The sequence below is a fragment of the Taudactylus pleione genome, unplaced genomic scaffold, assembly GCF_031769625.1.
Source record: "Taudactylus pleione unplaced genomic scaffold, aTauple2 ptg000967l, whole genome shotgun sequence".
Lineage (NCBI taxonomy): Eukaryota > Metazoa > Chordata > Amphibia > Anura > Myobatrachidae > Taudactylus > Taudactylus pleione.
In genome coordinates, this window is record NW_028285368.1 from 3,425,470 (window position 1) to 3,480,682 (window position 55,213).

General features: G+C 44.0%; 1 protein-coding gene across 1 annotated transcript; it reads left to right on the forward strand.

Annotated features, from left to right (window-relative positions):
* Positions 1-1,997: 1,997 nt before the first annotated feature.
* Positions 1,998-52,401, forward strand: LOC148454916 (glyoxylate reductase/hydroxypyruvate reductase-like). The gene is made up of 9 exons (XM_088460085.1): positions 1,998-2,164; positions 8,046-8,176; positions 8,881-8,953; positions 21,198-21,314; positions 29,639-29,727; positions 46,240-46,344; positions 47,454-47,589; positions 50,487-50,617; positions 51,992-52,401. The coding sequence occupies exons 1-9, from the start codon at positions 1,998-2,000 to the stop codon at positions 52,114-52,116; spliced, it is 1,074 nt and encodes a 357-aa protein (XP_088316211.1). The 3' UTR covers positions 52,117-52,401.
* Positions 52,402-55,213: the final 2,812 nt, after the last annotated feature.

Sequence of the window (55,213 nt, forward strand, 5' to 3'; positions counted from 1 at the left end):
CCCAGAAACTGTCCGCCCACATATGCGAGTATTGAGATTGTTAGCTTCTACCACTTTTGCCTGTTTGCGACTGGAGAACCGAGACAAGAGAGGAAGTGTGCATTCTATTGGTGGCAGAGAACAGGATAGTGTCTAAATCCCCTTCACGGAGAGGACCCTGACATCATCATCCAGTGTCCAGCGTCATTTCCTACCATCCAAGTGGGTATAGATGGGGAAGATAACCATGTAGCGAGCCACCGAGCCCGAAGCGTGGCGAGCGCACAAGTTTTTTATTTTAAGTGGGGACAACTTACTTGTTTAGCTGGCCTTCATGAGCATGAACTGCACTTCCGCCCTCACTCACGTCACTTCCAGGTCCCTAGCAAGAAGGGGAAATACAGCCAACCCTGAGTACAGTAAGGAAGTGCTCACACAATTGTAAACCTATGCAGTCAACACACAGATGCAGTGGCAGCTCCAGAGGTGGGGCTGCAGCACAGACCAAAATTCATATAGGGGAGCCACACCAACTGCCAGTGTGTCCTGGGCCTGCAATGTTTGGAAGTGTTTGGGGTGACAGTTGGTGTGGTTCCCCGATTTGAATTTTGGACTGTGCTGCAGCCCCACCTCTGGAGCCTCCACTGCACAGGTGTCTAAAACAGCCGTATCATGTGTTTAAGTGGGCATATTTTAGCAATTTTGTTTCTTAATACAGAAGATGGATAGTTTATCTGATATATTATAGAACTTATATATGGAGCATGTTAATGAAGCTTATTTTGTGGGAAATCTCCGCAAAAGGTAACAGCATTCCTAGGTTTCAGGAAGGAGGGATGGCAGCAGATATCTCCGATATCCTCAAAGTCCCTACATTTCTGACCTCAAAAGCAGCCCTCATTGTAGCCTATGGGCTGCCACATAGAGGGATCCTCCAGATCCCTACCCATTGACCCCCACTCATGCATGCGCAGGCCGACGAACGCACAGTACGCTCGCTGGGTCCACCCCCAAGAGCAGTGATACCACTTTGCTTCTAGCCATTCACCAGGACAGGGCTTTTTTGAGAGCTCTATCCCGGCGCACCATCAATAATAAATGCATGTGGTAATTTACATTAACGCATTGCGAGTCGGGGTATAACTACCAACCCCACAAACGCATTACAAATGTGGTTGGTGATATATATTCCCCGAATAGTGAAAGTGTATTTTACAAGCAAAACAAATGGCAAGTGTTATGTGACATATGCCTAACGTAAACGTGCATGTATATTGCTATACTGTAGCTGTAACTTTGTATGTGCTCCCAATTGTGGCTTTTTTAGCGAACGTATTTTATACCTGAGCTACTATTGCGGCAACTCTGCAGCAGCAGGCCCTAAATCTATGGATTTTGTTAATTTGTATCAGTGACCATAATTTATCTGTGGATATTTTACCTTGATTTATATATATTTTTGCTAACATAATTAAATCTGTCAAATACTAGCGATTAAAAAATGTAAATAATCAATTGTTTCTGTGAAACATCAGTTGTAATGAAATCTGACTACCATACATTGTTGTTCATTTACAATTCTCTTAATTATCAGCAAGACAATTATGAGACTTAAGTAAAAAATAATCATGATAGTTAAGAATGGGCTACAAAAGGGTTAGCATTGTGTGTTGCTTCATATTGCAGTGGTGTTTCATTATTGGCATAATTGGAACTTTTTATGCATGAAACAAAAATCTGAGTATCATGAGGTCTGAGGTCATGGCTGGTTGTCTAGTATCCCATTTGGTTAGCAGAACACATAAGTAACGTAACAGGCCTATGTATGATAACCGATTAATCATCTACCAGCACTGAAAAAAGTCCATGGGTGTATGTGGGACATGAACAATTTTTATTGGCTACAAAACTGAATTTCCTCCCACTTTCACTGTTTACACAAAGCCCAAAGCTTGCTCAGCTGGCACAAGTCAGATCCAAAGTCCTCCAGAAATTGTGCTAATATCACCCTGATTGTGATGTGGACTTCCCATCATTTGAAAGTTCTGCTCAGGACTACAGTTTCAAATCTTCCCACCTGCTACAGGTCACAAGCAATGAAGGCTTCAGGAAAACACTTACCAAAAATATATGTCACCAGAAGGATTCCACCAGAAGGTATTAAAATTCTCCAGCAATCTGGAAGGTGAGTGCAGATTTAATATAAGTGTGATCCTCGTCACCTGCTGTCCTGATCCAAGTAATGATAGAACAAGTGAAAGCTGCCAGGAGTGCACTTTGCAGAACGAGAGATGTGACATGACTGTTTTCACATTGCTTCTGCCTAGATTTACATGCAGCCTAGCAAAATAGTGCCTGATTCAGAGGTGCACGCTAGCTGCTCACAATGCTGATGTGCGCACAATTGGCCGATGTTGGAAGTACTGCGCATGCATCCGAGTCACACAACGCATGTGTCCCGATGGTTACTGCAAGGAGACGCAGAATGAATTTAGACGCAAGAGCTGTGGATTTCAGTGGGCTTTCCTTGAAGGTAACGGGGGTGGTTAGCCAGATGCAGCATGTCTACAGACGCAGTAGCGCTGGCACAGGACGACATGGTCAGACGGAGAGATTGCAAGCTGTGATGGTGCGTCTAAAGACGCACTGAGACAAATTAGCGCAGCTGCAATTTGGTGTCTATGTATGATCAGAATCGGCCGCAGCATTAGTATAAAGGGAATCGGTATGAAATACCGTTGGACAGGATGCTGGCTGTCAGTACACCGTCAGAGGCATCCCGATGGCTCAAATCCTGACAGGGGAACAGTGAGTAATGTTCCCCTGTCCTATTTACACCATAAACTTTCTTTCCTGCACCCTCATACTAACCTTCCCTACCCTGCACCCTAACCCTCCCCACATTAGTGCCTAACCCTAACCTCACTCCGGTGTTGCCTGAACCTAACCCCCCACTGTCTAGAGCCTAACCTCCTCCCTCCCGCAACCTAACCCTAAGTCCCCCTGGGGTGCCTAAACCTGACTCTCCCCTGCCCCGGCTGCCGATTCTTACCTTTCCCCAGTCTCCTTAAGATCGGGATGCCGTCTGCTGGGATCACGGCGTCTGCATCCCCAGTCATGTCAGTAGTCCGTCGCCGTTGCTCTCTTGCAGATCAGGATTCCTGTGCCGGAGTTCCAGCAGATGGCATCCCGGTTGTCGGGATCTTAACCGCATCCCGTATAAAGATACTGATGCTAATGCAGGAAGAGATTCAGCCGCATCTCCATCCAACTCCACAGCCTCTGGTGATGGGCATCGCCGTGGAATGGGATAATCCTTATTATTACTTTTCTGCTCACATTTGTAAGTTTGCATAAGAAGAGAAAAATAGATTCAGTTATATGCAGATATCTTTAAATTAATTACCATGTGTGGATATAGAGCTGACTGGAGATGTCTCCTACTTTGCAAAGGAGAAAACTCTAGCGCAGCCTATTGATTAGATTACAGATTGGGTGAATGACATATATTAAATGTATAAATAATCACAGGAACATAAGTACATCTATAAATTGTTAATAACATCATTGTGAAGAGGGTGGCGGAGCCACGATGACACGATCGCGCGGTCATGCCCCATGCTCCACCCCCAATGCTGCATCATTGACGCGACATGCCCCTTCTTTGCCGTGACACGGCCCCCCGCCATGGAAGCCGGACAGCTCCCTCCCGAAAGGAGGGAGCTGAAAGTCGGCAGGTATGCACTTATAGTTACACCACTAATTAGGAGGTACCATTGTTGAAGATAACGGGGGATTGGAGCAATGCTAAATTGGTCCAGTAGTTAAATATACATTGCTGTAACTCACGGTTTGTTGGATACCATAGGCCACCAATAATGAATAGACCCCTAATTGTCCTTCCGTTATTACTGTCAGTAAAAGTGTTTTGCCCATCTATAGAATATTTAGGCCCATATTCAATTAGGGAGAGAAAAGTCCGTGCTGGACTTTTCGCTCCACATCAGAGCTTTTACTGGGATAAAGCATCGGGGGCGCGCCAGCTGTATCCCTGTATTCAATTAGGAAGCAGCGAAAACGCGAGCCTGCGCAAAGGTAAGTATTGCTAAAAATTCGGGAATTTGGGGGTTTTGTTCCTAGGACCCCCCTAAAGATGTCCAGACATGGGGGTTCACTCTGGGTACCCCCGTTTAGCCCTTCAGAATGTGTTCTGCATTTTTAAATAGCCGCGGCAGGTGTTTTTTCCCGACATTAGAACAAGTGACGCAGAAGAGCACTTAGCTTTTTTTTTTTCGTTTTTTTAAGTGGTCCCATCAAATTTGGGTTACATGAAAATGGGTACTAGTCCCTAAACAATTTTTTTTTTAATTCTGCAAAAATGCACCTGGTGCTAATAGCCTATTCTAGAAAACACCTGCCGCATACTTACACAATACCCCTGAACCTATTCCGCTATTTTTAAACACTGTTCCCCATATTATTTTTTTTACCCCAAAATTAAAAAAAAAATGTTTTGGGTGTCCCTATTTTTAAAAAGAAACTTTTTTTGACAGTTAGTTTTTAGGGCTATTCCCAGGGGTGCAGGCTATTTTTTTTTAAAGCCTGCACCCTAAACCCCAATTCTGCACTTTTTTTCGCCATGTAAAACATGGTGAAAAGTTATCCCCGTTTTATTTCAATAACTTTTCGAACCTGCGAAAAGTCTTTGAAATTGAATACGGGGATAATTGAAATAGGAGAAAATGACATCATTGGCGATAAATTATTGCCGATTCTGACTTTTCGCAGCCTAATTGAATACCCCCCATAGTTGTCAATAGCAATCAGCCAATGAGCATTCAAAAGAGCAGGGTGATATTTTGTGGGTAGCACGAATGGTGTAATGGTTAGCAATCATTACTGCATCACAGCACTGAGGTCATTGGTTCGATTTCCACCCCAGCCCTAAATAACTAATGAATTGGGATCTAATTTGCTGTTAGGATTCACTCGCAATTGATTGACAGGAAGGATTGACAGGAAGAAACCATTTTGTGTGTGGTAGGGGGAGCTCCGAACAACACGGGGATGTCAGGGCCATGTACTAACCAGCATCTGCGACCAAGCACGCAGAGATCATTGCTCCATCATCTCAGTTACTGCGGCAAATCTGAGTGACCATAAACTCACGCAATGTTTGAGGCTCTGCATCCAATGCTGCGTTTGTGTACACAGTTGCGGGCAGCTATGAGGGCACCGGTGGGTGTCTCAATACAAATTCCACTGGCTGATGCAATAAATAAATAATTAATATCTCTGCAATCTGAATTAGCTGAGAAGTCCTTTGTCAGACAGTTTCCTAACTTCTTGTGAAGTGGAGACAGGTTTAACTAGAGCAATATGTTATTTAGGTGAAAGTTGTGGTTAATTATTGATTATTAGTTTACGCTCTGTCTGTATTGCTGGACTGATTGTGAAAAAGTGGAGCACACTGCAATTGTGTAACCCTTGGACAGGTTACTCCCAGTGGTACTGTATATAATAATAACTGTGCCTTTACCCAGAACTCTCTTGTCTGAAATCACAGTAATAGCAGATGATTTATTTTACACCTACCAATGGTCAACACAGGATACTCCTACTTGAATTTCCCAGACACAGATAAAGCCATAAATAAATGGGTGACATCCTGGTACATTTGTTACTGTGGATCTAATGTTCTAGGGGCGATGAGCTCAGTTAGGGGTCTATTCATCATCACTTAGGGGGGAGATTCAATAATGCCTGGAGAAATATAAAGCACTAGCCAATCAACTCCTAAATGTCAGTGTACAGGATGAGGGCCTGATTCAGTATGGATTGCAATTGCAGCTGCGTAATCGCACACAATGCAGCTCCAAAAATATGCTAATGTCTGCCACAGCTCAGCCAGCATATAGATGTCCACTGCTGCTTTCTCACATCTGTAATACCTTGCACTCCTGCGTATACACTGGTACCATCTAAGCACATCGGCACGTCACGCACAATTACAGCAGGTCTATCGCAGAAACTGCAAGTCTCGTAGCACACAGTAAATACACAAGCTACGTATGCAATCACTGTCATTTATGCATGCCCAAGCAACGGCGTTCAAAGTCAAACGGACAAACACGCCTGCATTTCTTCAACCACTCCCCTGTCACCACCCCCGAACATTCGCGGCCTGTCACTCACTCTGCGATGGATTCCTATGTATGTGCGTAATCCCAGTGGGATTGCAGCATACGTGCAGTGTGGTGTATATGCATGTGCAGTACTGAACAATCGGCCGATCTGCAAACATAGTTGCAATTGCATACGATACTGAATCAGGTCCTGTGTTTGAAAAATTACAGTTAGGAGCTGATTGGTTGGTGCTTTATCTCTCACAATTTTCTCTCTCTCCAAGCTTTATTAAATCTCCCCCTTAATTTCTACAAAAACAGGTGAAAAAAAAAAAAAAAAAGATTTTCACCTGCTTTTGTCCCCATACACTAGTTTGCCACTGACCGTTCATACATTGGGTGGCACATCGGTGCGCTATCTTGTAGATAACATCGCTAATAATGATGGGGACACATAGCGCCCCTATCATTTAACATCCAACCCTACATTAATACATGAGGAAAAAACGGTATCAGCGCACATAACGTGTGCTGATACCAGTAGCAGATCCAGGGGAGGTGTGATTGGAGCGATCGCCCCCCCTAGCACAGTTTGTCTGACCTTTATCATCTCTCTCCTCTATCATTAAGTTCAGAGGAGAGAGATGATAAAGGCTATGCTGTGCTGTGATCGGAGCTCCCGTTTCCCAGTCAGGGGGATGTGTCAGTGACAGGCTGTCACCAGGGAACCGGGGAGGAAGAGATCACAGCCGGCTCCTCACACCCTGTGATCAGCTGTGTGGTCTAAACAGGGACCGAAGATCGGGGCTCCGGTGATGTCCTCCCTCCAGTCAGCTGGTCTCCCGTCTCCTGCACTGTAACCCTGGTCAGCTGCTGCATTAAACAGCTGACCGGGTCACAGTGCAGGATGGGAGAGCAGCTGACCGAACCCCGGAGGAAGAACATCACCGGAGCAGCGGAGGTAAGTGAAAGCAAAAGGAGGGAGGGGTCGCGGGGAGGGGTACTTAAACATATATTGATTGATTATTACAATGTGGCCAGCAAAAACAAAAAACCTGTGAAGTGGAGGAGCTGGGACCAAAAAGGGGAGGTACAGGAAAGAGGAGATAGAACAGTCTAGATCCGCCCCTGGCTGATACCACTAAACCCCATAACGCCCCTTCATACATCTTCCCCGTAGTTCCTAACTCTGCCCCCTAGTCAAGCCAGCCTTCCCTGCCCTGTTTACCCCCCCAGTCCAGCCAACCTTCCCTGCTATGTGCCCCTTCCACAGTCCAGCCAGCCTTCCCTTCCCTGTCCCAACTAGTCCAGCTAGCCTTTCCTGCCCTGTGCCCCCACAGTCCAGCCAGCCTTCCCTGCACTGTGCCCCCCCCTGTCCAGCCAGCCTTCCCTGTCCCCTATTTCAGCCAGCCTCCCCTGCCCTGTGCCCCCTCCCCAGTCCAGGCAGCTTTCCCTGCCCCTCCCCCTGTCCAGCCTTCCTAGCCCTGTGCCTCCCATTAAGGTTAAAACTTCCCTTCCCTCTGCCACCATCCCCCCTCCATGTCTAGCTATCCTTGTGCCCATAGTAGGTCCAGTCTTGGCTGTCCTACAGTTAAAAAACTGTATTTTGCATTAACTCAGGATGTCCTTGTCTTATATTCAATTTTGTTTGAAAATCTGTAACATTTAAATGTGGCTAATATGCAATAATAGAAGAAATAAGGAAGGGGGGCACAAACTTTTTCATGCCAGTGAAGTATATCTAACTACATGTATGTCTTTTCAACAAAACTTTATTTTGCTGTTTCTTTAAACAAATAGTATTAGGTGTGGTAAAATGGTGGTAAAAAAAATAGCATACTGCACTGGGCGGCAATTTTTTTCTCCTTCTGTTGAGTTTTAGCCATAGCAAAATGTGGCATCCCTACCATTGAGTAACATGTTGGTTTTCCCCCATACCAGTTGTGACATTGAGCAGTGGGATTCTGATGATCCTGTTCCACGTTCTGAACTTCTCAAAAAGGTTGTTGGAATCAATGGCTTGTACTGTCTCCTGACAGAGAACATTGACAAGGAGTTGTTAGATGCTGCAGGTAGGTGCTTCCCATGTTGTGTTTTCTCTTGAGAATGAATTCCCACCTTTATTTGCACCCGTCCACCACTATGCAAAACAAGCATGGGAAGTGTTATAAAAAAAAATTAACAACTGCTGTAAGTGTCACTCTATGATTTTGTTTGGGTGCAAAGTACAATAAAGAAGTTATAGGATTCAAATAAAATTCAATATAATATAAATCATGTATATTTTTCTTCAAACATTCGACGCAAGGACATTAATGAAACAGGAAATATACTGTATGTGGCCAAATGTAATAGGGTGAGAGTGTGGAAAATATGAGAATTTAGCAGTAATCTCTCACACTTTTTACACTTGGCCAATGTAATAGAGTCAGAGAACATGCAACATGTTTTTAGACTCAAAAACTCTCACGATTTAAACTCTCATCCAGATGTTTTCCCATTTTGAAGATAAAACTCAACCAGTGTAATAGTGTGAGAGTTTACTGCTAACCTCTCACATTTTCTAAACTCTCACCCTATTACATTTGGCCCGTGGTGTTGCCTGTAGCAGTCAATCACCTAAAATAAACCCATGGGCAACAGTGGTTATTATTATTTTACCTTTTTGCGACTTCATAAATGTCCACAAATGTTATTTTATCAATAATTTAACACATTTAAAAGTGTGTATTGAGGATAAAAGAACAAGCCAGAATGCAATATTCTATCTCCATAGGTCCGAGCCTGAAAGTAGTCAGCACGATGTCTGTGGGATATGACCATTTATCTCTTGAAGAAATGAAAAAACGGTGAGATAACATTTCTACCCCTTAAGTGGCAAAGACATAGTATGTACGGTGACAGTCGTCCCACACTTAGCAGGCTATTCTTGAAAGTATAAGGCGGCTGTGAACTGCGTACCACCCAAGCTTGCCAGCAGGGCTCTCCGCTTGTTACTTCCCAGTAGTCTCTTATTGATGTGTTTGTTCCCACATGTAAAGAAATAAGAAGTATGCTGGTACTATAAAAATACATGTTAATAATTGGGGATGTTGGCCTTGGCTATTTGGCTCCCTTGTAGGAAATTACAAGACATCTTTCTGGATGCTCCATAGTTTCCTAGATAGATACAGATGGGTCTATTTACAAAGCCTTGGATGGAGATAAAGTGGACGGAGATAAGGTGCCAGCCAACCAGCTCCTAACTGTCATTTTTCAAACACAGGGCGGAATGCATGACGCATCGCACTTGCGATGCATTCCGCCAGTCATCGCATGCAAGCCGGCGTTAGTAACGCCGGCATGCATGAAGATCTTTGCAAAGGACTGCTCTGTCGGTAAGAGCGGCCCTTTGCGATGGAGTGACTTCCGGGTCTATGACCCAGAAGCCCCACCGGCCTCCTTCTGCGCATGCTGGGGGTGCTGGGAGGGATCCGATTGGATCCCTCTATCAGCACTCTGCGAAAAGAAGCCCATAGGCTTCTATGGGCAACGCCTTCAGGGAGATGGCGTTACCCATCACCGCAACTAAGTTCCGGAGTGCATTGCTCTCCGGGGCTTAGCGCATATGAGAAATGTGGTCAAACCCGCATTTTCGGGGTTTGACTGCATTTCTCCTCTTCCTGCATCTCGCTAAGTGTCTGTGACATGGCAGTTAGGAGCTGATTGGCTGGTACCTTATCTCCGTTCACTTTATCTCTACCCAAGGCTTATACCCCTTTCACATCGCAAACCTGACTCGGACCCGGGATTTTGAACACGGTTCCAACCTGGCTGCGACCTGGGTCAGACCCCTTTCATACTGCACCTTTCGACCAGGGTTATACCCAAGTTGGCCCTGTTCACACTGAACCCAGGTCAGCCCTGTAAAACCCTATGAATGTCATTAAAAATGTACTTTTTCATGGTTGCAAAGATAAGATCACAAAGGGAACACAAGGGAGGGGTGCGGACTGCTCACAGCATTGCAGGGATTACCATAGTGTAGCCCAGAGTTCATGAGTGTTTGTGCTTACTGCTATTTGTTTCAGCCAGTGAGAGCATGGTGCAGCTTCTGACAGCATAGTGTACAATTCACTTCTTCATCATCATTAGCCATCACTGTAATGACAATAGTAGTATTAACCCCCTTCATACTGCTGGAATGCTGCCTCTGCTGTTGTCTGCAGTGTGCTGCCTGTCTGTCTGGCTGCTGACATCATCAAGTGAGACCCAGGAATCTCCAATCAGTGTTGTTTGCTGAAACCTGGGTTGGATAACCCAGGTAGGGCTTGTTCACACTGCACTTCAACCCGGTTTGTTCCCGTGTTCAACCCTGCTCGATTGCAGGGTTGAAATTCCAGGTTGCTCGACCAGAGAAATTGTTTGGTGGCGCGTTCACACTGCATCTCAACACAGGTCGACCCGGCAGTATCCCGGGTTATTTTTGCTATGTGAAAGGGGTATAAGTAAATAGACCCCAGAAAGTGATATCATAGACATCACAGTTGGGGCTCTATTTACTACAATCCGCATTGGTAATGCAGATTGTAGTGTGATATTACCGAGTGAATTCGCATTGCGAAATCAGGCAATATCACAGGGATTTACTACAAATCCATTGCAGGGACAGAGCTTGCGATAAAGCTCTGTCCCTGCTAATCCCCTTTGGAGCCTTATCATGGTATTTTCGCAAAAAATATCGTGATTAAGTGCCCGCGCATGCGCCGACCGATCGCCGCGGCGACCCCCCACGGCGCTATGCCCTGCCCCTGGAGCTAAGCCCCGCCCCCACGATCACGGACCCCCCGTGACCCCCCCTCCCTCCCGCGACCCCCCCTCTCCCTTACTTACACTTACCTGCATGCTCCAGGCCTCCGGTGATGATCTCCATTCCTCCGGTCAGGTGATCTCCCATACTGCACTGGGGCCCGATCACCTGATGACCAGGCAGCAGTGCACTGTGGGAGACCAGCTGACCGGAGGGGAGTCATTCACGGAGGCCCGATCACCGGTCCCTGGAGTCAGGTAAGTAATTTTTTTTTCTACTTACAGTAATCAGCTTGCGGTCTGTTTAGACCACACAGCTGATTACTGGGACCGACTCCCGGCTCTGCTCTCCCCGTTAGAGCAGGGCAGGAGGCCGGTAACCGGGGGAGACCCTGGATAACGCCATCTCCAGGTGGCGTTATTATCATGGGGCTTTCCCCGGTATTTTTTTCACATTTATTTTTTAGTAACTATGGTCAGATCACATTTCCCATTACAATTATGGGAAATGCGATCTGCTTTACTAAAAATAAGTGATACTTAGGGATTGGAGTAGAATTTTACGAATTCTACTCCAATTGCCCTGTAATAACTATAGGTGATACTAAAATAATGTGAAAAGGGTGTGAAAACACCCTTTTTCACATTATTTTAGTAAAAATAATGTTGATAAATAGAGCCCTAGTTAATCTTTTAGATTGTAAGCTCATTTGAGCAGGAGCATCCTTCCCTTCTGCTTTATGTCAAAGTATTAACCCCTTAATGTACATTGTAGTGTAATATGTCAGTGGTTTATAAATAATAATAATAATAAAAAAAAAAGCTCTGGAGTAAGCATGAATCACTAGTGATGTGAATATCATTGTTACTGCAGGCAAGAGATGTTCTCCATCAACACCCAGATCATCAATTCTACATTGTCCCTAGTGTTAAATTATGTGGTTACATGTTCTTTCTAACATAGATTTTGATTTCAATGATATCTAAGCCTATTGCACTACTGTATATGTTAAGACGTTATATGATATAACAACCAATAGTTTAAAAATAAAGTTTATGAGACTTCCGGTTCCGGCTTGGACATGAGCGGTCGCTGATTAGAGCGGCTCCGTATCCCCCCCGACATTTCTCTTTTTCACGGCTATTTTTAGCCTCATTGCAGTCGCGCCTCACCCCCTCCAACATCGGGTGTATATCCGGACACACTGAGGGAGGTTTATTATGCCGCCTGTGCCAGGAAAAACACAGAAACAGCGCACAGACCGCCGCACGCTGGACGCTTACATGGCGCCAGCTACTACAGGCAACGCCTCTACACTCCCGGACTCTGGTGCTCCCATGAGCGGGGATACTGGAGAAGCGGAGACTGAAAACGATACCTCCACGCAAATAACGGAGAACCGCGACCACTCCCCAGAGCACGCTTCCCTTTCACAAAATGCTAATGGCGCTGATCACCATGCTGTTAGTGAAGCTTCTGTACCCTACAGTGCCCTGGTCCAGGCTGTAAGAGAAGCGATGGGACCATTACTACAAGCCCAGACTGCTGACATTAAAGAACAGATATCCCAGTTAACCCACAGAGTGCTTCACACTGAACAGAGGTTGGGAGAGATTTTTCATGATGTAGCTAATCTTAAAAAGTCAATGGGAGAGATGGAGAAGTCACGTCATCACATTTGGAGCAAAATGGATGACCTTGAAAATAGGTCACGGAGGAATAATCTCCGTATAGTAGGTCTCCCGGAAACAATTAAGGGACCGGGGTTATACGACTTTGTTTCTAACACCCTTCTCTCATTACTAAATATTCAAGACGCGTGCCAAGGATTAATCATAGAACGCGCTCACAGAATAGGCCCCCAGCGCGCAGATGAAGTGATGCGCCCACGTGTGCTCATATTCAGATGTCTTAATTATCTTCATAAAGAATCCATATGGTCGGCATATAGAAAGCAGAAAATCCTAACCTGGGAGTCCAATAAGCTATTTATTTTCCAGGACTATTCTGAATTATCAAGAGCCCGGAAAAACTTCTCTGCATTATGTTCCAGATTGGCAAAGGATGGCAAGAAATTTGCGCTACTTTATCCTGCACGTCTACGCCTGTTTGATGGGATGTCGTTTAAAGATTTTACGTCTGTATCCGAGGCAGAAGGCTTCTTGCAAGGAAAAAATAAAGAGAGAAGATCTTCTTCCCAGGATAACGGAGAGTGACTTTAGCCACAGTCTTAATATTGTCTCTTTACTAAAGTGACTCTAGGAACGCCTGGCGGTGGAATCTGATTTTGGGTCCCTGGGGTCAGGTTGTATGGATCAGAGATCTGTCTTCTACACGTGATTTGATCTATATTGTTATTTTATGATGTTACGCCATATGCAGTGGAGTGGGAGGGAATGCACTTGATGTATAGCCTCATACTGTTTGACCGTCAATCTGTTTGGGATTGGCATCTGTTATTGTTATTTTTCTGTTGGAGTGGGATGGGGGGTGCTGCATATAATGTCTTTATTATGTCATGGTCGGGTCCGGTTAGGAGCTTGAACGTCTATATTATGCTCAATTATAATCTTGTTTCAATTTTAGGAAGTCTATATTGCAGCTGGTGCTTTCTTGCACCGGTTTCAATATCCCAAAATGTGACATTGCTTTATATGCATAGTCTTGCTGTTATGTTCATTTTTTGTAATTTTACATCCTGTTTCCCCTGTTGGTGTCTTTTCCTATCCTCATGTCCATCCCTAATTTTTTATGTTTATTTTGAAGCGAAGGAGACAATATGTAATATAGCATTTTCTAATGATTTATGGGTTCGGAATGTAGGATAGGTTCTTGGAACGTCGGAGGCTTTAGGTCACCTCAGAAACGAAAAAAAATACTTTTATATAAATTAAAAGTTGACCTGGTTTTTATACAGGAATCTCATTTGGTTCCCTCGGAGATAGAAAAATTAAACACATTAAAGTGGAAGGTTCTGGCCTCAGCACCCTATAATTCCAAAGCTAGGGGAGTACTCATTCTTGTCAAGCAACATTTGCAGATTCAATTAATATCCACGAAAAACGACCCAGAGGGCAGATATCTTATCTGTGAGATCTTATTAGCCGGAAAAAAATATGTCCTTTGTAATGTATATGCCCCAAATGCTTACTCGAGGTCTTTCATGCAACAACTTACGGCCCTGCTTACCCCTTTTCAGGGAGATCCTATGTTAGTATGTGGAGACTTTAATCTGATATCTTCGGGGAGTCTGGACTCTATGGGTACTACTGGGAGGATGCGCAAACCGCCAAAATTTGGGGTGCCCTCGCTTGCTTCCAGCCTCAATTTGATAGATGTGTGGAGAGTGTTCCATCCTCTAGAGAAATCTTACTCATGTCTTTCAGCAGCACACGGATCTCTCTCGAGGATAGATTATCTTTTAGCCTCATCCATTCTACTTCCCAAAATATTGCAAACAGAAATGGAATCGATTGCCATTTCGGATCATGCTCTGATATGGTTTGATATGAAATCTGATCGGGATCAAGGTAGGAATTTTGGCCCTCATTCAGAGCCGCTCGTTAGCGGCAGTACGCTCGTTCCGAGCGATGTTTGCACATCTGCGCATGCGTACGCTTTTTAGTACGCATGCGCGAACCAGTCAGTGCGGCCGAAAATCCTTTGTACGCTATATAGCGAGTGCCTGCTATTTTGAGTGACAGAATGAGGCGTATGTGGGTGGTAACAGGGGAAGGTGCTTGAAAATGGGGAGTGGAGATCCGAACGCAGGCGTGCTTAAAGGTCAAAACGGGCGTTTTATGGGTGTGTATATTTAAAACAGCAGCGTCATTGACCACGTCACTGGGTTATTTTAGAGCCAGAACTGCACGCAAATTTGTGGTAGCAAACACCAACCACAAGAATAGCGAGCAGTTCATACGCTGGTCGATGTACTCGATTAATCTAATAAATAGCGGACATGACGTAGGATGCGTGCGGCCAGGGGGCGTTTTTAACAAATAAACGAGCGTATGTTTTGCTCGTTCGTTCAGACTTAGAGGTGTGAACACACTGCAATGTGCGTACGGATCATTTAAATAGCCACCCCTTGTTTTTAAACGAACGACCGCAAATAGCGTCCGGCTCTGAATGAGGGCCTTTGTTTGGAAGTTCCCATCATATCTTGCTCAATCCCCGAAGTTTAGAGAACAATTGGGGGCAGCATGGGAAGAATATAGAATAAATAATTTGGAGCATATGGAAACAGACCCGATATTATTCTGGCAGGCTTCTAAATCAGTACTTAAAGGTTTCATCATCTCTTACTCTATTTCGTATAAGAAACAAATAGCTAAAGATTTTTTAGAGGCCCAAAAATCCCTCACTAACGCTTATCAAGCTTATTCTTCTGCCCCATCTCCCCAGCTTAAAAACGACTATTTGAAGGCTAAGATCCATTTTGAGGGTACTCTTGCTAAAATGGAAAGTAAACATTCGTTTAAAAAAAATCACAGATTCAATAGATTTGGGAATAAGTCGGGCAAGCTATTGACCAATCTACTTAATGGTAGTAGACCCCCCTCGCTGGTCCATCCTCTCCGTCTCCCCAGCGGGTCTCTTACCTCGGGTGGGGCCGAGGTGGTGGAACTGATGAGAGCATTTTATGAAAAGCTGTACTCTGACAACCTTCCTCTTAGTTCCTTGGAAAAGTCTAATACATTTTGGGACAAGCTGCCTATACCACAAATTGCCCCGACTTTTGTTGATCTTTTGACAGCCCCTATAGCTGAATTGGAGGTGGAGAAAACTATTCGAGCTATGAAAAAAGGTAAAGCCCCAGGCCCGGATGGCTTATCGGCGGACTATTTCCACATTTTAAATAAAAAAATGTATCCGTCGCTCACAAGAACGTTAAACCATATATTACATTTTGATCTTATGCCCCCCCATTTTAATTCAGCCATTCTCAAGGTGTTACCAAAGCCGGATCGAGACCTAAGTGATCCAGGCTCTTATAGACCCATATCGCTTTTAAACTTAGATTACAAAATCTTAACTAAAATAATCGCAGAACGTCTGAAACAGGCCCTGCCCTTAGTGATCCATGAAGACCAAACTGGCTTCATAGTTGGAAGACATTCGGTGGTTAACATCCGCAGAGTCCTGTCAACTATTATAGCTGTAAATACGTCGAAAGATTTATTGGATAAGGCAATATTATCATTGGACGCCGAGAAGGCCTTCGATATGGTCTTGTGGCCCCATCTATTTGAAACTTTGAGAAGATTTGGTTTTGGGGACAAATTCATAGGAACACTTAAAACACTCTACACCAATCCTAGCTCTCAGATTGCTCTGAATGGGTATATATCAAACCCTTTTCACATTAAAAGGGGTACCCGACAAGGCTGTCCACTATCGCCATTATTGTTTGCAATTGCTCTTGAACCACTTGCAATTGCACTGCGTAATTCTCCCATGTTTAGGGGATTAATGGTGGGTAACATTGATCTAAGAGTTGCCCTCTTTGCGGACGACATGTTGCTTTTTTTGTCGTCCCCATCCATAACTCTCCCTATAATTATGTCCATAATTTCGGACTTTGGAATATTCTCAGGATATAAAATAAACGTTTCCAAGTCAGAGCTGTTGATTATTTCAGGTGATATACCTTCTATATCGCAAAATCCCTCGCTAACACAATTTAAAATCTAGTCGACCCATATTAAGTATTTGGGAATTCAGATCCCGGCAAATCTTTCTAAGTTATATTCTCTAAACTATTCTCCTTTAATTCAAACAATAAGTAACATGTGAGATAGATGGATGTTATTACCTCTTTCGTTGTTGGGAAGGGTAGCTTTAATAAAAACTGTAATTTTCCCGAAAATTTCATATGTTCTTCAAATGCTCCCTATTAGGTTAACTAGAACAGATACCTTGTTCCTCTCTAAATTGTTTAATAAATTGATATGGTCAAAAAAAAAACCTAGGATAGCATCTTATAAATTACGATCTTTGAAAACACGGGGCGGGCTAAATTTCCCGGATTTGACTCTGTTTACTAATGCTATTCATTTTAGGTATTATCTAGACTGGTTACTCAATCGCAACATTTATACATGCTCCCCCATAGACTGTGCCCTCTTATCTCCTTACTCTCCGGGAGCGTTATTACATTCTCCCAAGAAAAGTATACCCCCGAATATTTTACAAAACATAATGTTTCATGACACTTATTTAGCATGGTGGGCAATTAATAGAATTCTTAAACGTAATCCTAGACACTCGGATTATATCCCTTTTTGTGGAAACCCACAATTTAGACCAGCCATGGAAAATGCGTCCTTCCTTCGACTGAAAACTAAGGGGATACGTTCGACAGCGGATGTGTTTGATCCTGGGGGCAGTCTATTTACTTTTTCAGAATTAAGGGACAGGGCTGAGCTTCCCCAATCTTGTTTCTTCAGTTTCCTTCAGATCAGACACTTCGTACAATCAATACCCCCCCCTTTGAGACCCCGGGGAGTCCAGACGCCTTGATGTTACTGATTAGGCTTGCGACCAAAATGACTTATAAAATTAGCAGCTTATATAAAGAGCTGATTACCGCTTTATCTCCAAAAGTTTGGAGTAAATCAATAGAAGTTTGGAACTCGGATTTGGCTGTTGTTGATTCTGAGAATGTTTTGCTTCATAGGATTGATACCACATTGAGAATTTTAAACTCATCCTCATTACAAGAAATACATATTAAAGTTATTAACAGAGCATACATTGCTCCTCATCAACGTTCATTTATGGTTCCCTCCGAATCTGGAGTCTGTAAGAAGTGTGCTCATTCCAGTGCAACATTTATACATTGTTTCTGGGAATGCGGGGTGATAAAGAAATTTTGGAACAAGCTCATCTCATATTTTAATGGATTATTTGACTTGAAGCTTACCCCTGACCCAATAGCACTTTTGTTTGTTAATTTTACTTCCTGGGTCTCTGGGTCAGCTATTACACATCTAATACCATTTCTCACTACCGCAATAACGGTAGCAAAAAAAGTGATTTTAAGACATTGGATTTTTAGATCCAAACCTTCTCTCTCCGAGGTGAAACAAATCCTACTTCAGCTGATGTATTTTGATCTATACTCCTCTATCCCAGAAATGGAAACTGGGATTTTGCGTTTCTACCGTAAATGGGGAGTCTTTATAGATACGCTAGACCCAGACACACAAACCGATGTGTTTAGGGTTTTTGAGAGTACCGAATGGTTCTTGCTTCGACAATTAGACAGGAATGCCTCGACTGCTCCAAATGAAGAAACTCAAGAAATTTGACTAGGCATTCTTTGACTATGTTTAATGTCTTCCTTCCTTGTTTTTGATTTTGTTTGTTTTTCCTTAACCTCCCCTTCTTTCCCTTGTCGGTGTCTCCCCCATACTATCTATTTACAAGTTATCTGATTATGATATACATGTTGGAATGAAAGCGTATATATAACACAGTCAATTGATTATTGGACTTTGTTCTAACCAAGAAACAAATGCAAGAGATTATTTCTCTTTTTTTTTTCTCCTAACATGTATGTCTGCCTTATGTGATATATGTTATTTCTATTTGAAAAACCAATAAACATATGTTTAAAAAAAAAAAAAAAAAAGTTTATAAAAAAGGAAACAAAAAAAAGAAGTGGGTAACTTTGAGAAACAGGAAAAGGGATAAATTAATAAAGCGGAGAAGATTATTCTCCAGCATTTTCACTGGAGATTTTGTTTATCTCTGCATCTCATAGTTTAAGAAGATGTTAACCCTTTAAGTAGTCAGAGACCTATTTTGCATTCCTTAAGGTGGGTACACACCTAGCAGATATATCTGTAGATGATGGTCGTTCATACTCACTGAATGAAAAAACAGTGTTGCCTGTTTTTTTACACTAGCGCTCACCGGCTGTTAAATACAAGTAAAAAAAAAAAAAAATGCAGCGAGCAAAAGCAGTAAATAACACTGCAGCAGAAACTTGTTAGTAAATGGGTCTGTAGGTCGCTGTCTCCCCAGTCACTGCTGTGCAGGTTTGAATGTGTTATGTCAGTTCATTTGTGACTGCAGTGCAAGAAAAAATGGCTGCCCCACTTGTGATTTGCACGAAAGAAGAGCAGCGTGCAGTGATTCGTTTTTTGTGGTCTAAGGGTGTGTCTGGTTCCGATATTTATCGAAGACTTTGAGCACAGTATGGAGAAAGTGTTTTGTCACGAAGAAGTGTGTAAGAATGGATAGAGAAGTTCAAAGACGGTCGCACAAGTGTCAGCCATGAAGAATGAGCCGGACACCCGTCCACATCCACGACTAATGAGAACATTGAGCGTACACGTGAACTGATTCTGTTGGATAGACAAATGACATTGGAATATGTTGCAAATAATTTGTAAATCAGCCATGGCTCTGCCTATGCAATAATCCACGACAGACTTGGGTTACAAAAGGTTTGTATGAGATGGGTACCGAAAAACTCACGTAAGAGCACAAACAGAAGCGTTTGGACAGCTGCAAACAAAATTTAGACTGATACTCTAAGGAAGATGAAAGTTTCTTAAAAAGAATCATTACTGGTGATGAGACATGGATTCATCACTACGAGCCTGAGAGTAAATGGCAGAGTATGGAATGGAAACATCCTCAATCGCCAACCAAGAAAAAGTTGAAAAGTCAACAGTCAGCTGGAAAATTGATGCTTACAGTGTTCTGGGTTTCTTAAGGGCCAGTATTGGAACATTATCAAGAAAAAGGTTCAACAATCAACAGTGCTCATTACATTGAGATGCTCACTGAAGAGCTGAAGCCTAAAATTCAAACAAAGCACAGAGGACTGCTATCCAAGGGTGTTGTGTTGTTACAATGCACGTCTGCACACTGTTGTTCATACTGGCAACACTCTCCAAAAATTATGTTTTGAGGTGTAAAAGCATCCTCCCTATAGTCCTGTTCTTACCCCATCGAACTATCACCTTTTTGGTTCCCTGAAAGAAGCCGTAAGAGAACGAAGATTCACGTCTGATGAAGAGGTGAAGACAGCGGTGCATTCGTGACTCGTGGCTCAGCCTAAAACATTTTTTAATGAGGGAATACGAAAGCTTGTTGACAGATGGACAATGTGTATTGAAAAGCAGGGAGATTATGTCAAAAAATAAATATATCTATGAAGTAAACTTATTACGTCTATTATTAATAAAAATACCTGACAATTGATTAAATAGAAAGAATCCCAGTGTCGGCATCTGGACAGCCGGCATCCTGAAGGTAAGTAGCGGGGTTAGGGGGAGGGTTAGGGTTAGGGTGCGGGGAGGGGGAGGTTAGGTTTAGGCAGTGGGGAGGGAGGGATAGAGTACAGAAAGGGGCAGGGTTAGGATACTGACTGGTGTCTGTATCCTAACCCTGTTGGGGGTGCCGGCATCGGGATTCTGACCACCGGGATCCCAAGCGCCGGCATCCCGTACCCAACCCCTGTAGTATGATCATTTTAATTCAATACATAGTTTACATACACACTCACGTACAAACTTTGTAGTGTGTGTGAGGGGGTGCTAAGAGGGTACTAGCCTAGAACAACATAATCCCTTAATCAGACCCTATTAATGGTGATAAAGTATTATAGGGGCAGATGTCTGAAGCTCTGGGAAGTGATAAAGTGGAGAGTGATAAACCACCAGCCAATCAGCTCCCAACTATAATTTTTCAAACACAACCTGTAACATGACAGTTGGGAGCTGATTGGTTGGTCGTTTATCACTCTGCACTTTATCACTTTCCAGAGCTTCATACATCTGTCCTATGTGTCAAATTCTAATTGCAGGTACTTGAACTGAATAAAAACATGATTATTGGTGGGCAGATTTGTCTGATTAAAACCTAAATACATGATCTATTGGGCACATTTACAACAAGAGTTGTGAGCTCATTGGGCACACACAAGCTTTGCGCGCACATGTATTGCACTTAATGAATGCTGGATAGTTATTGATTGGTTGCTATGGGCAACTTCTCCACGTCTGCACCCTTTAGAAGGTTTAATATATTTGCCAACAGGTCCAATAAACAAGTGGTAAAACAGGAGAAATGCATTAGGTTAAATATATTAGAGCCGAATTTGAAAAAGTGATGATTTTTCTGAGATTTTGCCGCGGTGATTTTGTAGTGGGAACAAAAAAAAAAAATCAGCACTTTTCAAACTCTGACACAATTACGTTATGTGCTGCCTAATATGTGTCATGTTGGTAATTGTAACAGCATATAATTGTTATAAGTATATTTTTGCTTATTTCTGTTACTAGAAGCATTCGAGTTGGATTTACACCTGATGTATTAACAGAAGCTGTGGCTGAACTCACAGTGGCGCTGCTGTTGGCAACATCTCGGCGACTTATTGAGGCTGTGGATGAAGCAAGAAGGTAATAAAAGCAAACTGGAGTTAAGGTTCAACAAGGGAATGACCAACACTTAGGGGGCAATTCAATTAAATGTGGAACGGCACATTGCGCCCTGCAACATAACTCATTTTTCGAGGCAGGAAAATTAGCGATGTTGCAGGTACCATATATGGCAGATATGTGTATCCAGCCAAGTAGAATTGCCCTCTTGGTATGATAAAAGACTCTTCTTGACTGTGGAAATGTATAATAAAGGACATGCTGTAACCATGGCTAGGTCCCCATATTCATCTATTTTGTTACAGAGTCTTAGTGCATGAAATGTTACTATTACTATAGCAATCAGGGCCGTAGACAGCCGGCCCGGGCCCCATTACTATCGAGGGACGTGGCATAATAGTAGGAGGCATGACCATGCCCACTTAGAAAAACAAATGAAAACTTATTTGCAGCGCCTATATGAACCCCTTAGCCCGGCGCAAATACGGGGGGGGGGGGTGTGGTCAGTGTGAACGCTCCCCCACAGGCAGAGGAGAGGAGCCTGCAGCTGCTCAGCACACAGCAACATGTGCTGGGCTGCGAACATGTAAAAGGGAGGGGGAGCAGCATCGGACCCGGCCCCCTGCCGGGCTCCTTCAACAAGCCTTTGCCTGGAAAATTAGTACTTGCCCCCCCCCCCTTGACACCCCTGTCATGTAATCTTTAGTTTGATCAGTACTGCTTGTCCACATATCAGTAGTTAAGTGGATAGTCAGTACACAGGATAACTTTTTGTTTAACGTCCCGGTACAAGTGAGGAAGTGCTATTCTAGTACAATAGAATCATGATGGAATTTTGTAGCATGGACACATGACCTCAACTAATCATCTAAAACAAAATGCATTGATGGCGGATATTGGACGGAGATCTAATCTAACATAGCTATCATGGCTGCAGTGATCTGCTGTGCAACAGGATGGTGGCTGTCATACTTGGTTCCTCACCCAAATGATTGTTTCACAGAAATTGTTGCGTGAAACTACTAGTCTACTTCTTGGTCCCCTTATGTGATGAAGATTCACCCCCCGAAGCAGCAGCAGCCCTAGCGCCCAAGTATTCTTCTTGGCAATACTGAATAGGTGAGGAGTCACTTAACCTTTGCAAATTGGTTTTGGAACTACCTTTGATCATTAATGAGGAGGTTGATTAGGAAGGTGTTGGTAGTGGAGATTGCATGTGCTGGGATCTATCCATGCTGTGGGTAGCTGATGCTGGACTGCTTGTTCATTTTATACATGATTTTCAAGATTTTGATAACTAATTTGAATGAACTTACTGCAAATGATGTAACTGTTAGGATTTGAGGTAATGTCCAGGAGAGTAATGCTGCTTCTGCCTTGAGGGCAGGTAAAACTTGGCTTCTTGTGGCCGTGTAGCAGCCTCGGGGGCTGGTGAGCCTTGGCAGGTTGTGACCTGTGAGCCGAAGAACAAGATGCGGCCTTGAGGGCTGGTAACCTTGGCTGGTTCTGACCTGTGGGCCGTGGAACAAGATGCAGCCTTTGGGCCATGTAGCAGCTTGGGGGCTGGTAACTTTAGCTGGTTGCGGCCTGTGGGCCATGGAAGTAGATGCGGCCTGTGGGCCGTGCAGCAGCCTTGAGGGCTGGTATGACTTGGCTAGGTGCGGCAGATGGACTAGTGCCACTGGAGAGACACAGGTGAGGGTACGCAGGATTGCATACTTTGGATGCTGTAGTGCGGCCTGTGCCATCGGAATGACACAAGCAGCTGATGCTGGAGTGCGACCTGTGCTGCCAGAATGGCACAAACAGCTGACACTGTAGTGTGGCCTGTGCCGCCGGAATGACACAAGCAGCTGACGCCGGAGTGCGGCCTGTGCTGCCGGGTTGACACAAGCAGTTGACACTGGAGTGCGGCCTATGCCGCCGGCTTGGCACAAGCAGCCTACACTAGAGTGCGGCCTGTGCTGTCAGGATGACACAAGCAATGTATGCAGGCTCTGGGACACAGAGTGCTGTCCGTGCCGCCTGGATGACAACAACGGCAGAGGACAGGTATGCGGACCGTGCCGCCTAGATGATACAAATTACAGGTAGATGGTATGCAAACTGTGCCGCCTGGATGACACAAATGGCAGTATAACAAAATAGACTGGAGAACTGGAGCTCGACTGGATAACAGGAGACAATGCCAGAACCGGAATCACAAAAACTCTACACATCGGCATCAGAGCAGCGTTCGCACCAGGAGGAAATAGATGCCGGAGCCAATCCAGAAAGATACCGAAATGATGGACAGGAGGTAGGAAGAGTTTCAGCGAATGCTTGCCGGGTGTTAGTCTAGCCCTGCATCCGCAGTGCGGCAGCTTGTGACAGTAACAGGGAGGAGATACCTAAAAGTTTATGTTTCTACCTCTATTTACTTTGGCACTACAAATGGTACAGATGACAAATGTGTTCAGGATTTGGATAAAATTATTCCACACAAAAGAGGTGGCTTTTTTGGTCCTATGCTCAGTCACGGCAATGTTTGTTGCTGACTTACTTTGACACAAACAACATCCTCCAGAATTTTATCCACTTGCTCTTGTCCAACACATTCATCATCATCAACGTCAACCTCATTAGTGTGACATTCATAATTATCTCCCTCATCCTGTTGCACTTCCACAGTAGCATCCTCAATTTATATATCTAAACCATCATCATTATTATTTTTACTACAACGCATCCTCACATTTGGTGAAGGAGGAATCTCTATGATTACAGTGTCAAAATCAGAAATGTCAGGTTCACACATAGCACTCGTAGAAAGCCTTTAATTCTCCTCAGAGATCTGTGAAGTTTGTGAACACACCTTAGTGTTCTTTTTGCTCACTGAGTTGACTGTTTTAAAGGTGACACATCTAGACTCAGAATGAGAAGGTGGTGAATGGAAGGCTACAGAAAATGCCTGACTGTGTTTGGTCCTGGCTTTGGCAATAGTTATTTTTGTGCATGAAAGAGCAGTAGCAGGACCACAACTCACAAAGAGCCTTTTCTTGCCTCTGCATGTGGTGTATGGCATGTTGGCAATTTTTTCTGCAGTGACTTTTCCATTCATAGGTCGAGGTGACGTTCTCTTAAAGATTTGCAGTGCCCTTTTTTACACTGATTTCTTACCTATTACCTACCTACTAAAGAAGTACTATGACTGCCAGCACTAGTACTGGGTTGCTCCTGTTCTTCTATCGACTGATCTATGATTGATTTTTACACAAGGACTGATGTAAAGCTAATATAGTTGAACCTAACTGCCACCAAACCAAGTGAGCATCCAATGCGATAGGTAAATGAGGGACTGCTACCTTTACCATGCAGTTTAACTAAAAGACATGGGGCTTTATATACTTCAGTGGGAATATTCCCAAAATATATAGACTCTTGCTGAGCAGCTAACTTTCAGAAACCTTTTAAAGCACCTATACAAGTAGAAGCAGAAAAATACTTATACTAGTCACTCAGTCTCTGGGCCTGATTTGGAGATGTATGTTCATCCGGTGATGAACGTACATCTCCGATGGTTAGGGGTCTGTGCCTGTGCAGGACTTGTTCTGCGCATGTGCAGAACTGGTCCTGCGATCTTTCTCCCAGACTCCCCAAGTTGCAGCATGTCAGTCGTTTGGGGTGTGGAGCAGGGGCAAGCCTGGTCGCTGTACCCGAAACGGGGGCATATCGACACAGTTTTCCAGGAGGGATGAGGCCAGGGTCTGCGTCGGTGGACACAGATTTCTGGCCTATTACGTGACCAGCTTCAGCTCCCGAAGCCTGACAAAAGGAGCAACCATCAACCATCGGTAGTGATAGTGATTCCAGCCTGCTACGTCAGTCACAGTGCTGAGATTGCAAATGCAGCAAGGAGGTTTCTGACACCTCGTTTTGCATTTGCATCTGAGATAGACAGACATGCACAGTCGCTAGTGTGCAGCTCTGAAAATCAGTCCATCTTCGGTTATTAGAAATGGGAAAGCCTAGGTGGTTAACATACAGTAGAAATCTAGAATTTGACGGCAGATAAGAACCAGCTGGCCCATCTAGTCTGTTCATGAGAGACCATCCTATGCAATGGTTAGAACTCTTCAGTGATAAAGGAAAACATGGCTATTCAGTTTCAAATTCCAGGTTGACCTTTTATTTTGAAACACTCCTGAATTCAGAGGCTGCCAGTAACTATTTTGAACCTAAGTGCTGGTCAAAAATGACCAGATTCCTGTTGTCCCCATAGAGAAGCCTTCCTAAATTTAGTCTGATTACTATTCTCCTGAAATGACAAATTGGGAACTCGTTACAAATTATTGTCATTCTTGATTAATACCGGATTCACTTATTCCCTTTGCTGACATTTTATTCTCTCTTCTCCCAGGATAGTCCTCATTCGCAGATTCTTTTTACAAACCCAAAGCTGAACCTCTGCCTTATCTCTGCTTATTAATTCCTATCTCCACTCCTGCTAGAGGCTGTGTAGGTCACACATATGTGTCCCAGAACCCAAGGCCATGTCTGCATACAGCAAGAAGAGAAAACTCATCCTTCAGGCCCTTCCTGCTACACTGCATAGAGAAGAAAGACCATTCTCTAAGACCAATGCCTTTATTACAGATGGTAGAATAGAATTACCATAAAAAAATCTATAACCTTTAACCTTTACTTCAGAACAATTTAAATGCTTCCAAGGAGCCACTAACTAGTTTTCTGAAACTTGATTTGCAAAGTGCATATAGGGATGCAAGTGGAAATGCAGGCAGTGCTTGAGGATCTCAACTTACTGCATATGCACCAAATAAATAAATCGGCTACTGCCTAAGCACCAAATCAGACTTAAGCACACGGATGGAGTTTGCTAGTGTGTACAAATTTGTCCATCTGTCGGCTGAGCCACACTATCTGTCAATGGGTGTTCCTGGCTGCTAATTGGGCGGCGACCATGCACAGAACTGATCAGTCTCATGGGAGTGTCATGGGCGTGTCGGCCAACTTCAGTGCTCATTCGCAGTGTGCAGACAGAGATGGGACGACTCTATTACACCCAGCATAGGGCTGCTGTAAGTGCAGATACTAGTAATGATGACAGCAGCGGACGTAAGAGCAGTGAGTGGACATGCTTCCTAATGCAGCCACACAGACATTAGTATACACAGCCGGATGCTAGCATTAGCATAATGTAGTAAGACATCCGTGGCCAGACAGAAAAGTGGCTGCAAAAGCATCCAACACAGAATCAGCCCCATAATCTTACTTCAATTCTTAAGAAAGTCACTATGAATATATTTTCATGCTGCCCGGGTTATGCAGTACTTTGGCTATCTTTTAGGGTTTTCAGAGATTTTCTGTACAAAGTTTGTTGTCATTTAAGACAATATTCTGAATTAACCACATTAAATTCGTTCAACATCGCTTTTGTGTTTTATCGTCTCTGAATAAAGACTCCTAGAGATCCCTGTAATGGTATCTCCTGTACTAAATTAGCCTCAGCCGACAGACCAGAAAGCTACATAGAGCTTTCTATGAATTACAGTTTATTAAGACTTAATGCTCCATCATTGCTCCTGTTACCATATTCATTACAAGGAACAAATCCACAAGTTTAATTATCAGTGGTATTAGCTTTTCCGTTTCTCTGGAAGGCTTTTTCCACAGTTCCTTTGCTAAAACGTGGGCAATTACATCTCAGCAAAATAAATTTGGGCAAGTATTCCCTGTGTGTATAAAAAAAATTTACTTTGTTTCCAATTTAACAGCTAGTAATTCTCGTTCTACTGTTATTCCATTGGAAACTAAAAACTATTGGATGTTAAATTGACATTGGAAGAATGAAGACAACTTTCGGGAAGTGCACTACATTCCACCCTTATGTATACAGATTATAAAAACCTCCAGTATATTCAGTCTGTGTAGACATTGAGTCCTTTTAATCTTCCATACAGTAGGTTTTACTATTTTCTCATTTTGCCTTATTGCTTCAGTCCCACTTATTGACCAGGACCCAAAAACATGGCAAATTATGCTCTCTCTTGATTATTTGCCTGTTGGCCAAATAAGAATAACTAGTATCCTTGTGTGTTATAGATCCTTCTTATGTTCTGTCTAAAACCTCTGTTCACACCTCTAAAATTCCTCCTCATAGATAATAGTCTACTCAACATATCAGTCAAAGGTTTATCCTGTTTCATAATGCCAAGATTCTAAAAACAATGGAAATTATCGCCAGAGCCTAGAAGTTGCTCGGTTTGATCCTGTTGGCCACCTTCTTCCAGTTCTGGATAAAATGTGTATTCACATTGGTACTGATCTTCCATGTTCTCTCTCCATCTTCTCTTTGTCACACTCTGCTCGAATTGTTTGACTTACATTACCATTTGCTGCAGGTCAGGATTTCTGTCTGACCTTGTTCGAGAACCATGCACTGACATCACCATCATGCACTATGTCAGCTGCTAGCATTCTTCCAGTGGGAGTGCTCCTGCCTCAGCTGACCTCAGCAGCCTATCAGGGACTGGCAGCAGATTCATATCCCCTGTGAGAACTCCCACTGGTGCCAGAGCAAAGAGTTGCTTCCCAGTGTTAAGTTCTATCCTGTGGCTCCTTTGTGCAGAATACCATCACTGCCATCTGGCTCAATATCTGCAGTTCCTGTGTCCTGATCTGTGTGCTGCTGTATTCCAGTTTAGGAATCACAAGCTGTTCCAGTGAACTTACTCAGGAAACATCAGTTGCAGTCTATTATCCAGCTCAGTGAAATCACCAGCTGCACTGATTAGAGGATTCCTGCAATCAGCCTCTGCAAATTTGTTCCTGACCCTGGCTTTGATTCTGACCTGCTTCTGTCTAATCCCTGGTACTGCATTTGGTAATCTGGTTTGACCTTGGCTATCCTCTGCGACCTGCACACGTCTGCTCCCTGGTACCTTGTTGTTCGTTTGGTTCTGACCCAGCCTGTTCACTATGCTGCAAGTCTTCTCCACTCCATCCAGAATTCACCAGCACCTGTATAGAGGAACCTATTCTGAGGGCCGTGACCTGTGTTTCGGACGCTGCCAAGCTGTTACCCTCTTGCGAGGGTCCCTGGTGAACACCGCCGGCACATTAGACTCCGCGCCTCAGAAATAGGCCACGCCAATCCCCAAATATGGGTTGTGTCCATTTGCCATCCGAGAGTTGTGACACTTACTGCGAGCAGCCTCACTTCTTTGTCATGTCAGCAGGTATCTAATTTAAACAAGACCAGCTCAGTACACACTGTGGTATTGCAGCAACAGGTTATTTCCATTATAGTTTTCATAATTAATTTTAGATTTGTATAACCATTAGTGACCCGACTTCTCCCTGACTGTTCTTGTGCCTGCTGTCTGCCTGTTGACCCTGTTACTGACCTTGTTTTAACAGATTTTGCATTTGCCTGTTTGACATTGACTCTGTCTTATCCAACCTAGCATTTGTTCACTTGACCTCCCTCTGATCATTTCTGTGTTTAATGCTAAACCCACTGGTCAGTCCATAGTCAACTGCTGCTGTCTTGTGGTGCAAACCCAAGGGCTATGCCCTGTGGATAATACAACATCGGTCCATCGGTTATTCAGTCCTTGGTGAAAATTTGTCACCCGGGTTTTCCAATTTAAGTCACTAGCAGCACATCAAATCCATAACCCCTCACACAGCTTGTGGCCCTAGTTCTATTTATATTGTACATACACATATGTATATAAGCAGGTAGTAAATAAGAAATGCAGAAGACATGTACTAGAAATCAGTGGAAGGATACAAAATGACACAGTACAAGAACAAATATCCAATTTGGCTAAAATGTTTTAGGGACATCTTAAAACCTTAGCAACATATACAGATTGTTAATCCAAAAGGAGACTATAATGCAGGCTCCCGGCCCCCCGGAAAGGCACCTGCTGGCGGTCGCTAACCCATTCTCCTCCCCCCCCCTGCGGTTACACTAGAAACCCCTACAGCAAGGGGGGTCCACTGACGCGATTTGCACTGAATCACGTCATTGTGGCCCCACCCCCTTCTTCATAATGCCGTTAATTTTGGCATTGTGAAGACAGGGCGGGGCCACAATGATGCAATCATTATGTCACGCCCCATGCTCCGCCCCAGCGGAGCATCATCACAGTGTCACGCCCCCGTCTGTGGAAGCCTGACAGCTCCCTCCCAGAAGGAGGGAGCGGAAAGTAGGCAACTATGCTATAATGTCTTAAAATGATCTTTAGTTAAATAATAAATAACACCACATTGTAAGTAGTTCAGTATTATAAACACACATTTCTGATTTTACTGTTTTATCTTTATATTTCACTTAGTGGTGGATGGGGCACATGGAAACCTCTTTGGATGTGTGGAAGTGGACTCAGTGGTAGTACTGTTGGAATCCTTGGCTTGGGGCGGATAGGTAAGTAATGGAAATAAGTAATTATTTTTTTCCAGAGGAGAATCTGCCAGTGTCAGAGAGAAAGTAGCCATAGATCAGGCCCAGAGAGAGTCCAGATGTGGTCCACACGTCCAGATAGAGTCTAGATCTATTCCAGGTACCCAGAGGTACCTGGAATAGATGTGTATTGCATTCCTATGCAACAATGAGATCCTAAAACGCAGAAGTAAGCGAAACACACCCCTACAAGGGTTATAAAGAGGAGCAGTTCAGTGTTCAAGGGAGAACAAAGATGAGGCCGGTGTAGGAAGTAATGGTACCTGCCATCTGATGGAGATCGGTAGAAGGACTGCGAGGACCTTTTTTCCTTTGGATAATTTACCAGAGGTCTTATGAATCTGTGCACTTGACAGTGAAGCAGGGCCACTGCCTTGCTGAGAGTCACTGACCTTAGACCAAGAGGGGAAACTTTGCCAGGGATTCGTTGTGGGAACTGTCATATGGAACTGTTGGATTGTAGTGTTCCATGCTGTTTATCACCCATTCTGTTCAACAAACCACCAGGTCTTCATAACTGGTCATTTTCCATGTCACGTGTAATTCACCTAATCATTTACCGTATCATACGGGTTGGGTATGATATCCTGGCTGTCGGGATGCCAGCGGCATCTCAACAGCCAGAATACCAACACCCATTGGAACGCAAGGTAAGTTTTTCCCTACCCTAACCCTCCCTCCCCGGTGCCTAAACCTATCCCCCCTTCCTAGTGCCTAAACCTAACCTCCCCCTCCCCGCACCCTAAAACTAAGACCACTTCCCCTTTGCCTATACCTAACCTCCCTCCTAGTGCCTAATGCAGGGTCTGCATTAATGGATGCAGATTCCTGGCCTCCTGCGTGACCAAGCTTCAGCTCCCGCAGCCTGACCAAAGGTCACATCGCAATGGTGATCTCAGCCTTCAATGTCGGTCACATTGCTGCGATCGCAAATGCAGTGAGGAGGTGTCTGACACCTCCTTCTGCATTTGCATACGAGATGGACGGATTTGCACAGCCGCTTGTGTGCAGCTCTGCAAATCCGTCCATCTCTGAATCAGGACCTTTGCCAAGAGCTAACACAGTGAAGAGAGAGCATGACAGATGGAGGCACTATGGACCTCATTCAGAGTCGGTCGTAAGCGGCCGCACGGTCGTACGCCTAACGATCGAGAATCAGAAAGAAAAAAAAAATCGCACGGCCGGGCGATCGCAACCAAAGTGACGCCCAAACATGAACAAAGCACCTCCTCTAGCTAACGAGTGATAGCAGCTAGCGATCGAGTCGATCGTTGTCAGTCGCTGTATGTTAATTTTCTTCTTATGGTTGCGACCGCTTGTGTTGTGTGCAAATTACACCAAAAATTAACAAAATAACTCATAGAATAAGCCATCCCCATGAAATTTATTTATTCTTCGCTAATGCAAACACAACTGAATCAATTACAAGCCAATTAGCAATGTTATTAGCAACAACAAACTATTATTAGCTGCTTGCATTGTGTGGCACAAAATAGAAACATCAAACATAACATCAGTCACATTCGATAGTATCAATTGTACTCTGGGTCTTGAGAGAGCACATACCCAACTTCAAGCTGTACGATCAGCCAGGCCTCTAACCTGCTCGCAGAGTGACGTTTTACTACTTCCGGCCTTCTATGTTGGTCGTAGCAGAAAATTTATGTACGCCCCTGAAACGCCCTGAAAACGGTGACCACCACCCCTGTCAACACCCACAAACGGCCTTTCATGTCAATCAACTCTCAGAATCCACTTCCTGCTCGTAAGCCGTACGATCGACAGCATTTTGGATCTCAAGGTCTCGTACGCACATGCGCACAACTAACCGTACGCATGCGTCGTTTAGAAACATCGGATGCGTACGACCGAGCGGCCGCTTACGACCGACTCTGAATGCAGTCCTATGTGTGAGAAGAGGTGAAATTTATGCAAGTGTGAAATTATCCAAACCCCTCATTCTGATACACTGAAGTCTGCACTCAACATAAATAACTGGCAGACGGCTACACTCATGTTTAATGGAGATTGCTAGTGTAATATCACGATATGAAGATAAAACATAAAAACAGCAAATACTATGCAGACAAATGTGGGCAAAAATCCCCCAAAAAAAGCTTTATACATCCACATGGCACAATTAAGATATTTGAGAGACTAGCTACACAATCCAAACAATTTAGAATTTGGCATATTTTACGATGTAAAAGTAAACTCATCCCACATAAATAAATACATTTACCCTTATTTGGGAAAGCCAGGTATACAGAATGGTATGGCTGCCCACCATATCACTATTTGGAGACAGAGTGGTTGAAATCAGTGGGCTGACAATTGGATAAAACTTCCATAAAAATTCTCTAGCACTTACAAGTTATGAATAGATTACAGATGATTGGCCCATGTGGTCTTGCCTTTCTTCAGGCACAGCATTATGCCAAATGTGTTACCAAAGCACTACCGACATTAGGCTGGCACAACCTACTGGATGCAAAGGGCATGATTCTGAGTTGCATGCAGTTCCCAGTGCGAATGCCTTTTTATCAAACTACGCATGTGTCACTGTCTGCATAAGTAACTTAGAGCAATTATAAGTAATTATGAGTCAGCTGCATCCTGGTTGCTTGTCACATAAGTCTGAATGGGACATTACTGCGTGTCAACTTAGCAGTAATGGGGCATTTGTACATACAAGAAGTATCCTGTGGGCATGTCGTGAGCATGTAGACAAAGTTGAGGGCTATTCTGAGGGGAGTGCATTCAGTGATCTGTCAGATCTCCTGCACCAAGGATGCTGCTGATAATAGTGATGACGGCTTCTCTCACAAGCGGAGGGCTTGGGCGCTGTCCGACTCTGCATACAGGTGTATTTATTCTTCAGGAGCCATAGGGGGTCCATGGGGGTGGAAATGTGGTTGGAGTGATCCAGGCACCAAACAGTTAAGCTTTCAGCTCCCAGGATGCCCCGGGTCCTCCTCCACATATACCCCACATATAGACGGAACTGGTTCCGTCTCCTCCGGTTCACTTTAACCCCAATGGGTGTGGGGGCCCTTAACGTTTGGGGACTCAGGGACGATCGCCCCTGTCGCCCCCCGTTAATCCGGCCCTGACCTCTCCTCAAAGGCCAGATTATACAGTGCTCATATCCTACCAAACCTTGTGTTTTGAGTAGTTGAATAAGAGCCCATTGCAAGTATATTGTATGCAAGGTATGTGACTTATGCTAGCTCTGCTGTGTTGTTACTGCCTTTATTTTCTGTACTGTCAGTTATAATCATCCCTGCTATTTCTGCTCAACCCTTTGCTACAGGTGTGTGGGGAATTTTTTTTTGTCTCTCAATTGTACTTTTCTTTTAATTGATACTTGTGAAGGCAGTCACATTTACACTTCTTTATTATGTCTAAAAGTAAGGGTAAAAAGGAGACTGAGGCCCCGGTGCTGGCTTCATGTAAAAGCAGTTTGGCGGGCTTGTCCCTTCAGGATTTTATACAGGATGGTTTGTGTGCTCTTTGTTATAAAGAACCACCTCACCAGTCCAGTCTACCAGCCCCTGTAAAGTAGCCATCTTTGGTGTTCTCCTTGTCTCAGGTTATGACACAGCTAGTGGACAGTTTGGCTGCTCCCTCAGTGCCTCCCATAATGGGATAGCTACTGCAGTTCCAGTCTGCTATGTTTGGCCCCCCTATACATCCTGGATGGTTGCTTATGCCCTCTCAAGTCAGAGTACGGCTTAGTCAGCTGCTGTGTTTCAACAAATGTTGCAGGCAAACAGACTGGTAGCCATTAAAGCGCCCAAGCGGCCATATCATCTTGTCAGTCCACTCAGCTTGTAGATTCTGACACATAATAAGAGGTGATGATGCACCGGGTTCTTCTCCAGGGATCTATCTCAGGAGAGGAGGACCAGCCTTCTACAGTGGATGTCCCTTTTTTGGTGAGGGCGGTCAAATTAATCCTAAATATAGAGGATGACAAGCCAGCTCCTAAACCTGGTTCCAGTGTTTAAACACCAGAAGGTGGTAAAAGCTGAGTTTCCTAAGTCTGAGCAGCTCATTGAACTTATGGGAGAAGTATGGCGTACTCCTGATAAACGGTTCCATGTTACAAAAAGATTAGCATCTTTGTATCCTTTCCCACCTACTGAATGTACTAAGTAGGAAGTCCTACAATGGATGCTCATGTGCCACATTTAGTCAGGAGCGCTACATTGCCTACAGCCATGGCTAAAAGTTTTGAGAATGACACAAGTATTGGTTTTCACAAAGTTTGCTGCTTCAGTGTTTAGACCTTTTAGTCAGATGTTACTATGGTATACTGAAGTAAGATTACAAGCATTTCATAGGTGTCAAAGGCTTTTATTGACAATTACATTAAGTTTATGCAGAGTCAATATTTGCAGTGTTGACCCTTCTTTTTTAAGAACTCTGCAATCCGCCCTGGCATGCTGTCAATTAACTTCTGGGCCACATACTGACGACTGAAGGCCGCCCATTCTGGTCTAATCAATGCTTGGAGTTTGTCAGAATTTGTGGGTTTTTGTTGGTCAACCCACCTCTTGAGGATTGACTACAAGTTCTCAATGGGATTAAGGTCTGGGGAGTTTCCTGGCCATGGACCCAACATTTTGATGTTTTGTTCCCCGAGCCACTTAGTTATCACTTTTGCCTTATGGCAAGATGCTCCATCATGCTGGAAAAGGCATTGTTCGTCACCAAACTGTTCTTGGATGGTTGGGAGAAGTTGCTCTTAGAGGATGTTTTGGTACCATTCTTTATTCATGGCTGTGTTCTTAGGCAAAATTGTGAGTGAGCCCACTCCCTTGGCTGAGAAGCAACCCCCACACATGAATGGTCTTAGGATGCTTTACTGTTCTGTTGGCATGACACAGGACTTTTGGAGGATGGCCTGATGTCAAGAAGGATAGCAAAGAAGCCACTTCTCTCCAGGAAAAACCCTCCGCCTGATAGGGCGGTCCTTCTCCTGGTGGATTCCAGGGTGGGAGGCCGACTTCTTCATTTTGCGGACTCCTGGCATCAAACAAAAACAGACGCCTGGGTCTGAGAAGTGGTCTCTCAGGGGTATGCCCTCACCTTCCGGAGGCGTTCTCCCCAGAAGTTTCTTTGTACAACTCCCCCATCAGATTCCATCAAGGCCTTGGCCCTCCAGGAGGCCATTTACTCCCTGTTGCAGGCAGGGGTGATAATTCCAGTTCGTGTGTTCTCATCACCCTATTCTAAATCTGAAAACCCTCAACAAGTTTATCCATGTACCCAAGTTCCATATGGAGACTTTTCTGTCAATTATTCTGGCAATGGAACCTGGAGATTTTATGGATTCCTTGGACATTCAGGATGTGTATCTGCATGTGCCTATTATACCATAACATGGTTTAAGGAAAAAGGATATTTGGGAAAAAGATTCTGCACAAGAAAATGTAGTATGATTATATATGTATATCAAAAAATACTCTTATAAATATTAGTGGCAAAAAAAACAACTAAAAATGGTATAATTAAATTTTTTTACACAATAGATCTAAATCTATTGTTGTATGAAAATATTCAACTATACCTTAATTATTAAAATTTTTAGTTAACAGTGTTTTTTGGCACCAATATTTTAAAGGGTATTAATAAAAAAAATTCTGTTTTATTTAACCAATCATTTCTTACACATTTCACATATCAAGGCCGAAACTGGAAGCTTTATCCCTTGGTGCAAGGAAGTAATTTAGCGCCCCCCCCCAGTGTATCTGATACGCAGCCCTGCCCCCTCGTGAGCACATTTTGGGGGTAGGGCTGTGCATCATGGGCCTGATTCATCAGTGTTCATTCTGCGCATATATAGAACAGGTCTGCGAGCACACTCGTAAACTGGCAGCAGACTGTCAGTGATTGACAATCTGCTGCTGTTTGGGGGCGGGGAGGGGAGGTGACAGCCTCAGTTAGCCGAAACTGAGGCGTGTCGCCGTCGTTGGGGGGTAGGGAAGAGGCCAGGATCTCCGTCGGCAGATGGAAATTTCCTGGCCTCTTCCTGTAAACTGCGGCAGCCAGCTGCGTGACCCCATGGGTCACTTAAGCCTGCCGATGTTACGCAGTTTATCTGATGCTGCGTTGGATAACACAGCTTGGATAAGTAATGCACAGGAGGTGTGATGCCTCCTGCTGCATTACCATATCTACAAGGATCGCAATTGCAAAGCTGCCTGCGTGCATACATCATATATCTATAGCCTGCGTGCAGCTTTGCAATTGCGATCCTTGCTGAATCAGGCCCATGTCTCTGTTCTCATCATGCTGGGGGCTTGGCCAGAGCTCCGGGAGCTGTGGGGCAGCCCCCATCACAATACGTATGACGGGCACATGCGCAACTGTGGCCTGCAGGTGGTACAGTGGTACAATGTCCAAAAAGTTGGACTGTCCCACCGAAATGGGAACAGTTAGAAGGTATGTAATTACTATATATATATATATATATATATATATATATATATATAATATATACATACATATACACACACACACAAATAAAGAGATTTGCATTTACTATTTGCATTATCACGCAGAGCTGGGCTGGGCTGTTATGTAATCTGCAGAGCTGGGATGGTCTGGCAGGCAGGAGCCAGGGAGGCTCTTCACTGGCTACCATGGTGAAGTCCTCGGCATGAAGACCAAAGTCCCGACCACGCCTTGGCAAAGCAGGAACTCCCAAAGGGGGCGTGGCTTCATTGAAGGGGCATGGCCATGACCCATGAAGCCACACCCCTTTATGTGTGCTGATCTTGTGACTCCAGTGCTATTATGAGTCAGTCTGACTCGTTATAGTGCCTGACTAGCCACTGACTGCGGGCCCCTTCACCCCCTCAAATCTGTTACCCAGTGCACATGCACTCCTATCCCCCCCTAGTTGCGGCCCTGCACATATTATACAAAAAAAAGTGCCCCCCCCCCCCAAAAAAAAAAGAGTCCTCTTGGCCTGCCTGTGCACGAAACCTTTTTTTCTCATTGGCCTATTACACCATCCCACCAACAATTTCTACGGTTTGCTGTCCTGCAACAACATTACCAATTTCAGCGGCGTCTCGCGTCTTCACCAAAATAATGGGTTATGATGGCCCACCTCATGCATCAGGTAGTCATAATACTGCCATACTTGGATGACCTCCTGGTATTGGCAAAGTCTCCGGCTGTTTTACCACACCATTTCCAACTGACCATTGCCTGCTTACACACGCACACCTGGGTTATCAATTGGAAGAAGTCCTCCCTTTCTCCAATACAGCGGATGATACATCTGGGGGCACTTCTGGATTCTCAGACACAAAGGGTGTTTCTGACAGGGGACAAGATTTCGGCCCTATTATTGCAAGTGCGCAAATTGCTGTGCAAGCGAAGGGTATCCATTCTATCAGCGATGCATGTCCTGCGGTCAATGGTATCCACCTTCGACATGGTGGAATATGCTCAGTTCCCCTCCAGGCCTCTGCAGCAATTGATTCTCTCCCATTGCAACAGACAGTATCCTCTAATACGGCCCTGAGGATCATCTCTCTCTCTCTCTCTCGTGGTGGCTACAAAAGGATAATCTGGACAAAGGTCGCCCATTCTGGATTCCAGATTGGGTGCGTCTCACCACGGACGGCAGTCTTCACGGATGGGGGCAGTGACAGGTCATCACACCTTTCAGGGAATATAGACAAATCAGCAGAGTCATCTGCCCATAAACAGGAGCTTCGAGCATTCTACAAAGCACTTATCAGGGCACAGGACCTGCTCCATGGCAGACCGGTCCAGATCCAGTCTGACAAAGCGACTACAGTAGCCTATCTCAATCATCAAGGTGGCATGCGAAGTCACGCAGCCATGAGGGAAGTGACAAATCTTCTGAACTGGGTAGAACGTCATCTTCCAGCTATCTCAGCAATATTCATCATGGGAGTCCTCAACTGGGAGGCAGACTTCCTAAGTCATCAGGACATGCACGCCAGAGAGTGGTCTCTCCACCCGGGATTTTTCAACTCCTGGTGATCAAATGGGGCCTACCAGACGTAGACCTAATGGCCTCATGTCACAATCATTAGGTCCCCAGGTACGGGACTAGGACCAGAGATCCCACAGCTGTATTCGTGGATGCACTGGCAGCGAGATGGGACTTCAAGTTAGCGTGTCTCTTTCCGCCGATTTCCCTCCTCCCAAGGGTCCTCAGGAAATTCAAGCAGGAAGGCGGAACAGTGATACTAGTAGCTCCTGCTTGGCCCAGATGCCATTGGTTCACCCACATACGGAATCTATCCATAGACATTCAGTTTCTCTTCTCTATGGTTGGATCTGTCAGCGCAGGGTCCCTGTCTACATCCGGACTTCCCCGTCTGTCTTTGATGGCGTGGCTCTTGAGTCTTCCATCTTAAGTGCCAAGGGTTTCTCCAGCTCTGTGATTCAATTTTGCTTAGGGCATGGAAACCTTTCTCTGCCCCCATCTTTTATAGAGTTTGGCATTCTTTTGGTCAGTGGTGTTCCCACAGAAAGTATGACCCTAAGGTTTTTAGGGTTTCCTGGGTACTTTCTTTTCTCCAGGCATTATCATCTAATACGTCCCAGTGGATCTTTCTCACTCCGGAGGTTTGGCTCTCTCGTGGTGGCTACAAAAGTCTCATCTGGACAAGGGTCACCTATTCTGTATTCCAAATTGTGTGCTCATCACCATGGACGCCAGTCTTCGCGGATGAGGGGCAGTGACAGATCATCATACCTTTCAGGGAAGATGGACAAATCTGGAAAGTCACTTGCCCATAAACATCCTGGAGCTTTGTGCAGTATACAAAGCGCTCATCCTGGCACAGGACCTCCTCCAAGGCAGGCCGGTCCAGATCCAGTCCAACAACGCGACTACAGTAGCCTATCTCAATCATCAGGGAGGCACGCAAAGTCAGGCAGCCTTGAGGGAAATGGCAAACATTCTGATCTGGGCAGAACTTCATCTTCTGGCTATCTCAGCATTATTCATCCTGGGAGTCCTCAACTGGGAAGTGAAGTTCCTAAGTCGTCAGGACATACACGGTGGAGAGTGGACTCTCCACCCGGTAATCTTTCAACTCTTGGTGAACAAATGGGGCCTACCAGATGTAGACCTCATGTCACAAACACAAGGTCCCCAGGTATGGGACCAAGACCAGCGATCCCTCAGCCGCCTTTGTGGACACGCTGGCAGTGAGGTGGTACTTCAATCTGTCATACCTCTTTCCTCCGATTTCCCTCCTCCCAAGGGTCCTCAGGAAATTCAAGCAGGAAGGCGGCACAGTAGTACTGGTAGCTCCTGCTTGGCCCAGGTGCCATTGGTTCACCGATATACAGAGTGAACATACACTTAGACACTCCGTTTCCTCTTCCTCTATGGCCGGTTCTGTTAGCGCAAGGTCCTTGCTTGCATCCGGACCTACCTCGTCTGTCTTTGATGGCATGGCTCTTGAGTCTTCCATCCTAAGAGCAAAAGGTTTTTCTAGTTCTGTAATTCAAACGATGCTTGCCTCTGCCTTCATCTATTACACAGTTTGGCATTCTTTTGGTCACTGTTGTTCCCATAGGAAATATGATCCTAAGGTGTTCAGGATTTCCAGGGTACTGGCTTTTTTTCAGGCGGGGTTAGACAGCGGTCTCCACCTGGCCACTTTGAGAGTGCAGGTCTTCCATCTTAAGAACCAAATGTTTCTCCAGCTCTGTGATTCAGACACTGCTTAGGGCACAAATGCCTTCCTCTGCCTGCATCTATTACAGAGTTTAGTTTTTAGGGTTTCCCTGGTCCTTGCTTTTCTCCAGGCTGGGTTAGACCTCGGCCTCCGCCTGGCCACCATGAGAGTACAGGTTTCTGCACTGTCAGTTGGTTCAAGTGAAGGATTGCTTCTCTGCTGGATGTTAGAATTTTTTTTCAGGGTGTTCTCAGAGTTCAGCCACCCTTTGTCCCACCGTTGGCACCGTGGGATTTGATTTTGGTTCTCAAGGGGCTACAGGGTCCCCCATTTGAACCTCTGGACTCAGTGAATTTGAAGTGGTTGGCAGCGAAGACACTTTTTCTCCTCACTATCTCCTCTGCCCGCAGAGTCTCTGATTTGGCAGCACTCTCTTGTCGCTTCCCCTTTTTGATTTTTCACCAGGATAGAGCTGTCCTCCCTACGGGATGTAGTCAGGAAGCCGATGGTCTAAATGCCGACCTCCGGCTTCCCAACTGTCTAATCCCGGCAAGGTACTATTGACAGGTGTCGAAATCCCGATGCCTGTCATTAGACCTGCGCCAGGAGCCCGACGCCCGGCATACTGAACAAAGGTAAGCCGGGCACAGACAGCTGCAGGGGGGAGGGTTAAGTTTTAGGGCTCCCGGGGGGACTTAGAGTTAGGTTTATGCTAGGGAAAAGGGGGGTTAGGGTTGGGCACCCCTGGGGGAGGTTAGGGTTAGGCACCCCCCCGGGAGGCTTAGATTTAGGCTGCGGGGTTGGGGGGGGTTAAGGTTAGGTACTAGGGGGAGGTGGTTAGGGTTAGGCACCCCTAATGGAGGGTTAGGCTTAGGGTAGGGAGTAGGGTTAGCAGCACTTACCTTGATTAGCGATCGGGATCTCCACCCCTGCGGGCTTCTGCTGTCGGGATTTGAACCATGCGGCCGGTGGTAATAAATACTACACCCCCTCCATACACGGGTGGGTTACCTTCCTAAGGTAGTATCCTATTTTCATGTGAATGAAGAGATTGTGGTTCCAGCCTTCCAGTCTTCAGACCTTTCTGTAGGTGAAGCCTCCCTGAATGTGGTACATGCTCTCCGTATCTATGTGGATCGTACAAACTCTTTTAGAAAATCAGATGCTCTTTTCATGTTGTATGGTGTTCACAAACGAGGCAGGCCAGTTAACAAACAAACTGGATCGATGACTATTTCTCAGGCTTGCACGCAGGCTGATCTCCCTTTTCCAAACACGGTTACAGCACATTCTGGGACCATCGTGGACGTTTTGATGTGGTGCCTCTGCCGAACAATTATGCAAGGCGGCCACATGGTCTTCTGTCCACACCTTTCTTAGGCTCTACGCCTTTGACACCTTTGCCTCTCAGGATGCTTCCTTTGGGCAGCGGATTCTCCTTTTTGCTCAGGAGCGTCCCCACCCTTAAGGGAACTGCTTTAGGACATCCACATGGCAACCCTGTTTAACCCCTCTGGACCTTGAAGAAGAAAATAAGAGTTATGGCAGACTTACCTTTGTTAAATCTTTTTTCTTCGAGGTCCATGGGGTCTATAGGGCATCCACCATGATGCACCTGGCTTCATTGGGTAATTTTTCTGTCGGTCACAGATTCCCTCATCTTCTGTGAGAGTGTTTCTGGTGTACATTGTCCTTCCTTCTGCTCTTTCCTTCTCCTGCCTTGGGCTTGTTTACAAAACTGAATGCTGTGACTAGGGGCGGGGTATATGTGGAGGAGGACAGAGGCATCCTGGGAGCTGAAAGCTTAACTGTTTGGCGCCTGGATCACTCTAACCACATTTCCCCCATGGTATCACTGTGGACCCTATGGACCTCGAAGAAAAAAAGAATTAACAAAGGTAAGTCTACCATAACTCTAGTTTGCATGTGATTTCTGAAGCAGGCAGAATTGCAAATGTTTAAATGTTCAAATCAGACCAGTCCACTAATTATTAACTACCCCCATATAAAACGAGTGATATCTATTCACAAGAATTTTTTACATGATCTTTTTGATCACACAAACCTTAAATCAGCACTACACAGTGACTTTTAAATCACCATACTGGATAGAGAGAGGTTGCATAAAGAATTATTTCAATTAAATTAAAAGGGCAGCACAGATGGTGTAATGGTTAGCGTTACTGCCTCACAGCACTGAGGTCGTTGGTTCGATACCCACTACGGCCCTAACTGTGTGGAGTTTGTATATTCTCCCTGTGCTTGCGTGGGATTCCTCCGAGTACTCCGGTTTCCTCCCACACTCCAAAAATATACTAGTAGGTTAATTGGCTCCTAACAAAATTACCCCTAGTGTGTATGTGTGTGTGATAGGGAATATAGAGTGTAAGCTCCACTGGGGCAGGGACTGATGTGAATGGCCAAATATTCTCTGTAAAGCACTGCGGAAAATGTGTGCGCTATATAAATAACTGGTAATAAATAAATAATAAATTAAATAAAATACTTCTGCCCCCACATATGTGATAATCATTTCTTAATATTTTACAGGGGATATTTAGCACCACATAGGAGTTGTCCATTTGGGCTGACCCCTGAAGCTGACTCAAGTGCCTAACTCCAACTTTAGATTTAGGGCCTCATTCAGACCCACTTGCAAGCGGCTGTCCGGTCGCAAGTGGGTCGATGGTGCGCATGCGCCAGATGCGACGAGCGAAGGACTTTCCTCCGCTCGTTGTGTCTGATCAAAGGGGGCATGCTGTCGATGTTGATTGACAGCACGCCCCCTTTGGTGGGCGTACCTGCCAGACGGAGGCGTTCCCAAGGGAACGCCTACCGTCAGAAGCCGGCCCCACTGACATCACTAGCCAAAATCACTCCAGGGCTTGTGTCGAAAAACCCGACCACAGGCTTCTGGTCGCACTGGCGATGATCCTGCACGCTCGTATGTGCTGTGGGTGGTGACCCACAGCTATACGAGCGTCCTGGAGGACGCTCCATTTTTATGGAGGACGGCCCTCATTCAGAGCGAGCGCTCTGCTCAGAGCGTCCGGCTCTGAATGAGGGCCTTAATCCATTGTTTGCTGTGATGAAAAGGGGTTTTGGAATCAGGTTGTGCACTAGTCATCAATGTGCAGTTTACACCTGTATAATTCCCATTATTTTACCACGGGTATTAGATTCTCCAAAGACAGTAAAACCCTGTCACTGGTCATTTTTGTAAGACAAATAATCATTTTGCCTTAATTAGGGAAAAATAAATGTTTATCTTACATATGAGATAACTCTCAAAAATAAAGGCAGACACAAAAGCTCCATTGAAACTTGGGAGAACTTTATAAATATTGCTCCTGCTTCAAGTAGTAGATTTGGAAATTTTCCAAACTGCTGGCTTTGAGACTAAGGGCCGCATTCAATTTGAGGCATTAAGCCGGATTAGCGGTAATTTACCACCGATGACGTCATTATCGCCTGTTTTAGTTTTCCTCCGTATTCAATTTGAAAGACTTTCGGCCTAGGCGGAAAGTTAACGCAATGTAATTGGTGGAAAAGTATCGCCTATGAATAGCAGACGTTAAAAAGTGCAGAATTGGGGTTTTGGGGTGCAACATTGCGGGACCCCCCTGTGTAGCCTTCAGATAGTCCCCCAAAGGTAAACTGTGTAAAAAAAAATTAAAAAAACACTTTTGGACACCACCAAAAAAAATCACTTTAATTTTGGGGGTGAAAAAAAAAAAAATTGGGTGACAAAGTTAAAAACTAGCGAACTTACTCTGGGGGAGTGCCCAAGTATGCCCCAAATGTTTTTTTCATTGCAGCTGCTTGCGACAGGTGGGTTTTTCACCTTTTTTTTCAACTCACTTTAGCAACTTTAAAATATGCTGACCCCCATTTTCAAGTACCCCAAACCTGATGGGCATAGTTATATTTCCCAAAAAAGTCTTCTAAATGCTCTTCTGCAGCACTTTCTTCCAAGCCGCATTTATGCACCTGCCGCGGCTATTGCAAACCCCGACTTCCTTCAAGTGATAATAATGGGGGTACCCATAGTGATCCCCTATGTCTAAACATCTTTAGTGTGTCCCCTGGAATATTTTCCAAAAATTCCTGTTATGTTTCTACCTGTAAAAAAATGGGATAAAAGTTAAAAAAAAAAAAATGACATAGGGCCCCCCTCCAAAACCAAACCAGCCCCAGGCTTGGCAGCCAGTGGTGGTTTCTAAAAATACGGGGAACAAAATGTGTAGGGTTCCACCGTATTTTAGAAACCAACACCAGGATGCAGGGACTAGTGCTGGTTTTAAATATAGGGGGCAAAACAGACGTGGGGTACCCCCTATATTTAAGACCAGCACCAGACGCAACCGACCAGGGTGTAATGCCACAGCCAGGAGACCCAATCACCGGGGCTCCAGGTCCAAAGCATTAGCACCCCAAGTCGGTCAGCGCAAGCCGGTGATCTCGAGGGAGTCGGGGACCCCCAAAGAAAGCCCCCCCCCCTCCCGAGCACCCCAGGCTTACGCTGAAGCCCGGGGCTCTTCCCCATACCCCTGGAGTGGTGGGTATGGGGGTAATGGGGGGGCCAAATAATGTAAGACTATTGTACTTTACAGTGCAACTACAAGTTCCAGCATGCCTGCCATTTTGCACTTGTGGAACTACAAGTGCCAGCAGACATGCGGCACTTGTAACTTCACTGTAAAATAAATAGTTAAAAAAAAAAACACACACACCGTGTCCAGTATAACTTTATTACACACACCTACCCATACGCACATACTTACCTATACCAGATAGAATATCCATAATGAATGGCCCTGCAAAAAAGAATTCATACTCACCTATATCCCTTGCGCTGGTCTCCGTAGCATCCCCGGGACTTGGCAAAACAAAAAACCTACTCTAGTGACCACACGGACACAGGATGTGTATGTGTGTTGCCACACATACACATCCCTCCCGAATGCCAGCTGACGGGACTGAACGAGGCATTGCAGTCCCGTCAGCCAATCAGCGGCCGCGCTGACTGTAGAGCGGCCGCTGATTGGCTCCGGCAACTGACAGTTCCCACGTGGGCGAGTCAAAAGGTTTTTGCCGACTTCAAGGGATCCTTTATTTCACTCTTTGATGCGTGATGCCATCCTCTAATATATAGGACCCAATGCCTAATGGGCGGTAATTATAACTCTCATATGTTGGACATCCTCTCTAAAGGCTACAATAATTTATTGGAGGTTACAATAGGAACAGAACTTACCTTCACCAATCAATTATTCTAATATACAGTGGATTGATCAGGGGTGTTATTAATTGGTTATTTTATTATTGAATCTTGCTAGAATTATCTAGTTATTTTTATTATACCTATGTATATTTTTTAATAAATGCATTTACTTTCACCAATTGTGCTATATAATTTTCATCCTTTCCTCAAGAAGCGCTGTTACTGCATATTTATTATTTTTTTACTGTTTGTTGGGGACTGACTATCGCCATTTTTAACAGCTGCTAAAGAAGCCCTCTGTAGCGCCTGTATTAGGAAATGTAATATTTCCTATATATTTTTTTTTTACTTTGTAGAATAAAATGCTAAATTGGTAAGTGACAAAGACATGGGTCTATGTACAAAACTTGGCGAGAGAGTGAATGGAGATAAAGTTCCAGCCAAACAGCTCCTAACTGTAATTTTTCAAACACAGTATGTGACATGGCAGTTAGGAGCTGATTGGTTGGTACTTTATCTCTGTTCACTTTATCTCTCTCCACGGCTTAATACATAGACCCCATAATGAGATAGATATTTCACTTATTTTGGTATTTTACCGAAAAATTATGTTAATGCAATTGTAACTTATATTGGTAGATTTGAAGAACAATATGAACAGATGTCACATTTGTCATGATTCTCTGCTTAATTTCATTCATGCCATATGACATGTCAATAGCATGTGCTTTATATGCAAAATGAGCATGTAAATGGGAACTACTTCAATATAGGAAAATATGTAAGACACTACTACAAATACAAACGCGACCTGACCACCTGACATAATTATTTATAATACATTCTATTACCCTTTACAGACAAAACTCTACATAACCGTACCAACACAATATGACTACTAGACATGATTATTATGCAAGTTTATTTATGCTACACAAACATAGTACCTACCAAATATGACCTTATTACATGTAAGTATAGCATACTACCCTCCCAGACATTACCTGTACATCATCATAATACAATTCTACTATACTGTATAGACACCTACAATATAACAATTCATATATACACAACCTATATGATAACTGGACTTTATATTAATGTAATTCTATGATACTATACAAACATATGATACCACCTACTTACCATATTGAATGTTCAAAGCACAATATTACTGATATAATAGTAATAAATATGTACTTTATCAATAAAGTTCTCTACTTTTCAGCAAAGACCTGTTACCCTTTCAAAAAGGGCAAGAGTAAACTAAAAAAAAAAAACAATAAATAACAAATATTGAAGAAAAGCCACTGGTACCTCTGCTGACACATTAAACCGTGCTAACTGTATTAACTAAAGTAGAAAAAAATCCACAGATAGCACACTTTATCTCATTAACATAATATGCATAGGGATAAATGAACCTCAATAATTCCAATATATTAGATTAAATCACAATAACTGATGCTACAGATTAAATTAATTCAATATGCTTTGTGATACATTGTTTTAATTCATTTCTTACAAATTGTACAACCATTTTCCTTGTTTGTATTATTATAGGTGAAGCCATTGTCAACCGTTTGAAACCATTTGGTGTCAAGAAATTCCTGTACAATGATATTGCACCGAGACATGAATTAGCCACAAAGATTTCAGCTGAATTTGGTAAGCGGTTGCTTGAAAAGCTAAAATACTGTGTTAGGTTACTTATTTGTTTACAGTATTTGTTAACTGAAGGGACATCAATGAAAAGATATTAGTTGATTAATATGAAAAAAAAATTTTTTAACCTTCAGGTCTGACATTGCTACTTTTCCACCTCACTGCAAGCCATTGTGCAGAGTGCTTCATTCTTCAGTAAGCTTAAACTCTTCATACTGAGCAATACAGTTGTGCAGATCTAGTCATATTATACCAAATTGTCTATTATCACTTACAATGATTCAAGATCACTGTAAGGGTCATTAATGCAATGTAATTTTACAGGACATTGAAGATGAAGCATTTATTTTATAATTTTGTGGTGCCTTGCAGTATCGCACGCAGGGGGTGTTTCTGAGTACCCAGAAACCCCCTCTGACAGACTCGAGAGCAAGCATCATGCTCTTAAGCCCCGCACCTTAAGGCAAAATGCTGCGATTCGCGGGTCAATCGGGAGGAGGCGGAGCCAATATGACGGTATTGCATTAGAATCGCATCATTTGGCTTCGCCCCCTCCTGATTGACCGGTGAATCGCGTCAGTTTCATGCTACGGGGAGGGGCCTAATGACATGGTGCCAGCCTGCCAGGTCTGCAAGGTAAGGGCAGGGCTGTAACTAGGGTAGTGCGACCTGTGCCATGGCACTGCAGGGCAGGGGGCGCTGTTTGGGCCTGTCAATTTTCCGGTTTATTATCATTCTCACTTGTAGATTCCTCTTCTTTTATCTCCAGCATCTCCTGGCCTCCCCTATCGCTTCCCTGGCCCTTCCCCTGCACTATCTTATGTCCCTATTCAGAAAATGTGGGGGGGTTAGGCACCAATGCTCTCTCTGGCACAGGGCACCAAAAAGTCTAGTTACGGCTCTGGGTAAGGGTGCGTGTCTAATGTACGTGTGTGTGTGTATATATATATATATATATATATATATCTATATATATACATACACACACACACACAGTATATACAGTATGTGTGTGCTTGTTTGTGTATGTAAACTCCCCTGAAAAAATCCAGCATTTGCCCCTGCCTTGTGAATATCAGTAGCCAGTAACTACCTCTACTATTATTCTGCAGTGTCCTTGTTGGAGCTGGCCAAGCGATCTGACTTCCTTCTAGTCTGCTGCGCACTGACACCTGAAACGCAGGGTATCTGCAACACTCAGCTCTTCTCCAACATGAGAAACAGCGCTGTGTTTATTAATACCAGCAGGTAAGATAACTTGTAGAGCAAATGATAAGGGGAGGCGGTCTGGAGTGGGATCCAAATTCTTAATTAGAAGTAATATACCTATATATGAAATAGCCCTGTAATGTCTTACACAATGCTTTTTGGTTTGATATTTAATATTTTAAGTAAAGATGAGTTGAGATGAGGAAAAAAAAGTGAGAATAATTTGATAACACTAAAGTGAAATTTAGTAAATTTACTAAAGTGAAAGTTTTTAGAAGTGAGTTTTAGAAGAGATGTTGCCCATAGCAACCAATCAGATTCTACTTAACATTTAGCTAGCACCTTCTAGAAGATAATTGCTAGAATCTGATTGGTTGCTATGGACAACACCTCTTCTAAAACTCACTTCTAAAAACTCTTACTTTAGTAAATTTACCCCTTAGTGTCATCACATGGGATGAATAATACACTTGATTGCATGCAGAGAAAAAAATGACAGATCTTCTACTCTCTTAGGGCCATATTCATTATCACTTAATTTCTACAAAAATAGGTGAAAATTAAAATTTTCACCTACTTTTGTAGAAATTAAGTATTGGGCCATTTATTATAAAGGTTACGCAGGAGATATCACTGATATCTCCTGCTTACCTTTCACTCCCGATCTGGCCCGATGTCCCCATACACTAGTATGGAGCCCTAAATTCATCAAGCTCCGAAAATACTATATATTTGGAGACTGACTGCGGAAACATTCGCCATCTTCAGATGGCGTTTGCTCCCGCACCCCCGTTCCTTCCCTATAGGAAGGAGTCCAGGGTTGTGAAGAGGGATCTTTTTGGATCCCTCCACCCCTGTCCGGAGGAGCTGCAGCTGACATCTTCATAGACAAGAGCTGCCAGCCACTACTCCTCCATGTCAGCTGCAGTTGCCCAGTGTAGGGGTGCAGTGGTGACAATAAGTGAGTGACGTTATGTAGACCACCAGGATAAGATGGAGAATAAGAGATTATTAATAGAGGAAGTGACTGAGATATCAATGAAATTTGAGGCGATGATTAAAGGATTTAACAGCAAAATTACTGATGTGGTCCAAATGCTAAATGAAGCAGGAGTAGTGATATAGACTGCTAGTATGGAGCATCTCTGAAGCAATCAGCTAGCGAATCAACACACAAGGAAGCATAAATATAATTCTCTCAATGGAGAAGTAGAATACAAAATGTGCGTTACCTGCCGGGCGCCAGCCCCATACCAGTCACATGATCGTCTATGGTTATAGTTACACCCTTGTGACTCTACCATCAATAATAGGGAAAGTAATGGAACTAATAATAAAAAATATTGACTATTACTGGTAGGAGATCATGACAAACTAATCTAGTGCATTTTTATGATTCAGTAAATAATGGTAGATCAGGCAGTATGTGTGGATATAGCTTATTGGTTTTTGCAATACATACAAATCTACAATACAGTGTCATAAAATATATGAATTCACAAACTAAAAGTACTTGGACTTGATAGAAATATAGTGGAATGGATAAAGGTATGGTTAATGGACAACTTTGTAGTCCAAACTCACCTTGACTACAGTTCAGAAAGAATGGCTACTATGGTTGTGCATGTGCTACATACCTACCTTATCAGGGAAGAACTAAAAGGCTCAACATCTACAGTAGAGGAGAGGAGAGAAGAGACAGGTGACATGATAGAGACATTCAAGTATATCCAAAGTATTAGCAGAGTTCAGGAAGGCACACAGCTATAATATTTTTATACATAAAAGATGATAGATCTATGGAACAGTCTCCCAGAAGTTGTGGTAGGGACACCTAGAGTACAGGGGCTGAGAACATGTTGCTGTTGTAATTATCATTGTGCAACCACACAAGCAGGCAGCAAGTGATCTGACTGCCTGGTCCTAGGGGCTGCACAGCCAGGTCTAATTACACTTCACCACCCACGAGTGTGGGCAAATTGAACGGTGATCATGTTGAGCAACAGGTTTGGCCCATATATAACCAGTTTTATACAGATAAAAATTATATTATGGAGTAAAAAGTATTTGGGATTTTATGACAAAGGCTGACAGCAAAGGAATTTTCAACATGCTGTAGCGGTAGCCCAATTAATATATATTACAACTTTAGGGCCGGATTAAATTAGAGGCGAAAATCCGCTATCGGCGATAAGCGCAATGCTTTCGCCTCATTCGCCTGTTTTGAGGCAGTTTTCACCTACTTACACAATGCGCACTCCCGCTTTTCGCCCTATTCAATTGCAAAACAGGCGAAAACGCATATGTGCGGATGCAGCGAGTAGCGAAAAGGACAGTTTTTTGGGGGGGAAATCAGTCTGTACCCCCGATAAAGCCTAACTGACCTGGGTAATCAATACAGAAGTGTATTAATAGCCCTAATAAAAGTATTTTGGGATCTTATATTGGGTTGAAAAATTATGTAAAGCAATGTCTTGTGTGAACAATAATTGCTGTAGTTAAATTGGGGGTACATGTAAATGGGTACTAGTATATTTTTGTCCCAGTACTTTAGCCCCATTTTGAAACACTTTTGACATTTTCGCTCTAAAAATGACGTGTTTTTGTTAGGGTGAATTAAGATATTTTTTTTTGCCTAATTAGTCATTAGGGGGTTGTCCAAAGGGTTCTGAACCAAGTCCCCACATTTTTAGGCCAAAATAGGGATTTTGCACATCTTTTCTCCTGCCTCTAGGTGGAGAAACTTTTTCACCTGTTTTTGCCTATGGAGTTTTCGCCCAGGCGAAAACATCCTGGAATTGAATTGGGCGATACTTCGGAAAGTGTCAAAAACCCTGCATCGGTGAAAACGCCTCTAATTGAATACGGGCCTATGTTTTTAAATTACAGAATGTGGTATCTTGTTACAATGTGTAATACATGCATTCACCACACAGAGGTGCTGTGGTAAACCAGGAGGATCTTTACCAGGCCCTGGTGACTAAACAGATTGCAGCTGCCGGTCTTGATGTAACAGTACCAGAACCACTTCCTACAGATCATCCCCTTTTCAAACTAAAAAACTGTGGTAAGTTTTTTAAACCAAAATAAATATCATATTTCAAACCCTAACTCTGTTTCAAACTTTCTGTCTTATGTTTCAACTAAAAGGGCTCATTCCAGTTGCATATTTTACTGTTTTGATAGTGAGGTGCGATGCAATAATCATATAGTACAAGTCGGCGAATCTATAAGACATAGTCAAGTGTTTTAAGCTGGGCCTGCTACTTATTCCTTGTGTACAGTACTGTCAAATATATTGTACCACTTCTCTAGCTCTGTATACTAGGCTTTGTGGTAACACTGTATTTATAAGGGGGCGTGCAAAGGTTGGCCGAGCACAGTAAGGGCTCATACAGACCACAAAGCAGGCCCATAGGTGTCTGTCAGGTGGTGTCTTACTTGCACGTCCCTGACTTCTGATTGGCTTAATGTGTCCTGATGCCTCACACTGACACTATTGCAAACAGTACTTACCTACTTTCTCAGAACATCATGGAGGATCCCAAATCTTGGGTTGCTCTTCCAGAAGCCTGGAAAAGGGTGGTGATCAATCATAGTGATCATGGTGATTAACAAGTGTAGTGAACTGATTTATGAGCAAGGAGTAATATAGGTGTCCAAGCCTTACAATAACAAGAGGATGACATCTCCAAGCACCGGCACTGCAGCGTGAACGGTGCCGATCCAGGAGTAATCCGGATTGTCGCCGCAATGTAAAAGGGTGTGTCCCGGTTCAGAACAATGTTCCAAATTCTGGGTCAGACCCATGACTTTAGTGTAAAAGGGGTATAAGATTGCACTATAATGACACTGACTTTTCTGGTGTAAGTGGGGAATCAGTGATAATCCCGACAGCGGCAGCCCGACAGAGAAGGAAATACCGATCGTCCTAAGGTAAGTACTAACAAACCTAATTCTACCCCCTATCCCTAACCCTCCCTTAGGGGTGCCTAACCCCCCTCTGAGTGCCTAAACCTAGCCCCCCTACCCCGCTGTTTAAACCTAAGTCTCCCGCGAGGGGGGGTGCCTAACCCTAACCTCCCCCTGGGGGTGCCTAACCTTAAACCCCCCTTCCCCAAGCCTAAACCTAATCTCCCGGAAGGGGTGCCTGACCTTAAGTCCCCCCCCCTGGGAACCCTAAACCTAACCCTCCCCCCCCCCCGCGCGGCTGTCCGCACCCGGCTTACCTTCGATCAGTAAGCCGGGTGTCAGGCTCCCGGTGTAGGTCTAATGACAGGCGTCGGGATTTCGACGTCTGTCATTAGTGCCTTGCCGGGATTAGACAGTCGGGAAGCCGGCGGTCGGGATTATGTCTGTCAGCTTCCCGAAATTGGTTAAGTTATGATTGTTATTACTATTCAGCTATTTTGTCTGACTCAGTTCATATCTTCTTTTTCAGTTATTCTCCCTCACATTGCCAGCGCTACTATTGAAACACGTAATGCCATGGCTGCCCTTGCAGCAAATAATCTGTTGGCAGGATTGAAAGGACATCCAATGCCCAAAGAAGTGCCACTAAGTTAGTACAGAAGTCAACGGTGGGCTCTTCATCCACTAGAGCCAGCAGCAGTAAGCTGTGCATACTGAAACGCCAAAATTGTATATGTCTGTTTTATATGATGAACCAATATGTTGTCATGGTTGTTGTTGGTTGTACCACCCGATGTTACCTCTAAGCTTATGATTATGATAGCTCTATCTTGTAGGAGTTCCATTGGGAATCCGCTGATCAGTGTAACCTTACAAAATTAATATATCCTAAAAAGCGCATTTTTATTTTTTTCTAATACTCACTTGCTTATTAAAAAGGACAAAATATTATGTGAACTCACTGATACCAATTTACTTTGTTAAGGGTCCAATTACAAGACTGCTTTTAAGCATATACATGTTTCAAACTGGCCTACCAGCAAGTCACAATTTCAGTGAAATTAATAATAGAACAAAATATAGAACTTCAGACCAAATACATAAAAGCTCCTCTATGCAGACATTTGGGAGATGTTACAGTGCATGTTCTCCAGGTCTCTTACAGAATCACAAGACACATAGGGCCTTATTCAGTTGTGGATGCAATGCCAATATTTACACAGTTGGCCAACTATCGTCCCACTGAGCATGCGTTGTAGTCGCATGCACCAAGATACCCTAGCAACACCTGTGCTCCAGCTAGATGATATGAAAAACATGTATGAGGAATGAATTTGAGAAACACTGGACTAGTCACTTTACCCTTTCTTTTTCCATCCAATAGGCAGTCATTGCTGAACACATGAGTGAATTATATCCAATAAGAAGCCCCCACTCCCTGACCTTCTTCTCCCACTCCTGGAAAACTCACATTACAATGCTGTATTTGCTGCAATTGAAAGGAGTGGAAGCTCCTTTTTAAGGGTAAATCCATTGATGTGCAGTGATGTCCCCAAATTCCAAGTAATGTACATAAGATTAACCAATAGCCAGTCACTTTACACTTGCCGCCCCTTGTCCAAAAAGCAAAGGGAAAAGGCGCACCTAGAACCAGTAACATAAAGGCAGTATAAGCTGGTATAATGTGAAGGCTATTCATTTAGCATATCCAACGTATGTGTAGAAAGCCAAAACCCTATGACATGGAGGATGAAGGAGGAGCAGCCAGTAACTTTTAGCATTTAAGGGTGCTGACTTCTACTCCCTAATGTAAGCATTACATTGGGTGTTATGATTGTACATCCAAACACCACACACACCCAGAGAAGCCTTGGCCTTGCATTAGCGTTGTCAATGTTGGGTATATACAGTATCTCAATGTTGTTATCTGTCACTGGATGACCTTAATCTGCCAGCCAGTACAGATTGGGGTAGGGCCATTCGACACCTTGAGAGACTGCAAGTGGGTTTACATTGCCACCCCTGAGATATCTAGGAGGGTAATTTGCTGCTGTCACCACCAGGCTCCTACTCTGGCACCCCTTACTTTTGAGTGTGTGTGGTCATGCTGCTGCAACACCTCCTTTTTGGTGTTAATTCCCTACTGGCTGCTTACTAAGCTTGGTAGCATTTGGCTCAAACTCAGGACAGTTGGAGAATGGATAACCAGCAGATGAGGACATCTTTGTAAACAGGAAGATGTTTATTTGCTCCAATAAATATTTTTAAAAAAGACAATTACTTTTTGCTTAAGGTACTAAGAATATCACAGCATGCACATGTTACACTCCCTGAGATGTTCAGAGGATACGTGCATCACGGGTGTGGATTAAAAGATCTACCCTATTTAGATAGACAGTCAAAAGATCGGCAGCAACTGGTAGAGAGGCAGTAGGTCGACAGGTACATAAAGTCGGCATGGTCAAAAGGTTGATACTCAAAAGGTCGACATGGATGAAGATCGACAGGTACAAAGTCAAAATGGTGAAAAGGTTGACATTGGAATGGTCAACACAAAAAAATTGGTCGACACATGTTTTTTTTTTAGGGTTAGGCACTTACTGGAGAATTAGGGTTGGGCTCTAGTAGGGACGGTTAGGGTCTTACCCCGATGATTAGAGTTAGGCACAAAACAACATTCACAAAAATGGCAAAGCCTTATAGATAAGATGCACCTCCTCTTCCTCTATACTAAGAATGGATCTAACCGCTCTCACCAGAGAGGGGACATCCACAGAGGAATTGGTGGTCTTCCCCAGCCGAGAGAGACTTCAAAGAGGAACCATGTGTATTATCATCTGATGAAGTGTTAGAATCCCTACGCTGCGCCTGATGTGATACTCTCTTATGCCTATGCTTAACAGTAACTTGTCTAACCATTTGCACTACTTGCTGAGCAGCGGTATATGGTTGAACCATACTCTGATTTGAGTGAGCATAGGCATCCATCCAGAAAGGATGCATGGGGGGCATATACATAGCAGAATGTAACTGCTGCGGGAACCCCATAGTGGGAGGCAGTAGCGGAGCTGCTGCATGGTCTACTAAATGCTACATAACCTAAGACCAAGAGGATGCCCAGGATGGTTCTTGTAGAGGAGCTGGTGTACTGGATTGGTGAGGTAGCTGCCACCTATGACAGGGAGCACTCAAACCATCCTGTATGAAATCCTGAGCCAACAGGCCAGCTGAACAGGATTTACATGACACCAGCACAGGAGCTTCAGCCTCCTGATTATCCTTAACCTTTGACTTATCAATGTATAAAAGATATAAGGTGCAAGGTATAAATGCAATGCAATGTGACAGTCTTCACAAGTACCAGTATTTCTGAAGTACACAGAAAACCCCACACACCCTGTTCCAGAGGGATGAGGAGAAAAACAGTGATAGTTATATAACTGACAGTCCGAAATAAGAGGCAGTATCAAACAGTGTCACATACAATGCATATGCAATTAAATCGCAAGGAGCTCTGAATCAACTGACCAACACCCAAGGCTTGGTGGTTTGGTAGGATGTAGAGCACTATATACCTGACCCAGGGGAGAGGTATACAGGGAGACACCCAAGCCTTCAGCAGAGCACCGATGGTGGAAAGTGAGCATCTCATATACACGAGGCAGGTAGGAGAAGCAACCCAGATGTGGGAATACTTTACGTAGAGTCTGCATCTGGGTCGGGGGAGGAGTGGCCAGGGCAGAGCCTACTT

What these genes read in the sequence shown, in the direction of transcription:
- LOC148454916 (XM_088460085.1), top strand. Translation starts at nt 1,998, where the DNA reads ATGTGGACTTCCCATCATTTGAAAGTTCTGCTCAGGACTACAGTTTCA. An exon ending in ATTCTCCAGCAATCTGGAAG is followed by an intron (nt 2,165 to 8,045) that starts GTGAGTGCAGAT and finishes CCCCCATACCAG; the next exon opens with TTGTGACATTGAGCAGTGGG. An exon ending in AAAGATTTCAGCTGAATTTG is followed by an intron (nt 46,345 to 47,453) that starts GTAAGCGGTTGC and finishes ATTATTCTGCAG; the next exon opens with TGTCCTTGTTGGAGCTGGCC.